Below are 71,160 nucleotides of genomic sequence, written 5' to 3' on the forward strand. Positions count from 1 at the left end.
AATTTGTCTATTTGAATTAGAAAGGCAGCGGAAAACAATATTTTAAAAATCCAAATAAGTCTAGAATCAGTATTTATTTGCCCCAGATTGTAAAGATACCTAGTGATCTGTCTACCCAGGTGTCTATGCTGCAGCTTCATCTCTGACCTTGCAAAAAGGTTACACTGGGGAGATCGGGTTGGCATGCGACTCCAAACAGCCAGGACCATGCTGGACACTTGCAGGACCCACAATGCCCTGGGGTTACACAGAAAGCATGCCAAAGAGCCCATACTTGGTACTGATTCCCCTGTTTCATTTTTAGTACTATTTCAATGGTATGGTTGATTACCTGGGCTTTTTATTTTAAACACAGCCAGAAAAAAAATATCACATATGGTCTAACAATTATATATGCATTACATAACTATAAATGCACGGTTGCGTGAGCACTAGGAGATGCCGTTGTAGTGAAAGGACAGGGTTGGCCAGGCCAGGCCATGCTCTATCCATATTGCCAGGGCCTTCTGGTCTCCCGGAAGATGCTGGGGCCTTGCAGGGCTGTGCTATTTAGCTTAAAGTCAGCAGGTTTTAAGGCTTTGTGCTGACAATAATTGTGTTCCTACATCCCTGCCCATCAGCAGAATTTATAAATGATGTCGAATTACAGCGATCTGGCCAGCCAGACAGTCACACGGGCTGACCTGCATCCTCCAAAGTCAAACGCTCATTTTTATTTAAAAAAAAAAAAATTAAGAGAAAAAACCGGCATTTCTGTTCTTTATGTTTTAAATACCAGATCTGTTACTGTGTTATTTTTTGCAATGTGTATATCAAATCCTGTGAGGGGAAGTAGGGGCCTGAACCACAGTACTAGAGTGAACAGCACTGCTTACTGCACCTGCACATAAAAATCCAGCTAAGAAAACAAGCGTGAATGATATTCAGCATTTTAAATGCAAGTATAGGACATGGTACATCATCAAAACTTGGGGGAGGGGGTTGGGGGAGCCATTTGAGAATAGGTAAAATAGCAGCTAGCTTTCTCACTATGCTGAAATCATGTGTTCATGGGTTACCCCAAACTAACCTAGTGTATAGTCTTCTCAGGTTTTGGTCAGTATTGACTTCTGAAGCAGAAGAGACATCATCAGTCACTTTAAGATATTACACCCAAAGCGAAGAGAGAGAGAGTGCCACCCTTGCATACTCATATGCAAATGAGCCATTCCTGGATGGGGGTCTTCACAGGAAGTGAAGGTTGGTTCCTCTAGCAGCTGTCAGCATGCTCTGAGAGTAGGCAAGGATTTCATGGTCAGGGGACTTCTTAATTCCTTACTGTAGAAAAGTACCCAGACACTAGTGTTTCAGGAGAAGGAAAAGGGTTAAACAGCAACAGCAATACTAAGCACATAAAGAAAGTCGAGCAGAGGATACATTTGAAAAGTACATGCCTTTTAATACCTGAGGCAAAATAAATAGGAAAGGATGGCAAAGCGCAGGGCTCTCTCTAAGTCAACACCTCTGAGCTCACATCTCACCAAGAGCCTGTTATAAAGTTTACAGAGACAGCAGGTTGACCTGCATGGACTCCCAGACTCATCTTGAGAGTCGGTTCTGTACAAAATTTAGTCTGGGGGAGTCAGTTCCATACAAAATTTAGTCTGGGGGGGTGAATGCCATTTCTCTTACAAAAAGCTTGGTGATGATCTTTCTGAAAATCTGTCCTTGGAGGATGCTTTGGCAGCGTGAGCTGCCCAGCTACTGCCAGCACTGGTTTAAACACGTGAGAAAAAGTGACTTATCCGGCTCAACTCAAACAAGGTATTCCAATGTGTGAAGTGCTTTCCATGGTTTGTTTGTTTGTTTTGTTTTGTTTTTCCCAGAGCTTCTTAACCCTAGAAACAGGAGACACAGCACGGGGTACGTGAGTGAGCTGTGCTGCAGTCACGGGTCCACACCGCTGACCACCATTCACACTGCGCGCTCGAGTGAGCACAGCGTGTAGCTCATGTAGACTTTACACAGGCTGACGTTCGCTCTTCCTGAAAATCAACCCTACCTTCCGTCTCCAAATATTAAGGGCCTCGGGCAAAAGTAAAGTAAAGGCAAAAGAGGGAAGATACCCATCCCCTTGTAATGGGAAAATAAAAGGAACCCAGAGAGGATACGCAAGGACCACCAGTCAGTATCACAACATACCCATGCCTCCCCCCACATGTATATGAAATCAAAATCTAGACACAGAGAAGCTGGGCACCCAGGGGGGGACTTCTTCTATTCATACATTCAAAAGAGCGCTGCGACCTCTACTCGTGGAGGAGTTCCTGTAGGCAGTTTGGGGATTTGAAAATCTCAGGGACCTCACTATCCAGCTTGCAAATGACCTTGTATATCGCCTTCTTCCACGAAGGGTCAACATCTTTGCCTGCGATGATGGCATTGAAAAACTCCCGTAACGTGATCTGCGCGACTTCCAGGAATCTCTCTGGAACCTGCTGGTACAAGGAGACAATGGAGTTAATCAAGTTTTCAGTTTCAAGTCTGCAGTTCTTCAAAGGAAACTGAGCTTAAGTCCACGCTCTCAGAAGGGGGCTTTAGGCGGCACCTGCATTTTCTAAAAATGGCCGGCCTCTATTCTCTTATGTGGAGTTGTTATATATAGCAGCACTGATAGAGATGGCTGCTTCACGGGTTTCAGAAGAGACTTGCACGGAGGGTCTAAGGGACCCACCAACACCAGGGCGAGACCCACATCCTCGCTGTGGACGCTGCAGTAGAGAAAGGAGACCCCACATCCTCGGGTGGGTAAGGAGGCCCATTCTAGAAGGAAGTTGCCAACCCACCTTTCAGAATTTGATTCCTCTCCCCTTTTGACTTCCAGCAGGAAAAATAATGTGTTCTCAGAACAGAACAGTATGTGTTGGGCTTCTACATACAATAAACCCTAACTTCAGTGAAGAAACTCTAAGAGCTGCTTCCTATATGTATTGGAGAACTGTTGCCTTAAATGCTCAATATACCGACTGTTTATTAAAATACTCAGAGCCATTAAGGGATAAGATAGCAACATAAAGTCCTGAGATATGAAACTTAAGGTGAACCCTGAATTACCACATTTTGCTTGGGCATTAGAATTGTTCCTTAGACAGTGGTCTGTGTACCTGATTATTGGGAAAACAGAACCCTAACAATGAGTGGTGACTGTGTTGGGCATCATGTTACATTATATGCTGAGAGCCATTCCATCCTTCCGACCTCTGTGTAAAATGTTATTATCTCAATTATACACCGAGAAAATGGAGTCATGGAGAGATCAAAAGAAGTCGCTCAGGGTCATTCTACTCCAAGATTATCATTCCCCAAATAATCTTTTTGGAGTTTCTGTTTGTCAAGCCTTTGCTTCCATAGCAATATGTATGTGAACTATCTGTCTGTCTGTACTCTCTTGTTGATTGAATAGTGTGGCTTCTGACTGTGAGAATAACACTATTCTTTAGAAGTAACTCACAGTAAAGCATGGCCCATCTGTGCCCACATCAGCACGATGGATTCATAAAATAATTACACAAAGTCATAATTTTCCCAGTACGCATTAGTGAGATTTTATTTTTACGCTAAGCTCATTTTCAGATGTATGAGGACATAAATGCATGACAGTGTGTGTGTGTGTGTGTGTGTGTGTGTGTGTGTGTGTGTGTGTGTGTGTGTAGACACATATGCCCTCACAGATATAACATGAAAGGCCTTCACTGCAGTTCAGAAGTGCCAGTTACAGAAACGGGGAGAGCGTTGTCCTATGAACACGCAGACGCTTTCCTCTCCACCTTCTCTCACCAGGTGCCACAGGCATAGGCATGTATGCATGCATGTGCGTACACTTTATGGATGGCAGGTGACATAAAGAACTAAAACAATCAGTGTCGAGTAGCAAGCCACTTGTTCTTAGGGAAATCTAGTAACTTTCTAGGGTGGCGGGGAGGGGGCTGTGGAGGGGATGGTGGTGCAAGGAGAAAAGCCTCCAACATGGACTCTAGGAAAGGGAAGGAGCCAGGCAAACGGCCCACATCTTTAATTCCAGCACTTGGATCTCTGTGAGTTCCAGGCTAGCCAGGGCTACACCGAGACCCTGTCTCAGAAATAGAGGAGCTTATTGAGCAATCGGTCCCCAACACGTTTACCTTGGCCTGTCAGGACAGAGCTGATTGGAACAACACCAAGGGCCCCCTTCTCCCTGGCTGGGCAAACACTAGTCTGCTGAGAACCCACACAGATTCCCACGGAAACACCTGCACACATGCGGATTTCCTGGAGGGAGCATGGGGTTCCCACCCAATGACAAGTCACAGCAAATGGGCCTGCCTGAGAGAGGACACGTGGCTGGGGCACAAGGTATACAGCCAAATGCTACATGAACACAGATCTGTGGTGCAAGCCGCATGTTCTCATTGGCTGCTGGCAACAGAACCTCCGTGAAAATCTGTGCTCCCTGAACAACACACTCAGAACTCTGAGAGACACAGGTGTGAACTCTAGAAAAAGTAGGCAAGCCAGAACCTCCCCCCATTCCAAGTGCTCCCCTCCCCACCCCCTTGCCAGGGGCAGGGAGAAAGGCCTTGTGGAAACTTTCAGGAGCAGGATTGTCTAGATAGCTCTACAACAGCACACACTCTGAAGGGGGAAGGGTAGCTTGGGACTTGACTGAGGACAGACGGGCTTCAGGGATTGTGACCAGTCTGACTTTCTCAGAGGCCATGAGCCTTAGCCGAATGGGGCTTGTCCTGTTTTAAACATTCATTTCTTGAGGTCAGCAGCAGTAGCTGCCCCATGACAGCTTTCGTACTGTGTTTGGCTTTTCACCGTCTTGCAACTGGTTTCAGTGTCCAAATCATAGGATATCCCTAGCTGGGGAGCCTAGGTCTTTATTCTGTGTCACCTACATGTTCCATGGCAGGCCTTTTATAATTGTTCCACAAACACTGCTGTTATTGATGAGGAGACCCTCCCTCTCTGCTCCATCCCATAATGCTTTGTAGTCTACTGATATTCTCCCTCAAGGCTTTGAGGAAAGGAAGGCTTGGGGTGAGTGAGGTCCAGTTGGCATAGTTATCTCCCTGGCCTGTATGAGGCTCTGGCCTTGAGCCTCAGCACCACTACCAAAAACAAAAAAGAAAGAAGCAAATTCACACACACACACACACACACACACACACACACACACACACAAAGATATAATTTTGAGCAACATGGATCTCAGAAATCACCATCTTATAGATGAAAAAAACTATGAGGTTTGGATGTGTGAAATCGTGAGGATATGCAAGACTAAGGTATCTTTCTGCTAAAATGTGCTGCTCTCCTTTGGGGGCTTTCCCACTGCTTATTTATTTTAAGGTTTTTTGTTTTTTGTTTTGGTTGTTGTTGTTTGGTTTTTTTGTTTTTGTTTGTTTTTGTTTGTTTGTTTGTTTTTTGTTTTTTTTTTTTTTTTTTTGGTTTGCTTTCTTTTGTTTTGTTTTTGAGGCAGGGTCTCATGAAACTCTGGCTGGCTTTGAACTCAGTATTATGTAAAAAAAGATGACCTTGAATTTGTAATCCTCCTGCCTCCACTTTCCTGGGTGCTGTGATGACAGACCTGTACTCTACCCCCACCCCCACCCCAGCCAGGCTTTAAAGCTCTCATAAAGGCAGGTTATCTAACATAAGGCAACAAATTCCTGACAAGCTACGTATCTATACCTGAGGAAATCCATTTCCAAGGAGCCCGTAACGTTAATGTAAATAGAAATGGGTTAAGAGAATCACTGGCTGCTGGTCTGGCTATTGGAACAACGGTGTCTCCTTTGTGCACAACGAAGTCGCTTGCAAATTTATAGCTCGCTCTGGGCAGTGTGCACAGAGAAGGCTGTGTGGGGCGCAGGCTTCTTGGGGATCTGCTGACACTGGAGCAGCTCATCTGTTGTTGGTGGCTCCAGTAGTAGTGTGGGGTGACAACTGCTCTTCTGAGACAGTGCCAGGGATTCCACCCACAGGTAGATCTCACCCACGGAAACGGAGCCTCCGCGCTCTCTTATGAACCTTTCTCCACCTTTGTTTACCAGTCCAAGGTAACATCATCCTGATATTTGGGGGGCCATCGGGGCTCAGGATTAGGAACATGATATTGCTCATATTTTGTGCACTTCCTCACACCTAATGGGTTTCCAATCACTAATAAACATCTGCAGAAAAGCCCTTAGTGACAAGTAATCCCTTATCTGGGTTGCTTTTAATAGAACCCAACAATCTCTACAATGAACCCTCGAGTCTCTCTCCTCAGCATCAGGTGCAACAGTCAATCAAGTCACTGGAATGCAAGACAATGCAGGCTGCTGGGGGCGGGGGAGAGGGGAGGCCAGGCCTCTGGACATGCCACAGGGAAAAACAAAAGGCTTCCAAAGTCGTTGGCAGAACCGGGAGGCTATTGTGGGAGCTGCTTGGCTGCGAGTTCTTCAGGAGAGTGGAAACTTTGCTCTGATAAAAAGGCATCCCGGCCCAGGAGCCTCACCCCAAATGGTCTTGCCTTGACATTTAGAAAATAGACTGGTGATGAGGTATTTCAATACACTGGCCACTCTGGGGGGAGATGACCACAAGCATCTACCAATTCCATCCCAATTATTTGCTCTTGCTTATCGATCAGAGTGAGCCATTGCCTTGAGGACTTCAGGAGGATGGAAGAAAGAGTTCACATCTGCTTAGTCCACAGCTGGGCAGCACACATGCAGTGGGGTGGCTGGGTGGATGTTTGGCTACTCTCTCTCTCTCTCTCTCTCTCTCTCTCTCTCTCTCTCTCTCTCTCTCTCTCTCTCCTCTCTCCTCCTCCCTCCCTCTCCCCCCCCGCCCTCTCTCTCTCTCTTCCTCTCCTCCCTCTCTCTCTCTCTCTCTCTCCCTCCCTCCCTCCCTCCCTCTCTCTCTCAACCTCTCTCTCTCTGTCTCTTTCTGACTTTCTCTCTCTCTCTCATAGGATTGAGTGGCAAAAACATCCCCCTCCTGTCTTCCTCCTCCTCTTCCCAGTTGCTTTACCTTCAAGGATGATTTGTTTTATTAAACTCTGTCCCTAGTCTCCGCAGTCCATAATGAAAGCCTGACATAGCAGGCTGCCTGCCTTCTGTGTCCTGCAGACACTCATCATAAGTGTCAGGACATACCAAGGTTAGCGGTCACTGGAAGTGTGCTCGCTGGCCCAAACCTTGCCAAACGCTCTTGGCAGCTGAATGAATGTCAGAGAATAGAGGGGGATTACAAAGGTTAAAAAGAAGACAGTCTCTCCTATTTTCTGGAGACAGAGAAGCTGATTTTATACACCTCTGAAGCATCCATCAGCTCATTCATCGGGCTCTTGTGGGGGACCATAACCCTGCCCTTTGCTCGGGTCCCCGTGGACATTGCTCCACCCTTGATCCCCGTCCCTTCAAAGACTGGACCACTGGCCTCAGCTCACCAATGGAACCATCTTTACCGAAATGGGTAGAAAACCAGCCAAGCATTGCCTCCCTCCCTGGCCCTCCCCAAGAACCACCACCCTAGGGTGACCCAACCCATCAACAGATTACAGCCTTAGCAAGGAAGATGGTTTTGACACTTTATCTTTTAAGCTAATTCCCCTCCCTCAAATTTCAACATAAAAATGGAAGGCTTGTGTAAGGATGGACATGAGTGGCTGAGAGGTGAGGAAAGGAGTGCCTTGCCTTGCATCTTGGTGAATTAGTTTGTGTGTGTGTGTTTTCTTTCTTCTTTCTTTTCCACTTTAAAAAAAAAATACTATAAAAGGGCAATAAAATGCTGACTGCAAGGAGACAATGTGAAGGAGACAAGGGTGCTGGTATTTTGGACACTCTTCATTGCTTGCCTTGGAGAGAGAGTTATTCTTGTCACAGCCCTTTTGTCTGCATCTGCTGACGGCTTGCCCGTAGCCAGCAGCATACTTTAACTGTTTTGTCACCTCCTAACATCGCATGCATCAGCTGTTGGGCTTTTGTTATGGGTATTGTAGAACTAATCCGCTGTGGCTGTTCTACTGTGCAGTAAATAAAACAGAAGCCGGCATCTCAGACTGTTCTGCATGAATATTTCAGACAGCTTTTTTACAACTCCGGGACTCACCAAAATCAAATAAATAAAAACTGGCCCCAGATGCCCACCCACCCACCCTAAGACCCTCCCCATTCACTGAAACAAAACCTCTCAAACTTAACCGCAGATGCCTCCAAGTCACCGCATTGAGGGCAAGGACTGGAGCTGGCAACAATTGCACCAACAAAGTTGAAAGAAAAGTGGTCTCAACTTCAGGACTGCTGAATTTCTATTTATGAGGGGAGTTAAACACATCTGAGGCTCAGGGCTGGCTAAGCAGCTCTGAAAATCTGCACAGCCTCTTGGGAAGTGAGGGGCCTAATTTATGCACACACATGTAAGTTTATGTTTCCATATATTTATTGCATATATATGTGTGTGTATATACACACACACACACACACACACACACACACACACACACACATATATATATATATTGCCTTGTTAAACTACTTTTATTGCTTTGCATGTGGTTTTTCCCCTTCTACTTATCTGGAAGGAGTTAGTGTACGATACATGTATTCTTGATTAATCCTAGGGCCCTTTCCAAAATCTGTAACCTGCACAGAGGTGTGGTGAGAAATCAGGCTCTATAATGTTATCCAAAACTAAATATACGTCATGAACCCTCTGTAAATATGAACACTGTCCCAAGCAGAGGCACCAAGATATTTCCCTGATGACTTCTGAATGTCTTTGGAAAGCCTCAGAAGAGAGAGGCCCTGTAACCCCCTCACATGCGCATGCCTGGCACACAAAGGTCCCATGAAAGAGACAAACACTGAAGTTCTTTCCGAGCCATTCACCCTGGTGGGCACATGATTCCTCTAAACAAACTCGCCCATCCCTGTTGTTTGTTAAGTAAATATTGATCAAGGAGAGAGCTGTCTCCGACAGCAGCCAGCACAAGCGAGGGGGGGTGGGGAGCAGCGGGGGGGCGCTTGTACTGTCGATGAGTAGACCTAGATAAACTTAGATGGTGTGGTTAGTCTTCACAGAGATTATCAGCCAGAACAGATACATTATTGCAGCTCCTCGCCTCTGTCTTGCTTACCTAACTTCTGCCAGAGGCAGAAAAGAGAAGTCATGGGGCTATGAAATACAGTCATGAGATGACAGCCATGCTTGCACTTGTGCTGTGTGGACAACCCAGACTCCCTGGCCTATCAGGAGACTGAAAGGCGCAAGATGCTAATGGTGCGTGGTGGGATCCTTTTCCAGCACCTTCTCTGTTCAGGAGATGTGCATGGGAAAGCACACCCAAGTAAGGTGGACACAGACTCCTGCTGCGAGGCATCTCTCCACAGTTAATGACCATTAGCAAAGCCTGCTTCTAAGAGATACTCTGAGGTCAGCCTGGGAGCCATTATTGGCCAAACGCAATGGTGCTTTGCATTTTATTTTGCTCACTTCATTCTTGGGACTCACGAATCTTACCTTCTGTGGTGACAGCGGCTGAGCAGAAGCACATTCTTCCTTGGGAAGGGCCAGTTCTGAGTCATCTTTAGAGAGTGGGTATGTATTAACCTTGAACGCCATGGTCTAAGAGTAAGGCGTGCTTTTCAGAGTTCTCAGCACGGGGCCAAAGGGCATGTGAATTTATTTGGAAGGCCGGGATGCTCTGCCTGTGTGCAGGAGGAAGGTGGCCTCCAGAGTTAGTGCAGGCTAAAGGGAGGTTTTTACAGCAGCTAAGGCTAGGCCTGAAACCTCTAACTCTCTGATGCTGCAGGGACATTCAACTTTCAGGCACGTTGGAGGATTCAATTAGTTTAATACCCATGTAATGTGGGGCCCCAAGAGTGAACCCATTTCCTCACTACACATTTAGCTACTTAAACATCTGAAGAATAAATACTCTTAGGAAATGTTAAAAAAAAAAAAGAAAGAAAGAAAGAAAACGAAAAACACCTGTGTTTCCTCAGTTTATGGAAAAGAACACATGGCATAATAATCTGTACCTTGTCTCCCCCCCACCACACACACACACTCCATTTTATTTTAAAACAAAGCTACGAAAGAACAATGTCCTGTTGAGCAAAATTCAGTAGCATTCTGCAAACATTAATTTAAGAAAATCAATAGAGTCAGTGAGCTACAGCCATAGTACAAGACAAACTGGCCAGAGCGCCACTTTGTCAAATAGATTTTCCTTTTTCCTGGGCTGGATAAAGACAGTTTCAAAATGGGGCAAACGTGTTGCAACCAAGGTTTGAAAAGTATGTGGCCTTCAAACAGTCTGTCTGTTCCTACTACAAAGCTGGATAAACACACTTTCGAAATGAGAAGATTGGTTCAGAATGGATTTGGTGTTCAAATTTTACACAGAATGGTAGATTTTTCTTGAGTGAAGAGATGTTAAGAGAAGGTGTGTGTGTGTGTGTGTGTGTGTGTGTGTGTGTGTGAGAGAGAGAGAGAGAGAGAGAGAGAGAGAGAGAGAGAGATGTGGGGAGAGGGAGGGAGGAAGGAGGGGGCAGAGGTGCTTTGGGAAGAGTTTTGGTTGATGTTTGACTTTTAAAAAGGAAAGGAAGAAAGGGATCTTTATTCATGTTGACCCCATGGGCAATAGGCCTTCTTGCCAAAACCCCAAAGCCAGACTCTCCAGTGAGTTGGGATCAGAGGGTTCAGCTGTGGAAGCTGCTCCCAGCCTGCATTCATCAGACAATGCCATGGCAATGTGGGAGTGCTGTGGGGGTTGAGGGACTGGCCCCCCTGGCCCCAGGAAGGGACTCAGAGCCTCACGGCTGCTCTCTCATAGGTGTGATTAGAAGGGAGGCATATGTGCTTCCCCTGCAGTGAGCTGCACTGGCCTTATGGCATCCTATTCCCAGGCAAGAGTGGTGACCTGCCCCAGCAGCCCCCATGCCTTCATCAATGCCAAAGCCTTTAGAATCCACCAGAGAGGCCATTTTGGGAAGGAGCAGTCATTGGGAGATGGCCAAGGAAGAAGGCAAGGATCAACCTTGAATGGGCAGTAAAACCCTATGAATTGGACCTTGCTGTGCAGGGTGGGGCTGGACATACCCCACCTGCACATCTTCCCACAACAGCATGGACAACAGGCGGAGAACGACCTGGGCATTTTCTTTGTTTACTTATCTGAAGTGCAGTCTCTGCCTTCTAAAGAGCAGATATTTAGAAAGCACAGAGCTCCACTAAAAAATGTTGATACCTTTAAGCTGTTGGTTACACACACCACAGAAACAGGGTCTTAGAGGGTCTTCCATAACCATGACTTCCAGTTAGTAGAAAAAAATGTCTTGCTACCTTTCCCCCCTGTTAGTAAACTGTGCATACATTTTAAACAATGTACATATCCCACTGCCAACTCCTTGGACAGATAAGGAAATAAATAAACTCATCTTTTCCATATCCTCTAAAAAGTTGGTGCTAGCAACCTGAGAGCAGAATGAAAATGTCTTTAGAAAATTTTCACACTGATTTTGTGGGTCTGAAATGCAGTCGGGGGATATACGGGACAGAGCCACTTTGTTTGCACTTGAACTGACATGTTAGGAAACCATAATTATTGCAAATTGCTGGGGCTGGGGCTATAACTTCCCTTCCTTCTAAAACTCTTCCCATGTCTCCAAAGAGTGAGTCTGAGTTAAAGCTGACAAAGGAAACCAAACGGCCAGTAAAAGCATCAGAAACTAGAATCAGGTATGTTCTTCCTTCTCCCAGAGATGTGGTACAGAACTCTGAAATCTTAGAAGTCCCTCAAAACACTCTACTGGGACTACCTGCCTGTTAGGCTGTGGAGGTAAAGGCTAGACCCGCCCACCTGTTAGGCTGTGGAGGTACAGGCTAGACCCGCCCACCTATTAGGCTGTGGAGATAAAGGCTAGACCCACCCACCTGTTAGGCTCTGGTGGTAAAGACTAGATGTGCCCACCTGTTAAGCTGTGGTGGTAAAGGCTAGACCCACCCACCTGTTAGGCTGTGGAGGTAAAGGCTAGACCCGCCCACCTGTTAGGCTGTAGAGGTAAAGGCTAGATCCACCCACCTGTTAGGCTGTGGTGGTAAAGACTAGACCTGCCCACCTGTTAAGCTGTGGTGGTAAAGGCTAGACCTGCCCATCTGTTAGGCTGTGGTGGTAAAGGCTAGACCAAGATGACTCTATCAAACGGGGGACATGCTATTCTGTAGCTCAGAAACTAGAAGGATCTCAGCTAGTTGCTATTTTCAAGAGGGAGAATGTGTCCCCCCACCAGCCCCCACAGAGGTTGGCGACCTTGATAAAGGGTGGCTCTCAGATACACAATCTTCCCTCTTACAACTGCTTAACAATAAAAAAAGCCATTCTTAGCAGGCGGCTGTCAAAAAAAAAAAAAAAAAAAAAAAAGACTAGGAGTCAGACCTGGCATGCAGGTCATACTTAGATAACTCTTGCTCTTAGCCAGATTTGAGGTCTACCAGATTTCCTAGACACCAAATGTCCAGTTGTTGTGTCCTAATTCTGTGGGCACACCAGTTGTTTTTGCAGGGAGCAGACATTGTCTCTCTGGGGTTCCTCCTGAAAGGCCCCACCATCTTTCAGATGTATGCTCCCCTGGTGTCAAGATAAGCCAGGAGTTCTTGAGGTTAGCTTTCATGACAATTACCAGCTGAGGCGGTTAAAACAAACAGAGCCAAACTTGGTGCCATTCCTCGATAGAAGATTATCCAAAACCAACATGGCCTAAATGCTCCGATATCATGTGCAGGGAGACTGGGGCACAGATAACCCACAGTGACTCCTTCTGCTGGACAATGCTCTCAGTAGCAGCTTTCCCTGCCGAAGTAAGTTCCGCTTAGGCCAATTCAACCTGCTCTATGTTCCCTGTGTTCCTGTGGGTGGAACAGTGTGCACAGGGTTCCTAGGAAGATGCTGGTAGGACGTGGGGCTCAGCAGGGCAATGCAGACAGACTTGCTGATGGTAAATACCAAAGAAAGCCCATTGGCACGGTGTGAGATCACCATGATGGGGTCTCCTGACAATAGCTGAAGATAATCTCTGGGTGGTTGCTGGGGAACGGCAGCTTATCAACCTTCATCCTATCATTTGATTTGGACTACAAGATCATTGCTCTGCCAGAAGGTGTTTGTTTATTAGTTTGTTTGTTTGTTGTTTATCTGGGGAATTCCATTGGTTGCTGCTTCATAGCTACCCTCTGCAAAACTGAAGGTGAGCTTGTGGAATTGACCTTCCACAGAGCCAACCAAACTCAGATCAAAGCTATGGGGTGGGGATGGGGGGAAGGGAGGAAGGGAGAATGTGTCTACTCCGAATACATAGCTTTTTCCTTACCATTACTACTGAACAGTGCAGTTTATGAACCAGAGCCTTGGGACTGTGATGGGAATTCTACATCACGTGGAGAAGACCTACAGTAGACAAGGGAGGTGTGCATAAGTTGTACACAAACACTGTCATTCTGTGTTGGGGACTTGAACCTCTGAGAAGAGCTGAAGCCTGCAGACAACCAACCCCATGTAGAGAGGGACCACATGTGAGCTGATGACTGAGAGGGAGCCGCCTGTGGGATTCTGATGACTCTGAAATCTCTTTGGAGAAGCCAGGAAGTGTTCCTAGGATTAACAGGGGACATGTGGTGGCTGGGGAGACTCCTACAAACACCTAAGGGGACCTGAGGTAATGCTGGGCACCTTGCTGCAAGGCAGGTTCATAAATCTACACACAGATCATCTCACAGATATTCAGGCCACTGAAATGACAGGTCTTTGAAAATGGCCCTAAAACGGGAGCCTTGTATCTTCTCCCATCACTTAAGCATCTGGACATTTCTGAGCTCTCACCTGTTCTCAGTGCATATATTACCTTGTACTAACAGTCACCTTCAGGAGTAGATTTAAGTTGAAAATGGTTGGTAGTCTTAGAAAAACAGAAGGTGGGCACACTAACCCTTAGAAATGTGAAACATACAAATCCATGAGGACCTGTTGCCAGCCCACAACAAACTTACACATATGGTAATAATCCCACTGGTGGTCTCGATGACTAACGGGCTTTCAAGGAAAAGATGGAGATGTTCTTGGAGAAATTACCCACCATGCCTTGCAGTAGCAGCAGACCATCTCAAATAGCAGTACTAAATCTTCCTTGAAGGAGTAGAGGGATAGAAGAGCGTGTTCAGATTGAGTGACTGCTCGCACTCAGGTGTTGGAGGTCTACAGCTTTTCCCAGAACACACCGATTCAGACTACATGCTATGAACCTGGATGAAGCCTACATTGATATCTCATTGTATGGATAGCCAAGTCAACCAAGTGAGCAGCAAGAGTGGCGGCTGTGCCAATTCAGTCAATCAATTGTTTATCAATTTAAAAAATTAGTCTCTATCATCCCAACATGGGGATTTCCTCATCTCCAAGGGTGCTGCTGAGCTTTGGGTCTGTGAAGGCGGCCTTGGGAGGAAGGGAAAATGAGCACCCTGGAGACGCTCGCCAAGCTAATTAAGCTGTGCAGAGTCACGCGGGTAGAAGTGGCCCCACGTGGATGCCATCTGGATTCCCAGGGCCTCGGCATTCACAGCTCACAGTTCTGCAGCACGACGAGGGCTCTGAGGGCTTTTGTGAGAGAATGCAGGATGTCCTCTGCGTGTCCAGAGTCATGGTACTGCTGCGTCAGAACAATGCTGAGTCTACACATGTCCCTTTCCAGGTGAGGCAAGTGTGGCCTGACCCTGCAGATCGGATCTCCTTCCTACCCCCTCCCCCAGATTTTCTGCCCACAGTACAGAGACGCCCCAGAGGCTCCAGGCAGTCTCAGGATGGTAGTTCCCTCACAGCCATGACTGAGACACAAAAGGAAGAAATACTTCCTCTTTTGGGAACTAGTTTTGCATTGATTAGTTGACCCAGTTCTGGTGGGAGTTCCCTGTTGGCTGCTTAGAGTCAGAAGGAAGTGATGCAATAGTTGGGCTAATGATGACATAGCAATGACGATGATGTCCCATCCATGTATGGGTGTATGTCTGCGTGCAAGTGTGTGTAGAGGCCAGGGGTCAAGGTCAGCACATCTTCAATTGCTTTACACCGGTTTTTTTTTTTTTTTTAAAGAATTTACATACTTTATTCCCTTCCTAACCCCTCCTACTGGTACCCCCCCCCTTTTTTTTAAAGACAGGGTTTTTAGCTGAACCCAAAGTGGGGTTGTGCTTGTCCTGCCTCCCCAGGTCTGGAGTAGCTCGCTAAGCTTCAGGCTTCTTTGCCTTCCCAACTGCTCATTGCCTCACATTTGCTTCTCCCTAATTCCCTTGGTTCCATAAACCCACAAAAGAAGGGGCTTCTCCAGCGCTCACTTTGTGCTGATAACCCTGTGAGGGTGTGCTGAGTCCTCACAATCAGAGGATGCTCTGTGGCGTCTCCGTTTACAGACAGACGAGAAACATGAGCACGGAGTGAGCAAGGCACGTGACAGCATGGCTAAGCCAGTAAGCAGCAGAAGAGCGGGCTGCATCCTGAGCTAACTGGTCCAGAGGGCAGGCCCAGCCCTTCTTCCCTAACGCTGGCTAAGGACCACTGTGGTGGTGGATACTTTCCCGGAGCATCGTCCTAAGATTTCAAGGCGATACCTGGCTGCTTGTAAATAAACATGTTACATATGATCAAACACAGAAAAGCCAGCGTTGCCTCACCACTGTCATCATAGTTAACAGATCCATGGCTCAGACAGAGCAAGGCTGTTTCCTGTAAAGTCATAAACTACAGTGTTTCATCTACAAGCACTCGAGGACGAGTGGACAGCAGGGTGGACCTGCCCACACTTCCTATGGTTAGACATGTCCTGTGCACAAAACTCCATCTACCAGAACTTGCCAAGAATCTGATAATCCTTTTGCAAAGCCTAATCCTACAGTCAGTGGGATCAGTTTAACCAATCAGCTACTGAGGGGCTGGGGATGTAGCTCAGTAGTAGAGTGAATGCCTTTAAGTGCAAGGGTCTGGGATTATTAATATTTAATAGTTTGGTACCCAACACAAGACAATAGATAAAGAGAGGTACTGAGATGTCATCCAAGAAAACCAGCTTCTGAGGATACCTTTGTAGAACAGTTGACAGAGGGCCACTGGCTATGCACAAGGGGCACGCCTCGAGCCCTAGCATGGCCACCCACACCTGGAATTCTGCCCTGTGGCTTAGTCACCGATGCCATCCCTGGGAGGAACACTACTGGGCAGAAATGCATTACTCAAGGCAGCTAAAGTGATGGGGCCAGCCCACTGATTGCATCTGATTAGGCTTTTTAAAAAGGATTATCGCTCCTTAATCTGCAGAGGTGAAGACGGAAGAGGGAACAGTGCTCAGAATCTGTGAGATCAGAAAGGAAACAGAGAAAATGGCTGTGACCCTGTCTGCAAATCCCAAAGATCCCTCTCTCTGCAGCTCCGAGGGGGTCACGTTCAGAGACATCGGTACAGCCGGCTATTTCCACAGCAGGTAATAAATTTAGAGAATTATTACTTTTGAGAAGTGGTATAGCCTGAGAACGAGGTTAAGTTTCTAAAAGGTTTTAACAAGCCCTCAGGTGAAACCGAAACGATCAGTCCTGGGAGACATATTTGAAAAGGAGGTCCATCAATGATGGGCACCTCCTGCCCAGGGCTGGCGTGGGGCTGGGTGGTCCCAGATCCCTCCAAGCCCCTCCCTCTGCACCTCGTCAGCTGGGGTGCTCATGAATATTCTGAGCAGGGCTCATGCATATTCTTGGGCCCAATTTTGGAATGTATTGGGATGTTTCAGGAAACCAGCACAATGTAACTCATTCTCCGGAGGAGGTTCTCCATAATCCTCACCGAGAGGTCTTTGTCCTAAGATTCTGAATTAGAATTCAGGGTAACAGTTCCACCAAGAGCACCATAAAAACATAAACCGACTCCTTGAAATACACCTTAAGCTAAAATTGTATGATGCTGTCGCTCACACATAGAGACAGTGACAGCGTGCCACACTGTTTAGGGGCTAAAAAACGGTTAAATCTCTATGGGGAAGCTGCCTGTCACACAGGAACACAGATCAATTAATTCAAATTTAAGGGGAAATTAAACATACCAATTACGTAGTCGTCATCACAGCCCAAGATATTAAGCTCTGAAATGGACTGAGGTTACTGGAGGACGCCAGCACACCTTCACAGATGCTGTGGCCCTGCTATGCACACAGGGGTGAACTTTTTAGAGGGAGGAGGTTCAGCTCCTTTCCGAAACAGCCACATGCTAATCACTTCAAGCCTCTCATAGTAGGTTATTGTTGGGGGTTGGACAGGATGGTGGGTTCTGGTGAAGGGCCCAAGTCCACTTAAGAGACAGGGGTCCTTTAACAATATAGCCAGCTTTCAGAAAACTGGTAAAATGTGGCAGTAAGCAGGCTGGGGTACAGGGGACAAGGGAAGGGGTTGTGCAGGGTTGAGAGAGGCTTCTAAGTAACAAGACATATCTAACAGACCCTAACCTAACCTTGCCTACCATTGTAGACTGGAGGGATCTTTTCCTATGTTTTCAAATTGCAAGTTTGAAAACCCTTAGTTGTGGCGGTAGGGAGCCTTTCAAAGTCACTAGTTACATGCTGAGTGAAAAACCAGCAGAGATAGTGAGGGCTGGGGGCGGGGTTCAGGGGTACAGAGTCACCTTGCATCTCCTTGTGGACCTTGGCGTGATCTGGGCAAGAAAACTGGGCCATCTGGAGTTCAGAAGTCGAGGAAAATGGGGGAAGAACCAGGAAGATGAACACACGTGCATCAGCCACACAAAAGAACGGAGCAGAAAGAAGCCTGGATTTGGGCACTCGCGTCTGGCAAGGAGGCCGGCAGCAGGGCTAATGAAGCATTTGCAGTGTGGGACGTGTGCCAGTGCAACAAAGATGCACTGGGGCTCTGCAGATGTGCCAGGGCCCCCAGAGCAAAATAATGACATAATCACCATCAGTGTCACAGACCAGACTGTACACAAGGTGACAGGGGAGGGAGGCCTGGAATACACACACACAGGGAGGACTTTCCATGGCTGCAATGATTGTGGCCAGAGGGCTGGGACACAGGGTTTCATGTCCCTGTCTTAAGTTCCCAGGTAGTGTGGGTGTCCATCTTTGCCTGGCTTCTCACCCCAACTGAGCCACTTGAGGGAGGTAAACTGACAGGCGAGGGGCGGGGGTGGGGAGTGGGGCAGGTGGAGCACCAGTGAGTTGAGGGAGTAATCTCTAACGTCTGTAACTTCTGTCGTGTGTGTGTGTGTGTGTGTGTGTGTGACTCTGTTCACAACCTAAGGCATAAGGGAAAGAAAACCATGCAACTACTATTTCGGAGAACCTGCAAAGGAGTAGAACACAAATTAACAGCACAACAACAACAAAAAGGCTGACCTCAAACTGGAGGGTAAAGCATCGACCAAGCACGGGATGGCAGGCAGACCCTGTTCATGTTTTAAACAAGATCTCCCAGCAGGCCCTGTCACCTGCCCTGGTGCCTCTTGCTCTCAGTAAGGTAACGTGGGTGTGTTAGTACAGCTGTCTGGCTTTTAAGTGACTTTTGTCAGTTTGAAAGTGAAAGTCTGTTGGAGAGGTTGAAAGAACAATAGCTCGGAGGCCGGAAGAAGAACTCCAAGCACAAAGGACTCGGCTACACCAGTGTCCCTTTTCATAGCGTCTCATGAAATATTCATGAGGAGAACTTTAATTTTTTATGACCCCTTTTTGGTTTGACTATATTACTTGTGTCAAGGCCCACGTTCAGGTTCTCCTTAAATACCAGAAAGGTCTGTTGGGGAAGTGTTTCCAAAAAAACCGCAGACCCTGGCCATCCTGCAGGCCTGTCCATCCTAACAGAATCACTGTCAGGGACCCAGGCTTCTCTTCAATATGGCTCCCGTCAGCCTTGAAGCTGTCTCGCGCTCTGCAGCATCGTTATTCTAAACCTTACTAATTTGCTAGTTCAACTTTTCGGAAGAACGGTTATATCTGTTTTTCTTGGCTTCACCCTAGTTAACAGAAGAAGCAGTCTAATAATCAGCCATAGAGAATCCTTCTTTCTTCCCAATAGCTGCCCCCACCTCCATCTTTACTTTGTATTTCAGCCAAAAGTGGGAGGGGCCTGGGGAACAGATTGCACTTGTTTTATGTCATGTTACCAAACAGCCTGCAGATTGGCTTAAGGCGATCTTGGAGGGTGAAGTGGTATTTTAAAACTAGAATAATCTATGTTCGAGAGTTAGACTCAGATGCTTCGCCCCAAAAAGGCTGTTTGCGAAAATAATTGTTGCCAATTCCCATGGACGGGTTGACGAGATATGAGCAGGTGATGGGAAATGCTCTGCCCCATGGCTGACAAGGAAGTAAGTTGTTAAAGCTAAATACTACCCTGTGGGGGACAAGGAGAAAATTGGATATAGCTGCCATCCAGGTGAAAGGGGAGGGCCGAGCCCAGCAAGCTCAGGGCTGGATGTGAGTCTGTTTACTCCAGGCCACATCCTCAGGCAGGCTTTCAGTGTGCTGTTAGAACTTCTCCAGACACTCAATCCAGGATGCGCTGAACACAATAGCCACGTCTCACCAAAAGCTCCAGCCACCACCAGCAGCCCTCAGAAGGGAACTTGCGTTCTCAGTCCTATTGATAACCCTTTGTGGGATGAAGAAAGAGCCTAGGCCAGGAGAACTGCACGTCAGACAATAGCCACCTCTCCACACCGTCCTCAGACTTCCCTCATCTTCCAAGAACAATTAATTATGAAGGCCTTAGGGGTAGGCAAGAGCAAGAGAAAGCCCCCCTACTGCCCCAGCACCCAGCTGCCACCTCTGTGCTTGCTAAATGCTCTGCCTATTGGGGTACAGCCACCAGGGAGCCCACAGATCATGGGAGGGGTGAGCAGGAGAAAAGCAAAGATTTTTTTTGTGTGTGTGCGTCCGCCCTTGTATAATTCTATTCTCACTGTGAACTCATCCATACACAAAACACAAGGACAATTTTTTTTTAAGAGAGAAAAAGCCACAGGGTAGGTTACAGTCAGAAATGGGCTCTCGGTGGTGTGTTTTAAAGGATGGTCTTTTCACCAAATCATTTCACAGAGGCAAAACAGACAAACACAAAGAGTTGAGAGTTTTTCTCCTACATTAAATGGAGTAACTGATAAGGTCAGACACATGATACCCAAAGACATGGATCCACGAACTCTTGAAGTCAAAGGGCCTCTGTGCGCCGAGGCACAATCTTTCAAAGGAAATAGATCACAGAACTCCAGTGAACCCCCTTTAAACTTTATGAAGCAGGAGGGGAAAAAGCTCTAAGTGGGGAAGCTAGACAGAAGAGCCTTGAACTATTTTCTGAAGGAAAGATGAGACCCTCCCTAGGCTGCCACAAAACATCTTTTTTTTTTCTAAGGGCTCCTCTGAACTTTGATATGTGCCAAGACAGTGCTATTGAAAGCTGTATAATTACGTGCTATAGCCACTGTAGAAAATGCTTTGTTCACCCCAACAAAGGACAATGAGCAAAGTAGAGCGACATTACGCGCTATCTTTTTCTTTAAGAATGTTGAGAAAGGTCGTGGGATGCTATCAGTAATAAAGCTGTTGCGTAAGGGGGGTTTTAACGTGGCTCTCACTGCGCTTGAATGTAGCGCAATGACAAAAAAAGAGACACGGGGAGCTAAAAAATGCAATATTGCCAAACAGACCATAAATCAATGGGCCCCTTGCTTCATTATACTGATGAACACTTTGAATCTCGGAACCAGCCGAAAGACGGAGCCTTGCTCTGAGCGAGGAGGGTGCGCCCTGCAGCCCTACTCCCAGCCTGCTGCCCACCCTGCACTCTCTTCCCCTCTCGCCATCAATCTCAAGTGATCGCTCTGTGGGACTACCTTCCCAGTTAGCCATGTGTATTTGGGAATCATTTATTCAGTCTCCTAAAAGATCAACTGGGCTCGTCACCAGCGAGACTGGCACAGGAAGGAATGGAAAGTGTTTCTCCTCCTCCTTGCCACCCACTAAGAGTGTGTTGTGTAGAGCTCGTTTAAATGGCGTGGTGGCTTTGAGGCCAAAAGATAGCAATAGCTAGCAGTAAAGGGGTTTCAGTCACACGCCAGTTAGCCAAGCCATCACTCATATTTAAGTGTCCCCTTGGAGCAAAGGGAAGTGCTTCCAAAATTCATCCATCTTCCTGCCTCTTTATAGAGAGGGTTCCGAACTTACTCAGTCTGCAAGGGCTGGTCCAAAGCAGGAGCAGGCTGGGGAGTGATAACTTCATTAAGTACCCAGGAGTGTGTGCGTGTTGTGTGTTGTTGGGGGTATCTTTCGGGCGGGGGGCGGGGGGAGATGCAGATTCATTTTCAATGACCAAGAAGAAGTGAGAAAGTACATAAAGAGGTCCATAGACGTACCCTTCTTGCCTGTCACGACGTGTCCTTAGAGACATGTCAAGCCTTCAAGGCTCTAAGAAGGCTATACCCAGCGACAGATCATGCCTGTTGATACCAGTGAATGGCACTAGTGAATGAAACAAGTTCCTGACTCTACTCATTTCCAAGATCTTCATCTCCCAACCTGAGCCCTTAGCAAGGGGTCAGGGGGACCAATCAGTCTCATTGGGAACATGAACTTTGCCTGCAGGTTCAGTGACTAACCATCGCTGGGCCCGAAACAGTGGGACCCATGTGCCAAGGGACAGTTATCACGTTTTCTTCTAAACTCATACTCATGTCCGTCGAGTCCCCAGCTTCTCCTTCATCCTGCCCTCTGAGCTGCTTTCTAGAGGGGGTAACACAGCTACTCCATGGCTCTCTGGCCTCCAGGAATAGCGGGCTTGGCCTCAGAGTTCCACGGGCGTGCTGCTGAGCTGGACCTCTTCACACACTGGTAAACCAGCTACGGAAACTGACAGGAAGCGTTACCTTCCTTCTCCCACAGCTGAGGGGGAAACAAACAAACAAACAAACAAAAGAGCACTAAGATCTGACTTCCCTGGCCCCTGAAGTCAGAAGTACAGGCATGATCTAAAAATTGAGCAATGCCGAGCCTCCATTCCCTGCTCTAAAAAAAAAAAAAAAAAAAAAAAAAAATTCTTTTGGAAGCTCTTCAAAGTGAAGTGAGAACGAAGCTTGGAAATCTAGACCATCACACCTGGAAAGACGGATTTGTTGTTGCCAATCTCATTAGATGAGAGAGGCAGGAGGGAGAGATGTTGCTGAAACCGCATGCTTTCTTCTACACCTTTGTAAGCTTACATCCAGAAGTGGCATGCTCCACACCTCAGGCGATAGAGCCCACCTCCCTCCCTTTAGCACAAACTAATAGTGGAATTCTTTTTTTTTTTCCCTCCCTTTGGTGTCTTCTTCCACATCCCCTGGGTCACCTCAAACCCTCACTCCCCTAAGTCTGGATGGTGTGCCAAGTGTCCTGGCAAGTGTGAAAGCTGATACAAGAGGCAGAGTAAGCTCTCCTGTCACTTAGAAGGCCCTGGCTCAGACAGGCCAGGAAGTGCAGGCCCAGAAGAGCAGAACTCTGAAAGCCACCCCCTCCTATCCAGTGATGACCTTCCTCATCGGTCTCACTTCTCTGGAGGGCAGGGACCAGCAACCTCTCTGGCCTGCAGAGCAATGAGTGTCATGGGCTTCAGGGGGTGGCGCTAAGCAATGACAGTGAGACACAGGCTGGAGGGTAGGTGAGAGAAAGGAAGAGAAAGAAGATGTCCTAGCACAGCAGGGGAAAGTCAGAGCATCCCCTGCTCTCCCTCCTCCGTTTCTGACATATGGGTCCCACCCACTTGGAATAATTTAGAAACCAGGCAAGCTTTGCTTTCATTGTTCTATTTGTATCCTTGTCACTGCTACTGCCCCCGGTAAGGAAGTTACTACCACAAATCCCCCAGAGGAACACCAGTGAACAGCCAACAGGTGTTGACTATTTTATTATTGCTATATACAACCTGTGAGAAGTGTGTGTGTGTGTGTGTGTGTGTGTGTGTGTGTGTGTGTGTGTGTGTGTGCACACGCGCGCGCACGTGCACATGTGCATGTGGCAGTCAGAGATTGGTATTTGATGTCTTGTTTTATCACTCTCCATCTACTTTTAATACAAGATCTCTCACTGAACCTGGAATTCATGGCCACTGCGCTCCCAAGATCTGCCTGTCGCCCCCTCCTCCCAGCTTTTATCCGGGTGCTGTGGATTGGAACTCTTGTCTGGAAAACATTTTTGTCAAATGAACCATCTCCATCTCCCCAGCATTAGAAGGAAATTTAAGCAGCAGCCCGTAAGATGCTGGATGGTCTGAGCAGCTAGTAGGGGATCAGCCTCCTCCTCCTTCGTACTGGGTCTTTGAGCATCACGTAGACAGAGTTTCATCTCTCTGAGATGCTTCATCTCCGTTTAAAGGTTTGGAAAGAGACAAGACTCTCAACTTTCCCATCCTCCCCACTAGCTTATACAGAAGCCACTGGGTTATTTTAGTTCATGTTAAGAACAGAAACTTCAATGCAAGAGTGAAGCCATGTGCACTATCAACCCAGGCATTCGGCAAGAGGTGCTGGGGCTACTTTTGGCTTGCGGCCACAGCCCACACTGGCAAAGTTACGGAGATAAGAACGCTGGCTTTTAAAGCACCTCACTTAAGCAGTGACCTCTGTGCTCAAAGGCACAGAAAGGAGGGTTCCTTATCTGAAGGTTTATAAGTCAATGTGCCAAACTGAGGGGCAGCGTTAAAACTATTTAGTGGTGTGTGAATGTGTGCGTGCATGTGTGTGTGTATTTGTGGGAGAGTGTATGTGCATGTGTGGGGGTGCACATGTGTTGAGTGCCTGTTCGCGCACCCATCCATACACGGGCACTCACACACACGTACACACAAAGTGCACACACTCACGCATGAGTTTGTGTGTAGAGTAGTCAGAGCAGAGAGCATGCTGCGAGTCTTGCTTCCCACATTTCTAGAAAGAGCCCATGTTTTGGTGGGTTGGTTGGTTTTGGGTTTTTGGTTTTATGTATAAGTGAAGGAGGAATTAGCCTCAGAATAGTTGAATAACTTGCCCAAAGTCACATGAGACATGACAGGATTCCTGCCTAGGCCCCATCCTCCTCGTAGTAGAGCTTAAAATAGACTGTGCAGATAAAGGAGAGGTGGCCTGGCTGGGCGTGGACATGGTTCACAGAGAAGGGGCTATCAGATGGCAATCACGAAGGAGGCTTTGGATGATGCTAAATGGAGCAGCTCGCTGGGCACCTCTCCATGCCAGCGTCCCCTGCTTACGTCATTTTGCTCCTTGTGCTGGGAATAGGGATTAAATTTCAGCAGGTAGATTTAAGTGCCCTGAAGATCCCAATGTGAATTTGAAGGACCTGTCCCCTCTGGCATACAATCAGAAATTAATTCATTACCACTAGGTTGTCTTTTAGGTCGGCCGAGGCACCTACCCAGTGAGTACGTGGTATAGCAGTGTTACACGTCCACTAGTGCACTGCAGTGGCTCCTCGTGTAGACGCTTGGAAAAGAAGGAACAAGTAGCCACATTCTTGCCCAAGATTTCTTTAAAAGCCTAGCACTGTCATGACTCCAGCTCTGGAAGGCAAAGCTTGCCTGTATCCTGCCCACACAGTCAAGCAGTGCTGTGACAACGGGGACTCTGAAACCAGGGGCTCTTAGACAAAGGGGCCTCAGATGCCTCAGCGGTGAGGCCACTTGCTGCCGAACTTGGTGACCTGTGCTCAATCTCTGGGAGTCACATGACGAAAGGAGAAAAACGGCTCCCATAAGTTGCCCTCTGACCTTCCCACACTCTCCATGTCCTTCTCTCTCATATGACAAATAAACAAATAAAAAGACAGTGAATCTGAATTTCAAGAACCTCTATTTTTGATGCGTCAGCAGAGGAGAAACTCCATTTACAACACGTGCAGCAAGAAACACACTGTTCTTGGCCAATACACGCACAATTGGTAGCTTGAAGGATAGCCATTCGCACTTTCAAGGAAAACCTTTGACTTCCCTCTTATGAAGCGTGCACTCCCATTCTTAACAGCCCCTAACTGATCTGCATTGCCCAGTGCACTGGGGAACAGAGCTGGAAAGGGGGAAACAAACAGTCAGAACATGAGGGGGTTGGGTCTCTTTACAGACAAAGCCAGGTCATACGGGGTTCCTCTTTTCCTCAACACATAAAGATGCCTTTGGGCATCCTTGGGTACTTTCTATAGGAAGAAAGCAGGGATAGTAGCACAAGGCCCCTCGAATCCCTGCCCTCACAGCGGCGCAGCATCTAGCGAGGAAGAGTCAAGGAATGGATCAACTGTGTCAGGGTCTTCTGGTCTGGTCTAGCCTCTTCCCAAGGGTTCAGTCTACAGAAGTCTCACCACACCCCCACCTCCAGCCATTGTTGCTCAGGCCAGCAGGGCTCAGCAAACGCCTGTGTAAGCAGGCATAGGGAGCTTTGCTCTTGTGGTCTCATGCAGTTATCACATGTCGATGAAAACCGTTGGCCACGGCTCCACACCAGCCTATAAAGAAACGCCTGACTTGCAGCTCCGCATCTTTCATTGTCCCCGGGCATGGCTTCCGGGGAATGGTCTGTATTGCTTTGTATGCATCTAGAATGTACCCATAAGCAAGAGGAACACCCGGCCTACTCCTCCCCCTCAAAAGCAAGCACAAACAAAACCCAAAGCGAGGCTGGAAAGATGGCTCAAGCATATCTCTCTCTCAAGGCTGCACATTCGTATGCACACACTAAAAAAACAAATAAAAGTGCAACTAGAAATTTTAAGAAAAAAAAAGGTGTGGATGGATATCTTTTGAAATATGCTTAGTAGTAAATTCTTGTGTCACTTCCTCCCATAAAGGAAATAACTTTTAGGTGAAGGTGGAAATCACAGGATCAGTTGTCACCTTAAGAAGCACCTTTGCAGTCACTATTGCATATGGTATGTACATATTAGCTCAGCCAGCACCCCAGAGCATAAGTGAGATCACCCCATATATTCCCTTTACTCCAGACATGTTAGCTCCCTTTCCTGTGGCCAACGGGGTCCTCCACATAAGGTGGACTGGAGGGTGGGGACAGAAATGGCTGCAGGTGAGCCAGGACGACCCTGGCAGGAAGCTCCTCATTGCTGCTCTGCCTGACACCCTGTGGAGATGTGCTTAAGAAACCACCACCACAAAAAAAAAAAAAAAAAAAAAAGATTCAGATTCTTTCCCAAAGATCGCGAAAATAAATAAATGACAAAGGAGACAGAAGACAAAAACCCGAAGACCGGTTCCTACCTCAAAGTCATTTGCTTTGTTGTAGTGCATGTTGAGGGCTCTGTACAGCTCGCAGTCCCTGGTGATGGACAGCTCCTCTGTGCTGGTGACCCCATCGTTGATGGCTTGGCGTGCATACTTCTCCATCTGAATATAGTAAAACTCGCGAAAATTGCTGAACCACTTGATGAGCTGGGAGGTAATGCATCTGTTGAACTGTTAAATGTAAGCGGTGAAAAGGGTGAGCATGCCGCTGCTGTCCTTAGCTGCGTTTTCTTACGCCCTTTTGGTGTTTCACTCCCCGCTTTACCTGGAAAGGTGGGTACTGCATTGCACCAAATGGCGGCAAGCAGAAAGCACAGCCTCACAGTGTACTAGGAAGCATCCCAAGTGACAGAAACCACATCACTGCCCACTATGCTTTGAGTGGAGAACCCATATCCTAAGTCAGATTTTCCTTAGGCTGGTTATCTTTAACTTAAAGACTCCTCCGTTGTCAGCAGAGCACACGCGACTCTTTACGACGTTGGACGTGCACTGTGTCACTACATGGTGACCCTATTCAACAAGGAGACCCACTCTTCAGTAAAATGGCAGGACTGAGTCTTGCATAGGTTTTAGTGCTGGGTGGCTCCATGCCCATTATTCCATGATCCACTCATTTTAGAGTTTGCCCACAGCATTTGTGTCTAGTGTAGTCTGAGGGGATCCTGGGACTGGTTCCTACATATGCTCTGTACAACCAGCACTGTCAGGCCCATGGCCTTTGCCCTAGATGCATGTGCTATTTGGGAGGTGTGGTTAAGACACAGTTCACAGATGGCAGAGATAGGAGCTTTATTACATTTTCTTTCTTTTTTTCTTTATTCTTTTTTTTTTTTTTTTTTTTTTTTTTTTTTTTTAAGTGCCAAGTTACAATAGCGTGATTGGGCTTTAAAAGTTTGTTTACCCAGGTTTCCCAATGACCTTTGAAATGAAGATGTCTTCCTGGATGATGGCAAATGGTCCCATCCTTATTGACGGCTTTCCTCACGGCAAGGACAGGTGTGTCCTAACTTGCCAAGTCAAATCCAATAAATCCATTGCTTGCTATCAGGCAGGCTGATAGACACCCCTGCCTTTTGCCATCAGGGGCATTCCTTTCCCTGGGCCCCCAGAAAAGGGGATACATCCATCAAAACTCCACAAGGAACACTTATCAAAGCCTGGCCCTGAGACTATCCAGGCTGCAACAAGATGACAGCTAAAGTGTGTATGGGGGCTGTAATTACTGCAGAAACTTGTTCCTCTCCTAGCAAAGATAATAAGTGAATGAAAATTTATGGTAGCGAATGGAAGTCACAAGGAAACAGGCGCAGGAGGCTGGTGTTCCTCCCAAAAGGCCATCTTGCATCCTAATTGCCGTGGAGTTGCAAGGGCCCTTACAGATAATTGACCAGAAAATGATTAAGTCATCAGCAAACCGCTTCTGCTCGCAAGAGTTCAAACATGTACTTAACCTGTCCAAGAATTATATTTTCACTCTGTGCGTCTGCTCTGTCTCCATTCAGCCTCGCAGGGAAGGCGATTAGAAAGACAACTGAAGGACCCCCGTTATCTGATCTTCTGGTGGCCGATTTCAATAGAACTTAAACCCATTACGATTTGCTGAAGTCGGACCTTCTTCCCATTTATCTCAGCAGTAAAACACACGGTCCAAATTTCCAGACACTGAGATAAGGCCTCCAGGCCCCCGCGACGGCTAACTGTTCCTTTTTAATTCTTTTAGAACAAGAAACAAAACATTACAAAATGATAGCAGGGCTGTGCACTGGGGAATGAAAATTGCTTTGACATGGAGATTAGGCCTCTGTATTGTTACAAGACATTGTCTCATATGGACAAGAGTACTGTAGGGGGAAAAAATAGAAGGGTATTTTTTTTTCTAGAATGGTCATGAATGACCTAATGGAGGGGGGACAAAAAAGTAAGTGCACTTGCCATTATGTACGAATGGGACATAAAGGGAGATTTAAAGGGTATTGTTGGAGGCTGGAAATACCAGAGAGAGAGAGAACGCTGGGCAGCGACAACAGACTCCAAGCATGAGATAGGCTAAGTGAACAGTGCCCACAGCTCTGAGAGCAGGGCTCTCCCCTCCACCAAAGGCAGAGCAAAACGAAAGCCAAGCGGCCTGTTCCCCAGACCTTCACGTGGAAGGACGAAAAGGATCCAACTTTAAAAGAGTTAATTCCAAGCGCTCCGCCTTGTTTCAGGAGCAAAGAATCAATTGTTCTATAAAGGCAAGCTCTGCCGTGTGTTAATGTGTTACTGCAAAAAACTAATCGCCTCAATAAAGAGGCTGTGTTTCCAGAGTGTACGAATTTCTGTGACTTTGATTAATGCTTCCCACGGGACATCTCAGCCTCAATGTGGGCTGGAGGAACTTCCTAAATATTCAATGAGCACGGTGAAAAGATGTGTAAAGCAAATCAACCTGACACCTTAATCCGGCTAGGCAGCAGTTGACTCAAGAGGTGGAGGGGACGAGATACAGGCTTGGAGGGCTGTGAGCTCTTCAAAGCTGGAATGACATCAAATCTGTTGTGCTTAGCGATCCAGGAGTTACTGGTGTGTACGTTAAAAATCACCCAATAGGGAGCAGCAAGGCAGGGCAGCCCCTCCGCCCTGGCATCTCTCACACATTTATGCACTTGTTCCTCTCAGCGGACCTAAAACCACAACGGGCAGAACAGCTTGCCTAAGTGTCCTCGGGAGGGAATGGAGCTGGATCCTCAGAGAACTTCAGATTCTTGCTGGAGCAGCTAAACTAAGGTGGCACGGGATTCGTCTCTTGGTTCCTGTCATTTCTACACCGACACCTCTGAGTGCCCATGCCTCCCTTCTAACTCTTCCCCTTCTGAGTAACCCAAGAGCACCCATCTCCTGCAGTGAAAGCCACGTGGGCATGGTTAGCACTGGGCTCAGCCCCAGAGGGAGGCATGGAGTCACGTGCCTCATTCAGTCTCTCAGCTCGCACTCAGGAGCTCCCTGAAGGATGAACTCCACCTAACACCTGACCTCCAGCTCTGGCTGGGCCAGACAGCGAAGTAATACTCAACTCAAGAAATTAAATATTTCCCACATAAACTGTTTCTCTGGGTTGTTTTTATTGGAAAACTAATTTATAATCACTATTTGAAGTGGAAATGACTCAGCCATTTGGAAAAGTGTGTTTTACTTGGGTTAGCACATTTTTTTTTCAACGAAATGTGCCACAACCAAGTGCTGTATGTGTTTTTCAAGATATATAACTGAGTGACATTTCTGATGCAGTTCTAGGGTACCTATCTTAAATCCCAGGGTTCTCAGAATTATAAAGTGGTTTCTTGAATCTGAACTACAATAAAACTTTGCACTGTGTATCCGTACATGCCACAGTATCTAACTCTTTTAGCCTTGAAATGAAACAGATATGATTTGTGTGGATATGAGGGATTTAGCATAACGTGCACAGGTTTGCGTGTAAGCAGAGTGTCAGCATTCGGACGTGGAGTCACCCCAACTTTAAGGGGTGGTCCGCCATTGTCCTCCGAAAGTTCCAGAGCGCCTTGTTTAACTGCGCACACCATCCCAGCACCACATCCATAAGCTCAAGGAATACAAATCCATTGATTACTAGCCAAATTAAAAGACGCAATTAGGAAAGCTAAAACGTATAATTCGTTCCTCAAATAAGAGAGGAAGCGACCTTCCACGGTTCTGTGCAGTGGGTCACACATGCTACTGTTTCCTTTCATTACAGAGGATAATTATTATTCAATTAAACTCGTACCTTTAGCTGCAGTTTCTCCTCGTGTGGCTAAAGTATGGATAGAATCTATAATTGAATATTAGTGCTTTTAAAAAGAAAATGCTTACCCAGGTATTTTATTGTGCCTTGGACAGAGTAAGTAGTTTACTGGGCACATTCTGAAGGAATGAGAAGTTTCTTTTTCTCTGATTTGTAATATCGTCTACCTTAGTCACTCCTCAGCCATGCAAGTATATGGAGCCTAGAACATTTCTAATGTCTATATATACTTTTGAGTAGTGCAGATTGGCTCAAAATGGCTTGGGTTTTCTATTCCCAGGGAGGTTCATTCCGCTGCTGAGTGAGTGGCCCCTGTGCTTCGGCCTGCCTCTGGATGGACACACAAGGCAATGTCATAATGTTATCAAATGCAACTGATCATTGTAGTAAGAGGGATGAATCAGGAGGTAACAAGACACATGCACGTGTGCACATGGTACACAAAATTATCCTCCTCATCCTGTTCTTAGAACCAAAGACAGGCTGGCCAGGCCCTTCCTAGAAGGTCCTCAAGCACATCTAACTGACAGTCAAGGATAGCTGTGAATGTGGCTAAATTTACTTTTAAAATTATGAAAATTATTTTGTGATGTGCATGTGTATCTCTGTGAGTACATCTCTTTTTCTCTGTGTATATCTCCCCCCCCCTCTCTCTTTCTCTCTATTGTTCAGTTCTTGAGTATGAACTTTGAGCACGGTGATATCCTGAGCCATTGTCAAAAGAGTGGGTCTGCCCCTGAGCGGAACTGCAACTGGCCAGGCATCAACCACTTGTTCTAACCGATAGGTCTGTTATAGAGAGACGCTTCCAAATGCAAGTCCTTTTCCTGTCTCTCTATGGCACCCGTCTCTTGTGTGCTTATGGTTCCTCTGTCGGCCTTGGGCTATTTTTCCCTTTCTGCATAGTTGGTTGTGCTGGATGAGGAAAGTGACACACCTTCGCTCAAGAAGCACAGTGAGAGAAAAAGCTGAAGTTGAAACACAGTTCAGCAGCAAAAAGGAAGGATAAGAAAACTTTCCCCATAAGGCCAGATTACACCATCAGCAATGGGAAACAACATAAACTGGCCTACGAAATGAGGCCAGGGCGCTACACGGCCATGAGATACAGGCAAGCTGTGAATAAGGCAGGGGAGGGAGAGCGGGCATATCTTGGTGGCTTTGACGTCTTGGTTAAAGAAATCAGAATTTGTATACACAGAGGCAGGCAAGGGAAGGGTTGGAGGGGGAACCACTGGACCCCTAAACCAATCTCAGCTAATGTAATGTTTATCAAATTCCTTGGATAATGATACCGTGAGCATTATTAGCATGATCAAAACCCAGTCTATGTTTTCTTTTAAAAGTTACAGATGATTAAGATAACATCAAGTTGATGCAAATAATTACTTCAAACACATACACAACACAGACATGTATATGCACACAGACACACAGACACACACACACACATACACACGGAGAGAGGGGCGGGAGAGAGAGAGAACCAGGAGGTCCCAGTACTCTGTAGAACGAGGGGGCTGCAGCTGTAGGGCCGACAGCTTTCATATCCTCATTTGAATAATGTGTCCTGAATCTGTCACTTTATTCACTCCCCTTATGCTCAGTGTACTCTACATCAACAACAAATTAAGTTGTAAATAAGAGACAATCATCACTTTTGTTTTTAAGCAGCTACTGCATGGAGAATTTCAATGTACACTCCTTTGCACAGGAGGAAAAGGAGGTGCTAAGGGTTAGCTTTTAGAGGCACAAATATGGAGAAACCAACAAAAACAGAAACAGTTTGCTGTTGCAGAGAGGTGTAGATTTCTCCCCCTGGAGTGTCCGAGTGTTACCAGTGGTGATTTCATCCAGGAAGCTATTAAAGCATGTAAAGACAGAGGCAAAGTCTCCTGGCCTGCACTGGTAACCCACGTGACTTAGGAAACACCCTTAGGTCTTAATGGACAAGTTTGCTTCACACCTTTAGACAGAGGGACAAGACCAACCACCCCATCACCCCACAGCTATAATCATAAGTCGCCCCCACATTCATCTCCATTAATTCTCGAGAGTCCAGATCACTACTGCATCCACAGACAATACAAGATGAGTAATAAAAAACAGTCCCTACCTTTACATCCGAGAAGTAGGTCTTCAGCATGTTGGAGCTGGGGTAACGGGTGTAAAAGAACATGAGCTTGGCCTTTTTCAAGTGATTGGGTGATAGCCCTTCCTGCATGTAGGACGCAATGGGTTAAGGCACAAACAAGGTTAAACAAAAAGGTGTGGTCCCCGCCCCATCCCTATCTCCACACACGCTCAGAATGTGTAGTGTCCCCACAAGTGGCCCTGGGAAGGCTGGATGGTCATCCTGACGGCTTCTGGAAGCCGTCACTAACTGGCCACCTCGCATCCAGAATGCTCATCACCTGTCTTGGATCGCCAATGGGGAACACGGTTACGATGCACAACTCAGTTGCAGACTCTTGGCTACTCACTGATGCGGATGGCCAAGCCCTCCTCTCCTATCTGACGTCCAGTATGTGATCCATACAGCTCACTTGTTGCTAAGGAGACGAAGCAGCCTAAACCCTGCTGCAGGAGGCTAGGCCCTCGCGAGCTCCTTTTCTTCTCTCGTTTGCTCTTTTCTCTACATTCTGCAGTTTGTATCAGAAATCACACCGGCCTAGGTAAAGCTACATGGCGAGTTATTTTAAGCACAGTTATGCAAGCTTTGTGTTTTATCTTGTAGCACTGGCATAGTGAAACTTCAAGTCTTAGTCCTCCCCCCGCCCCCTTATTTTGATTTTGAACTGCTTCCTTTAAAATAACAATTCAAACTTGGGAAGGGGTAGCCTGGCAAAAGAGAACAAGGAGTGTGGTGTTGCTTTTGTTAAAGCAACGGTCCAACACCAAATACATTCTGCCCGTTGTGGATTTATAGGGAACTCCTTTGAGAATGGACGCAGTAGTTGGGGGCTAACGAATCAATACGTGTGGGTTAGAACATCAATAAGTAGCCACTTACCCCAAATAAGAAGGACTATTTATCTGGAAACATCATCACCTTTTAGATCTGTAAACAGTGGCAACGAAAACAGTTCCCAGGAGAACGGAAGGCTAACCATTACAATCCAGGCTGCCTGCTCCTCTCCCAGATTCTTGGCACTCCTCAGCAGGCTCTGAGCTGGGATGGCTCTGGTCACATCTGTGCCGCAGCCTGGCCCTGCCATTTCCTCAGCAAATTAATGGCTTTATAATTTATCAGAGATGAAGACGCACGTGGAGAAAATCAATGTGGTCCCCCACAAGGTCAATTAAGGGTCCTTCCTAGAGGCTCCTCTAAGGACTGTCTCTTAAAGGAGAGTGGGAAAAAATAAGGCTGGAAAAACAAAGTGTGTGTGTGTGCACGTGTGCATCTGCGTGTTTGTGTGTCTGTGTGTGTGTCTGTGTGCATCTGTGTCTGTGCGCACGTGTCGGTGTGTGCGTCTACGTGTGCACGCGCACGTTGTTAGTGTGTGTGTCTGTGTGTATTTTGAGTGTGTGTGTGAGTGTGTGTGTGTGTCGGGGGGAGAGTCAGTCCCATACACTCTTAACTACCCAGTAAAAATTTCACACCTTAGGAGAAAAGAAAGGTCAGGTAAACATAGTCACCTGGAAGCGAGAGCAGGTTCCTAGCGACCTCCCATTAGGAGTGCACTGTGGCTCCTAAGGACAGCGGGGAGCCAGAAAGGTTCTGGAGATGCCCAATCAAGTTAATATCGATAAGCTCTTGACTCTGCCTCCTGTGACTGTGTTCAGAGGATGAACGCCCTCCTTTACAGCCTACACTGTTAAAGAAAAATAATAAGATCACCTTTGTTTTTAAACGGAAAAATTAACGTGTGTGTGTGTGTGTGTGTGTGTGTGTGTGTGTGTGTGTGTGTGTGTGTGTAACTGAGAATAAGCACTAAAGAAAGAAAATTTGATTTTTCTGTGCCAAAGCAGCTTAACTGAACTTGTGTTTTTGTTTAAGGCCTTTAATGGTTACAGAGATGATAATTTATGACTGGCATACTTGTTGTGCCAAGGAGAAGCTGAAAGGCCCTCGAGTCACCTCCATTAGACTGATCAAGGCGACTAAAGGAGCCGGCACACTTCATGTCCATCTGTCGAAGTGGATAAGTGAAATCACACTTGCAAAGCTGTCTCCCGGGCTCATGATAAGAGTTTTAAGCGAGCCCAAACTCGGATGCCTATCTTCGGTCTGGGTTCTAATCTCTTCTTTCAGAGAGCGAACCTTGTCTATGATTCTTAAGTCCCAAATCTTGAAGATTTGGTCTCATACAAAAGACAAACTGTTTTGCCGTGTGTCTCAGAGAGGCACAGACAAGGTTGTCCAAATACCCTGGGGCTTTCCATGCATCTACATTTTGGTAAGATATTTCAGCTCTTTGTATTTAAAGAAAAAAAAAGTCCATTCTCTTTTTATCAGAATTTAGAGGTTTTTATTTAATGAAAAAAGCATTATTCTGATTTGGATTGCTCAAGTTTTTGCTTCGAGATGTTTCCGGTTGGTAGTACCTGGAATCGTCTGTCCAAAGAGAATAGTCTCTGTCTCTCTCGATCCTTGTGTAATTAATATAAAAATTTCATAAAATATACGTTTCTAATAAACTATTAAAAATAGCTAATGAAACATTTAAAAGCCAGCAGTTAGATAATCCCCCCCTTTTTTTCTCCTCAAAATCAATCTGAACTGACCAATTGGTTAATTTCCCTTTTAAGTGCTTGTGCTGAAAGCAACTGCTCTTCCAAGAAGGCACTAGCTGTTTCCTGGATACTTACACACGCACAATGACTCACGACGGAATAGATTCGGTAAACATACAGCTGTACTGAACACGGGCTAAGCTCCATTCAAGGCCAGGAAAGAAAATGAGCACAAATAAATATTAAGGAGGTGAAGGGGTGGGTGAGGGGAGGGGGTGCAAACAAGCGCTATCCCGGCAGCTCACGTGGCTCGCCTCAGCTTTGTGAAGACAGATGACATTCAATTCTATGTATAATGCAAAATAGACAATAACTGCGGAAACTTGAGACGGCTGCCAGGTGTAAAAAAAAAAAAAAAAAAAAAGGAAAGAAAGAAAGGAAGAAAGGAAGGAGAGAGACAGAGAGAGGAAGGAAAAAAGAAAAGATGATAAATCCATAAATTAATGAAAGACATCTGCTCCGGCATAAAAAGGATCAGGGAAGGAGAGGGGCACAGCTGAACCCGAGACTCCGAACAACCTGAGAGTCTCAGTGCAGTTTGTTTACCAAGCACAATATAACCTCACCTAAACAGCAGCCGCAGGAGGAAAAACCCAGGCAGCAAAAAGGCAAGCGCAAGAAGAATAGGCCCTGAAGGCTACAGGAAGAAAAAAGATTTTTTTTTTTCCTAGTTGAACTCTGTATTTCAAGCTGCAGTTCCACACAGGGAGAAGAGTCATCTTGTTTTGTAAGCACTTTGAAACAGAAAGAATTTCCCTTCTCTGGTTGGCTGAGTCTTTCCCCCAGAAAATTCAATGGAAAAGAGCTAGGCTCTCATTTAGTGACAGTGGCAGAGCAGATGTCATTCTCTGAGGGCTCTGACATCATCAGAGAACTGCAATGGGTTTGTTTGTTTGTTGTTTGTTTTAATGCCTTTTTTCTTTTCCTGGAGACGGTTAGGTGCCTGCAGCCATTGAGGATTTCATTATGTGTTAAACTCCAAGCCCACCAAGGCTTCTAAAAATGTCAAAGATCACACTTCACACCTGTAATCCCAACATGAGGGTTGTTGAGGCAGGAGGATTGCTGTGATCTCAAGGTCAGCCTATGCTACATAAGGCAACCTTGTCTCAACAAGCCAAAAAGAACAGCAGCAGCAGCAGCAGCAACAGCAACAGCAGCAGCAGCAGCAGCAAAAACAACAACCATCATTTTCTAGTAGGGTTTTATGTTTGGACTTCATGCCACAGAACAGTTTTTCCTTCTCAACCCCAAATATTCCTGTGACATTCTTTGCAAGCGGTTAAGGCCCTCCCCTGCACATCTCTCAGTGGTTCATCTGACAGCTTGGTGCTTGAGCTGGGTGGATGCAAATGTGAAAGGCCTACACAAGGCTATTTTTCTTGAGATGCAAAGAAGATGACTGACAAGAAACATCATGAAGACAGACAATTGGCCAGCTGATTCTTTGGGAATTTGAATAAAACTTATTATTTGATTAAATGGATTCATTTGCAAAGATACTGAACACATTGCTTTATACCCAAGACTCTCGCTCTCTGACCAGCCGCCCTTACGTTCTCTTCGCCATGAACACAGGTGACTTCCTTCCTTCTAGGGGGTCATCTACAAGGCCATGAACCTAGCATTTTGAACATATACGGCTAATTTGCTCAACAGAACCTGGAACCACTTGAGAAGTGGGTATTCAGCTTTGCTCTCAATCACGGCTGCTTCCCCAAGAAACAGGAATGCCCTTCAGAGTAAGAAAGAAGGGTTCTTGAAAGGGACAATGTGTGTTGTGTTGGAGCGATTGTTCCGTGGGCACGCTGTTCACCTAGGGTGCACAAGACCCTGGGATCAGTCTCTAGCCTGCTAGGGTTTTAAAAATAAAAGTTATTTGTGACAATTTAAAGACCTGTAAAAGCACAGCCATGGTGGTCCCCGCGTACCAGCCCAGAGACTTCTTCACACTGATGCTTCCCTAGGGCCTTACTGTACAGAAACCGAAGTAAAATACTACCTGCTATGATCTCTCAAGATTTCACAAAGCAAAGCTTGAGGGTATATATATATATATTTTTTTTTGCTTGTTTTTATCTTGTTGTTTTTGTTTGTTTCTAAAAGCAAACAGACAGCATGGTTCTGTAGAGCGGCCTGAGTCTGAGTCAGGCGGGTCATGGGCACTGGGACGCTGAGGGGAGTAGGCTTCCTGTCGTGGCCGGCCTATCCTTTCCCTGAGACCTGATCTTTTCACAAGCTGACCAGCCACAGGAATATGGAGTAGAGGAGAGCAGAAAGCCAGAGGTTAGAAGGCCAAAATGTAGGCAACAAAACGGCTAATTGCAGTAAGGCCTGAGGCCATAGAGCCTGAAGGGAGGAAGCAACCCGGACATAAACAAACCATACTTGAGGCCTGGATGTCTCTTGCTACCACTGCTCAGAAGCTGCTTGAAGCAGCAGAAGAGAGGAAAAGCCACTCCCGCAGACACACTACATTTTCTTTACAGCCATGAGTGTATGGGAAGGAAAGGGATTCCTTTGCCTTCAATCTTTAAAAATTCCTCAGGGGATATAGATAGAGAGAGTGGCACAGTGAACGTGTGGGACATTGGAGGCAAGCCAAAAAAACTTCTATCCCTACAAAGCCAAGCTAACGAAAAAGGGGCGTGACCATGGTATGAAGTCCAAAACATAGAAAGCTGGCGTTATCAGTGGGACTTTTCTCTGTATTTTCAGGATTTCAAAACCTAGCTTAAGTGCTCACTAAGATGAGCATGTGCTACAGTCTCTCTCTCTCTCTCTCTCTCTCTCTCTCTCTCTCTCTGTGTGTGTGTGTTTGTGTAAGACAGACAGACAGACAGACAGACTGCTACTTTACTATTCGTTTTTAAAATGCAGTTCTCTGAGGTGCAGGAGTTTAACCTTAGACACCATTAGCCTGTCATGACGGCAGTCATGGGGAAGCTGACGGCCACTCAAAGCATCCTGTCATCTTCCTTTCCCTTGTTTGGCCCAGCAGCTATGTTCCAGTCTGGACTGCTGGCTGGTGACACAGAACACACTTGTGAGGCTTAGCCTTGGGGACATTGAATTCTAAGGTTTTGAAAACCGGAAGTTGAACAGCAAAGACTCAGACCTAAGACCTCAGTGTCTTGGTCTTTGCTGGCTTCACTGGGGTGGGCTTTACCACACTTTGCCAGTGCCTGCCCTGGAGGAGTGAGAGCGCATATTCCAACCATCCTGGGGACTTGGAACATCCAGGCAGCCTCTAGAGTGGGTTTAGCTACTAAAATGTCAACTTCTAGTCATCAAGACAATTGCTCAAAATCCTCAATTTAGTAACAGCCAACTTAATTGCTAAATTTTATATCCATCTGGTAACTTATTATACAAGAGGCATGCCTCCACCTGCCCCCAAATGCTACTATTCTCTGGCCCCCCCAACAGAAAAACAACCACAGGATTTAAAAAATATATTGAAAGGACTAATGTAAAGCAGAAAAAAAGTTATGGATTAAAAATCGCCGGAGTACACAACAGATCTGCTAAAAAATGTAATTGACATCTTTACCTAAGTCAGGTTCAAATGGAAGGCAGTCATTAAAGGGGCCATTCTTAAACAGCTGAGTTTTGGATTTAACTGTGTTCTCTCGTTTTCCAAAATAATTTGCTTTGTGTATGTTAGGACAAAAGATTTCTGTGTTTGGCTGAGCAGAGGTCACTCATGCGTACAGGCAGCTGCCCCGGACCCACAGAACAGGCCTTGGTGAGCGAGAGAGACTAATGCCGTCGGAATAAATCAGTACCTGCCCATTTCCTTGAAAAAGTCTCACTTAAGATTAAAGACAGAGTGCAAGCCCTCCCACAGCAGGGGCTCTCTACCCAACACCCCCAGCGGCTTCCTTCCAGTGTCAAGCCTCTGCAGTTGACAGTGAGAATTCATACTGGAATCACAGGTCTGAAAACTGCCTTTTCTCCATACTTCGTCATAAAACCTACCATCTTTATAAAATTCAGTATTTACAAGGTGCCCCCCCAACCCCCATCCCACATCTGTTCTCCAGGAAGGAGACAAGAAAGTCACACAGGAAGAAAGACAGAAAAAAAAAAAAAAAAAAAAAAAAAAAAAAAAAAAGCACTGTTGGGGAATCACCTTAGAAACACTTCCTGGAGGCAATTAAGTACTTGTCAAAGTTGCGAGATGTTGGTTTTTTAAGTTTCTCTGCCATCAGAAACACCCAGCACACGGCTGCCACGAGCCTATTAGGAGAGCACCTCACTAAGGAGGCATGCCTGTGCACTGTGGCACATGCCTGTCATCTGCGCATGGGCAGACCCACACCAGCCCAGGCTATCAACTGAAGCCCTGCCTCAAAGTCCCCAAACCCAAATAATCCTAAACCTCCCAGAACACTCCAAAACAAAACAAAAACCATCATCCTATACAGTGTGGGAATCTAAGCTTGGGGGGGAAAGAGGGGGCCTCCTTTGGGCTTTTGTTTCTGTTTGTTCTTGAGGGGAAAAGTAAAAGGATATTGCGCTTCCAGAATAAGGTGAGATGTCAGACATATCTTGAAGATCTCCACACTCAGATTTTATGAGTGACAAAGACAGTCCTTCTGCGGTGCTGGGTGGGTGTGCTGGTGAACAGGGGTGGTGGCTGAGATGGTGGGATGACATCTTGGTCCTCAGACTCGTTGTGTCCCTAGTCAGGTCTAAGGACTCGGGAGAGGCTCTGTCTTTTCCCGAGAAGGAGCCGGAGGGAGCACCTAGCGGACTCTGAAATGGGTAGGCCATCAAGGGCAGGGGAAAGGGATGGCGGAAGCTGGGGGTGGTGAAACCTGCGGTGGCAGAAAGGGGTGACTGGTGCAGGGGCTGGTGGTGGCCGCCAGTGGCGGGGCCAGAGGCAGACTGCTCGGAGGAGTTTTTGCGGACCACCAGGGGAAGGGCTTCGGTCTGATCTGTGGAAGTAGGCATCTGCACGTTGCCAAAGGTGTCCAGGGGGTTCGGAATGATGACATCACCAAAGCATTGCAGGCGCTGGTTGGCCGTGTGGAAATTGTGGTTTTCCCCATTGACTGCGAATCTGGCCTGGGGGATCTGGAGAGGTGGGAAGACCTGAGGAACCTGGCGAGGGGGTTTGGCAGAGAAGACTTTGACCACTGTGTCCACGACCTGTGACATGGCCGTGTTCAGCTCCTGTTTCAAGGTCTCTGCCAGATGCTTGCCTTCTGGCTGCAAGGAGTTTGGCCCATGGTCCCTTCCTTTGTTGCTGCCTTCTTGCTTTGGCTTGTTCTCGGCCATCTCCTGCTCCCTGATCAGGGCTCGAGCCCTGTCGATGAACTGCCCTGGGTCCAGCTCACACATCTCACTGTCTGAGCGCCCCGCCGAGTCCTGGGCCCTGGCGTCCAGGATCTCTGAGCGCATGCTGTCTTCAGACAGGTCGCCATCTTCATCATTTTCAGAGTCGGTGGTGCTGTCGTAGACCTGGTAGAACTTCTCCTGCAGCTGGCGCAGCTGTTTCTGCATGTCTTCCAGCTGCTGCTTCAGCTGTCGGCGCTCCTCTCGCTTCTGCTCCTTCCGAGCTGAGACCAGCTGCTGGAAACTCTGTTGCTGCTGCTGCGGCAGCTTCTGCTTGCGTTTGTTTTCTCTGTAACTTTCTCGGGGACTTGCAGACTGCGGGGCCATCTCTCTTTCGTTTTCATTGCCCCTTAATGCCACGCTGGGGGAATGGCTCATACCCCGAATGATATTCTCAACCCGGGCGCGCTTTGCTCTCAGGTGCTCATCACATAAGCGATCCACATCAAACTGGCTCATAGTAGGCCTGCCAAAAGGGGAAAGACACTCTGGGGGGCTGTCTCTTGAAGAGCTGCTGCATATATCCTCCTGATGTACTTCGGAGCCCGTGCTGGAGAGGCCGCTGGCTTGGAAACTGGGCTCGGTGCCACCGTTTTTGTTCATGTTATTTTTCAACAGCTGGGAAATTATAGTTGCTCCTGGAAAAGGCATCATGGCATCTTCGTACGAGTTCGCCCTCTTCAGCAGCTTGCGGAGTACGTTCGACTTTTCCCCATCTGCGTGCTGCACCACAGAATATTCAACGTCCTGCTCTGAACCTTGGGGATTCATGGCACTGAAAAGTGTTGCCCTTGCCTTAGCAAAAAATGCAGATGCTGTCCCTACCGTCCTTTTCACTCCAATGTCAACCCTTCTCCTCTTGGTTTGCCGGCTTAAGAGGGCTGTGCTGTCATGGTCAGGCATCACTGGACAGTTATTGTGCCATCTTCAAAAGCTCGTCAGCTGGGCACAGCTCAAGAATCCCGGGACCCTGGCCAACAGAACAAAAGGACTGATGAATCATTTTCTTTAAATTTCTCCAAATTTCCTGACCTCAATCCTGAATCAAATGCAAAACGCATAGGCTCCGGGATTTACGGCACATCACAATTATTGCAATTTATCACGAACTCCGCTTGAAATGAAACATTTTAAATATTTCTGCTCCACTGGTTTAAGATGGATTAAGATTAAAAAAAAAAAAAAAAAGCAAAAACTGCTTAAGCACCAGTAATATGATTCTCTTTCACAAATGCCTAAAATGATACTGTTTATCTTCAGAAGAAACGGCAGATTATAAGAACATAGCCTCTGATGAGCAATTGATTAAATTTGGGGGCATTGAGACTCTTACTATAAAAGAAGAGGGGAGTGGGTTACGCTTAAGAAACAGGGTGAAATTTTAAGGCTGTGTGAAATTTGGATGAAAATCTGATCTGGAAACCGCTGTGGCTTTCTTGTTACTGAAGGAAGGGAAGGCTGAACTAGATGCAGACATTTGCAAGCAACTTTGTCATATGTGAACTGGGAAGAATGTAGCCACCACCGTCTTCCAAGCATAAGGGGTCTGTTAAGCCCTGAGCTAAAGCACAGATATTCATTGTTCCATACTGCTCATTCAACACAGTTACGGGGTTCGTCAAGGAATTCACAGGTGAACATGGTATCTGTGGCTGTGCCTACAAATGACAAAGAGATGTTTAGAAATGGTCACATTATCTTTTTGGTGGCTTCAATTGTTAGAAAGGAAGACTGTCTATTGCCACATTTTAGGGAGCCGGTGTATCGTTGTGTATCGTTGGGCCAGGCAAGAATTTGCACATCTTTAATACTAGTTTTATTCTGGCCAAAACCTGCCCACAAACAGTGCTTCAAATGGCTAAGACACTCTTGAACATACACCTTTTGTGGATCTCATTGCCTCTGCCAAGGAAAGGGGAGGGGGTGCTAAGCAGAAGAAGCAACTAGAGAAAGATATAAAGAAAATATCAATCAAATATATGAAAAAGAGAGGTAGCTTCATTTATGCAAAACAGCATTGTTTTGGGGGACAAGACATAGAAAGGAAACATCCTTGCCTACATTTTATCAAAGGCCCTTGATACATTGTGTGGCTGAGTAACTAGCAGTGCTAACCCCAAATTTTATATGCATGCAAAAGACAGCACACATCTTTTTGTTGACAATTAACGTGTTATGAAGAAAATGAAAATACTGCCTTCATGCCGGGTTTATCTGATATTGAACTTCGCGTTTGCTTAACAGAGCACATCTTCACAATAACAGGGTCCATTGCCAAAGGCAGCGTGTGGAGTGCTTGGAATCTCTCCCATCTCTTTCGGTTCACCTGTAAAAACATCTACGTGCTCCCTAGGAGTGCATCTGTGGAGAGCTCTAAAGAATGACTACCCATGCAAATAGGCATAATTTCAGCATGAAATAACCTGTGAAAATCAAGAAAGTGCTCCATGCCAATGTGGGAACAATATGTTGGCGGCTTTTGGTTTGGGGTTTGTAATTTTGGGGGTGTTTTTTATGACAAATATTTCACCATGCTGGGTTTGCTTTTGGTGTTTTTTTTTTTTTTTTTTTCCTGAAGACAAAATGTTTTTAAAAGAGCCTGCTTCAGGGTGTCCTGAAGGCAAGATGATATTTCTTTCTAGAGATCTTTGTATGTCTAAGGATGAAACTCTTTAAGACAAAATACCCTGACCTTACATTGGATTAGGGATCTCAAAGACTTCTGAGTTCAGAACAACTGAGAATCCTCACCCACTAATAATACAGTTGGTTTGGGGGTGACAAAAATACAGCAACACGTATTTGACTGGCAGCACACTGAATCTGATAGGTAATACAGGCGTAGCTGTCAGGTCAGAGCCAGAACAGGAGAAAGGGGGCAGTTTCCGAGTCACAGAAACACTTGGATATGAGTGGTTATGAGGAAGATTCTTTTGTGCATATATCAGCTTTCCAAACCAGGGATCCTTGCCATCATTTTAACATTTTTACATCATTTGTATGTGTGTGCACATCTTTTTTTTTTCCCTCCTCAACATCACTGGCAAAGTACATAGACCTCCAAAGAAGACTGGGAGAAACTCCCTGCTTGTCCGCCTTGCTACAGGGACTGTTCTTTTCTCCTACCCAACTTGGACTCTGGAGAAAGCAGAGGATCCCAGAGGACGTGCCAGTGTGCTGATGAGCACAAGGTCATCCCAGGCATCCTTGCTCCCCCAGCTGTCATTCACCTCTGTGTCAACTGCACCTCCTCTCAGGTTGCCTAGGTATCAACAGCTGCATCCCTGCCTCAAGCCAGAGCCAGGAGGAGGCTGAGCTCTTTGGAGGCAGGACTATGGTGACACTACTCTTTATCTTCCCTGGACAGTAAATAGTAATTAATCATACACACTGAGACCCAGTGTGTTGTCACTCTCTCCAAATTCACCAAACTCAGCCGATTTTTAAAAAAAATCTGAATCAGGTATCATTTTAAAATTAAATAGTGATTTATTTCTATTTTTGTCAAGAAGAACACAAAGGCTTTAGATCTCTCTGTAAAATGTCCAGCTGAGATACAAACAACAGGGCAAAGTAAATGCGGGAAAATTATTTTTTTCCAGCAAGACAGGGCATTCTTTTGATAGGTACATATTAATTTATTTCTCCATGTAGCTTAAGATTTAAACTTAGAAATAAAAGGTGAGTGACCATACACATTGGAGCCATAATCCAGGGACATTACAGGCACAATTGAATAGTAATAATTGGCTGATTTAGTATATGCCTAGAATCATATTTCATTAAACATAATAATAAAAAATGTCTTCTACCCCAAAATGCACTATCAAGTGGCCATGGTAAAATGCAGACAGCTAAGAACATCTTGCAAGGGTTCCCATAATTTCTAATCCATAGTTTCCAGGGTGCTACATAAGGACTTAGTCACCCACAGTGTCAACCCACTGAGGTACCCAACAACTCAGCATCAATTAGCATGTGAACTAAGCTGTGGTTTGTCAACTCCAATTACTACGGACTCTTATAACGTTTTTTTCACTTTAATATTGATTTGGGGTTTAAGCAGGCAATATAAAGCCTTTGGGTCAGTCTTGCTGAGAAACAGTATAGAGAAGATGGAAGAATTGTGATAATAGATTCTGGACCCAGATGATGAATGCCCAAATACATGTGTTTTATAAAGCCCTCCTGAATTTAGGTGGAAATTTGTGTCCAAATGTTAAATTATTAAACCTGCGTTGCATTGATTGGTACGCAGCCTACACACATGCACTAAGGACACCTGTACAATAGACGGCATAACACAGCAGATGCCTCACAGGAAAAAAGTAGTGGCATAGTAACTTCAAGACACGATCAGGCCATATATAACTGCTCCAGAAGATTCCTCCTTGAACTCAAAGTGCCTGCATTCTATTTCAGGAGGAGGACCCGTCAGAGGGTAATGCTGACTTCCATGTTGTTTAAAAAAAAAAAAAAACCAGTTTCAGTAAAGAATTTCAAAGAAACATAGTAATAGGAAGTAAAGTGGCTCAGGGCACGACTTTAATAAAGAAGTTATTTTGGGGAGGGGGTGTGCAACTTTTACTACATCTATCTGGAGCCCAGATTCTAGACAAAGAAGTGTTTCATTACAGTAATTATCCAGATAGTTCAGACAGATCTTTTATGAGCACGGGGAGTGTAAGGCTAGCATGCCTTCCTGGCTGAGCTATTCAGCTATCTGTCTAGGTTGATAAAATTATTTGAAGAAATGATTGGATTTTATTTCTTCTACAAAGTCATATTTAAAGGCTGCTCATATTGTTTCAAATAGGGTATCATTAACAACATTTTAAGGCATTCTGAAAACCAGCCTGGATTCAACAGGGGAAAGTCAGAAGCTCTGAGTCACAGGCACATTAAGTCACTAGCTGTCCCCTCCCTGCATTTCTGCTAATTGGCAGCTTTTCATTTAGAGATATTTCTGCATGCTACAAGGTGAAAACAAAAAACAAAAACCTTTGACATTTTTGAAGAACCTATTGGCACAAGTTAATGCTTTAACGATTTGTGATCTTATCAGCAAAAAAATTTAAATTTCCTTTTACAATAAGAAGTTTCAAGCATAACCATTTTACTTGCTATTCTTCCATCCTATCTCAAATTCCATTCATTTTTCACTTGAAAAATGAACACATAACACTTTCTGAGACCTGCCCAAGATATTGATTTCCACTTATTTAAAAGTTGCAATTCATCAAATTGAGCAAATAAAAGAGTGTGAGAAATAATTTTTTAAAATGCACTCACACTTTTTTCTCTTTTTGAAAAAAAAAAAAAACCCAAACCCAAATACTCAAAATTATCTTTTGAAGTTTGGGATGCACTAGCCAATAATATTGGAGAGATTTGTTTTTGTCGAGCCCTGCAATTTGCATAAATACTGAATCTGAAACCCACAACCACGCATCATCACGCATAATCATGCTGTGACATCAATGAAATTCATAATTTCTTTGAAAATTCTATTGACATATTGATAGTATATAGTTGTAATCATCCTTGAAATTAGACAGGAAAGCTTGTGAAAAGGCACTTTAAGAGTTGAGCAAACCAGAGGGGGCCTGGCAACTTACAAAGTGAGCTGCAGGCTGGAGGTTGCACATAGCATGCTTGCAGAGGAGACCAAGCAAGCAAACGAATACACGGAGAACAAAGATGCATGTTGCACATGTACGACTTTCTCCCCACAAAGTGGTGATTAAAACGAACAGAATTCTGCATAACAGGCACATAAAATATCGCTCAGTGCCAGGCATGGCTAACACCTATTGAAAATAAGGCACATGAGCATAACCATGGAATGACATTTTAATTATCAAAATCTTCAAAAGCATACAAAGAAAGTGCTAGAAAGGGGGAGTTGACTAATGTTTAAGTTTAAAAACTAAGTGACATGTATCTTTGATTTTCATGGAAACAGAGATAAATAACCTCCCAACAACAAATCTAAGCAACAGAGATGTTTATCATCTGACCTATTCCCACACAACTCAATTTGAAGAAGTGTTTAAAGAAACCTCTTCAGAAAGTTGTTTTAAGAACCAGACACAGACTTACATAGAAATCCCAACATCTCTCCCTTGCACACAGACTCTTTCTCACTGTAGCAGCCTGTTTCATTCTGAAAACACCCAAAAGTTCTTGCAAGAAACTCTTCAGAGAACCGCCTGCCCAGATGGACCCTCCATCAGATAGCAAAAGCCCAGCTCCCTCTCCCAGACTCAGATTCTCCCTCTTCATCAAAGTCCTAACTAGGACACCTGGCACATGTCTGATACAATGGCAGGCACAGTTCACTTTATGAGTGTATTTAACACAGGGCTTGAAAGAGTTCGGGTACATACCTATTCTCTCTAGGCAGGGAGAGAAAGCGTGCTACAAAGCCAAGCTTTAACAGCAGTCACACTTGTGAACTGACTTTAGTGTTTTGGACAATTACAAACTACCCATCGCTGGCTCTTCAACACACACACACACACACACACACACACACACACACACACACACACACCATCTATCTCCCTCTCTCTCCCCCTATCACCCTCCCTCCCTTTCTCAACCCCCCCATCCCCCCCCTTGCTAAACACTGACCTGCCAGAGAGACACAGACTGGAGGGAAGCAAAGAGAAAGTTCACTCCCTCCACCTGCTGCCCTGGGGTGGGGGTGCTTTTGGCAGGCTGGCAGACAGAAGCCTGAGCTATGACCTCAGCAGTCACCTGCCAACATCCTTAAGACAAACAAACAAACACATACCCCCCACCCCCCCAAAAAAAAACCCTCTCGTGGCAGAGGCTTAGGACACAACAGCCAGATTCCCATTAGCCTGTCAATCCCGTTAACCAGAACCACGGTACTTTCATGAACCTCTTCAGCCCTGAAGCCTTGTGGTCTGGAGCTGTACAGAAACACAGACCCCAGGAAACTTGCACCTGTCTTTCTTGACACAACACACCTGTCCAGCCCTGCCCATGCGCATTCTGCTAACAGACTTTTGCCTGACTGGTTTAGGAGAGGAAATGATTTTTTTTTTTTTTTTTTTAAACAGAAGGACAAGAGGGGGTTGGTGAAAAAGAGGGAGGGCTAGGGAGGAGAGAGAACGAGACGGGAGAAGCTTCTAGCTTTGACTTTGAAAGGAGGCCACCCTGGGCTTTCTCTGTTTTCATAAGCTTAAAGAGACAACAGACCTTCTCGGAAAAACATAAGCAAGCAGGTGAGTTCCCAGCCTTCCTCGAGGCAGAGAAGGGCTCTGGGCTGCCAAGAACAGCAGTTCCACACTACAGCCAGCCTCCTTGGGCTTCTTAAGGCTGTTCCCCAGCCCCTTCGGCTTCTGCTCTGAGCCTGCCAGGACGACTCAACTTCCCAAAAGCTGGGCAGGGTCTGGAGAGCCCGAGTGAGTAGCTCCCGCTTTCGCTGGCCCCAGTGATCTCTCCACAGGAGCTCAGTTTAGTAGGACTAACTGGCTGGCACCGCAGCCGCAAGGGCAACTTGCTCAGCTGGACTTTGGGTGATGTCTACCGTCCCCCCTCCGCCTCCCCCCCACCCCATCCCGTCGTCCCGTCTCCTTGTCTGTTCAGGCTAGATAGCAGCTCACCCCCTTCCTCCCTCCCGCCTTCCTCTCTGTTCTCAGCAACAATCACTCTCACCTCTCCACTCTGCTGGGCTCTTCTTCTCCCTCCCCAGTCCTAGGAACTGGGACAACAGAGTAGCACCACTCAGCCGAGGCCAGAGCGCAGCTGCCCACCACCCAAGCGTGCCAGTAACGGCTAGGAGCGTCTTCTCGCCTATGGGCGGCCCAAGCACACCCTGACTCGGGGCCAGCCCTCCGCGTCGCAGCGTCCCGCTCACCCCACGGGCGACCCCTGAGGCTCCCTGGCCAACTCTCCCTAATCAGTGCTTCCCAGCGCGGGGCACGACTAGGTGGAGGGGCAGGGCGCTTGCTCCTCTGGAGAGTCCCTTCCTTGTCCCCCCCAGCTGCAGAACTGGGTGCAAGCTCCCAGCTCTGAACGCACAGAGAGGAAAGTCACCGGGCGCCCCCTCCTCCCCGCCCGCTTCTCCAGGGCCGGCCCTCTGCCTGGGGTTAAAAAGGAGAAGTGAAAGGTATGCAAACACCAAGCAAATAGGAAAAGCCGGGAAGAAAGGCAAGCTAGAATAAACAAGACAAAGGGGAGGACTGGGGACAGGCCCTGGAGTTTCAACTGGGTGAGGAGGGAAAGAAGAAGCTGGGAAGATGGGGGGGGGGGGAGGAATCTAGAAGAACAACAACAAAAAGGGATTCGTCCCCTTCGCAGCCCCCTCTTCTGAAAAGAGTGCATGGGGAAAAAACACAAATAAATAAAAGAAACCAAGAGCCTCAGCGCACCCCAGACACAGTACACAAAAGGTGACAAGATCAGCGACACGTCCAGCAACACCAGCCTCCTCACCCCACCCCCCACCCCATCGCCACCACCACCCCAGCCACCAGCAGGCATGAGAAAGAAAATAAAAGCCAAGCAGATCACTTACTCTTCGTTAACTGGGAGGAGCGGAGCGCAGAGTTCCACTGAGGCTCCTGCTTAGAAAACTGTTTTAGAGGCTATTTGATTACGATTCATGTAAATAACACCATTTTCCCCCTGGAAAAAGAATGTTTACACGGGTTTGAGTAACGGGAGGCTCTTCTCTTTCCCATTCAAGAACAAGCCAGTGCGAGCGGTTCTGGAAAAGGGGAGGGGACAGCGACCGGGTGAAGATACTTACGCGGTGCGGGCAGCAGCAGGGCGCAGCCGCTCTCTTTCTCTCTCTCTCTTTTTCACTCTCTCCCTCTTTCTTGCGGTCTGAGAGAAGAAACCCACGCGCGCACGCGGTGATGTCTTACTGGTGATAATTGGCCCAGGGGTCGGTGAGTCTGTGCGAGAGCGACTGAGCCAGGCGAGTACAGAAAGCAGAGGGAGAAAGGAGGGAGGGGAGGGGAGAGGCGCGCAGGGCAGAGACCGAAGCCCCGGGAAAGAAGGGGAGAGAAAGCAGAGGAGCGGAGAAGGAGGAGGAGGAGGAGGAGGAGGAGGAGGAGGAGGAGGAGGAGGAGGAGGAGGAGGAGGAGGAGGAGGAGGAGGAGGAGGAGGCGGCGGCGAGGGCTGGAGCGCGGAGCGCGGCGCGGTGTCCGGGGGCGCAGCAGGCGCGGCGGTAAGGCTTGTGTGCGCCGCGCGGCTTCCCCGGCTGCAGTGGCCGTAGCTTTCCCAGCGCTCTCTCAGCTGAGGGCTCCGCTCCACAACAAGATTTACTTTAAGACACAGCTGAAGGAAACAGGAAGACTGCACGTCACAGTCCCACTGACGTACCCGGCCCCAGCACCCAATCGCGAGGCGCCTTCGGATTCAAGGGGGGATAGCAAGGCAAGAGAACTTGGGAGGAAAAAAATACATATATATAAAAAGGGTGGGGGTGAGGGGCTGGGGAGAGAGGAGGGGAGAGGGGCCCCGCGCTCCCCCGCCCCGGCCTCCAGCCCCGGCCCCTACCCCGCCCCGCCACTGCTTGGGGCGCCTGGATCGCCGCGCCCCGGCCGCCGCGAGCCATCTGCGGGCGTTGTGCACCGCGGCGCCCAGCTCACACTTGCTCCTCCAGAACGCAGGTCTTTCCCCCCCCTCTCTCTCCCTCTCTCGTTTAACTGATAGAGATGGTCGAGTTCTCCCAGCGGCCGAGCTAAAGGAGCGGTTCCCAGACTGGGGTGGAGGAAGGCTCGGAAAACTATCTGGGAGGAAAAGTGGTGATTTTAAGGGTAGGGGGTGGCATAAAGGAGGGAGTGTGTTGTGGGGGTGGGTGGAGAGCGCAAACCGTTCTGCTTTGGAACCGATCATAGATAGTATCACTAGGACCTGTCACCCTGGCTTCCTTTTAAAGAGGATGGGCAAATGCAGGTAGGTTTAGGATTTGAAAAAATTAAGTGCCAGCGATTTCACACTGGGGCCGCTAAAGCTGATATTGAAAGCTCTACCCACACTGACTGAGTTCGAGTCAATCAGACCTAAGACTTTACAGGAAGACTATTATACACGCTCGGTTACCTTTAAAAATATTATTTGAATTGTAGGCATAATGACCACATATGCTACAAACATCATTTCTCGGTCACCCTTTTCCAGTTAGCGCATCCCAAGAAGGCCAAAGGAATCACTCCAATATAGAATTTACACAATTTCGGAGTCTGAATGACAAACTTAAAAGTTTTTAGGCAAGACATCTTGGACTCTAATGCTTAAAGCCATATAAAATGTATATTGGTTTGGTATCTTGGATGAAAAAATGCAGCGAGATTTCTTCAGATAAAGTGTCTCTTAAAGAGGGCCTTGGCTTTCAGCGAATGAAATGCTGAAGGAAGCCTCCAGACCCAGCTTGAGCGTCCCGGAAACCCCTTAAAACCCCTTAAAACCTAAGCCTCAGCCTCGCAAGAGCTGAATGTACTGTAAATGTTCACACCTGGGAGACTTGGCGCTTTTTTAAAAGGTGTTGCGGGACAAGTATTTTTTCTGCTGTCTCTCCAGTTCAATCAGATCAAAGGTTGAAGCTTGCTGTGACAGTTTTTAGGAAATGTGCGCTCACTGGCTGACCCACCACCGTCTGTCACGCACACACTCGTTTCTAGAACCTTCACAATTTCAGCCTCCGATTCATTAGAATGGGAGAAGATATTAGTCCCCGTATAAATCGGACAGCTAGCTCGCTTGCGCGCTCTCTCTCTCTCTCTCTCTCTCTCTCTCTCTCTCTGTGTGTGTGTGTGTGTGTGTGTGTGTGTAGTCTGTGCCCTGTGGGAAACTTTTGGCAGGCACGGAATTCAAACATTGAAGAAAAGAAGGAGAGAAAGAGAGAGGGGAAAAAAATCACGTCAGGTTGGTGTTCCGGAAGAGACTCGTCTCAGCATCCCCAGCCTTGTTTGCCTTGTCTTTCACTGCCCCTAGACCTTCGCCAGCTCAGGTTGGGAAACAGCTTTGCCCAGCGCTTGCTCAGTACACTACTCACACGTCCAAATGATGAACTCATGTAGCGAGAGTTCTAATCGGAGCTGGGGAATGAAATAATCTACTCCCATGCCATTAGACGGAGTGGAGTTTTGGTTGGGTACCTTTAAGGTAAAAGGATGTACTGAGGAGGGTGGAATTTGGAGTTCTGAGTATGGACCAAAGGTTCTTTCTTTCTCATTTTTCGTCCTTTTATTTTATCTTGAAGAATCGGTTTGCTTTTGTAAGTTAGCGTCGGGTTGACGTCTAAAAGGGAGAGAGCCCGGGAAGGAAAGAGCTTGAAGGGAGAGAAGAGGCAGAGTCCATTCTGCGAGTACTTTGCGTCAGTTGCACCTAGCGTTCGGATGCAGGTTTTGCACACGCCACGGTTGGGATCTGACGACGGGAAAGTTTTCCTAGCACCCTTTATTAAGTCCTCTAGCTATCTCGCAGAGGGAAAAAGTAGGCCTGACTCAAAGCTGAGGTAACCGCCCGACAGACCTCTCCACCATCAGCCCACGCACGCTGAGGCTCCGGGCTTGCCATGCTCAGCGGCAGCAGTTCGCAGCCCGCACCAGGGGCGCAGGAGCTGTGCGTGGAAAGCCGAGCGCTGGCCATGAGGGGGCATGTGTGCTGAGGTGGGGACACCGGGCTCTGGAACCTGCGGAGGAGCCCTGTCTTATCCCCTAACTGTCCGGACCACGCATGAGCCAGGCTCCTGGCGTGCTGTCTAGCCTGAGCTTAGGCGCTCTCCTGGGTTCCGAACCACACTGGAACAAGGCGCGAGGCCCAAGGCCCCTATCTCCAGCGACTCGAGGTTTGTTTTCTGATAGGGAAGAAGCGATCAGTCAATCCGGAGACCAGAAGTCGGGTCGGCTAGGTGCCTAGGTGCCGGCTTCATAAGCTAAGTCGGGGGCCAAGCCTAGGCTCCTTGCAAGCCTTTCTTTTTCTCACCCTGGCCAGCACTGTCCTTGTGATTTAAAGCGAGGACAAGTTCTGATCCGTCTGGGACAAGCCTTGCTAGTGCAGGTTGCATTAGCTGGTTTATCGGAAGAGTGATTAATACATTATTAGCGAAAGGAAGTTGTGCATCCGACTCTGGGCTAAACTCACGTTGCCTTGACTTTTCCTCCGTGCATTTCTCCCCTGCCGTTCTTTCTTAAAACCCTTAGGTGGGGGCTAAGGAGGGAAGACAGTGCTTGTAGGTCATTGGAAACCTTACCAACAGCAGGCAGCAGCGCCCAAGTGCTGCGTTAGGGGTTTCAAGCGGATTCAGTGAAGAGGTAAATATGGGAATGGATTTGTAAAAAACATGCTGAAGGACCTCGATGGCCTCCCAGCAGCCCACCCACCCACCACTACCCACCTGAGCAGGGGAAGGGGGATAGCCGCAGCGGCAGCCAACAGCCGGAGCAGACCTGCCAGCTGCAGGTTGCCTAGAGGCTGGTTGACGGCCGGCCGGCCTCTGGCTCTCCTCCCCTGTGCCCAGCGTGTCGCCGAACCCAACCTGGATTTTGTTCTGAATGGTGAGGGAGAGAAAGTGAAATGCCACCAGATCAGTAGCAAGTAGCAGCTGCACTGTTTTCCTCTTGGGAACCCCACTGCTCAGAAGCCTCCGAGTGATGTTTGTTTAACCAACAGCTTTCAAAGTAAACACCAACGAGTCATTGCAAAGAAGTTGGGAGCCGTGAGGACTGGCAAGAAAAGTTAAAAAAAAAAAGTTAAATAATAAAGCTTTCTCCCCACCAGAACAAAAAGAGACCCCCACCCCACTTTACCACGAAACGTCACAGGATCGCTACAAGCATAAACATTCATAGGAAGGAGTTATTGACAACAAGGAGTCCTCAAAGAAAAACAACCCCGCGGGGATGAGGGGTTGTTGGTGACTGAGGGGGGGGGGGGGTGTCAAAGGACCGCTTGATGTGGGGAAGCGCACAGAAATGAACAAAGGGCTAGTGGAGGGCATTCCCTGCCCTAGAGGAATACGGAGTAGGCTGGAAGCTATTCGCCGCCAGCCCTGGCTTTGCCTCAGGCACCGAACTTTCCAATATCAAGATATTAACAGATGGTGCGGAGCGCAGGGAGGGTTCCTACTTATGTAACCCCGCCACTGCACCGGGCTGCGCTGCTACGCGAAAGGCACCCGCCAGGCCTCGCGCTCGCCTTCCGTGGGGCCTCTGTTGCTCCCCCAGATCGCGTGCTCATCCGCAATCCCTCCCAGGCTTTGAGGGCCAGGGTTCCAGAGAGGCTGTGATTTCGATTAAAAAAAAAAAAAATTACACACCGGTTGTCTTATCTTCTTCAGCCCACAACAGAGAAACTGCAAGAGTCTGGTTCAGAGATAAGCTGAGGGACGCCCGCGGGGACAAACGGGGTGTTCTTCCTCGTACTTGAGGGTGTCACAGAGTAGAATGTACACACACACACACACACACACACACACACACCAACACACGCGCCACCACCACTGCGTGTGATCAGCCAGTCTTGCTATCAGGAAAGTACAAAGGCAGGTTCTGGCCGCAGGGGCGCAGGATGAGGGGTGAGGATTCAAAGGTGAGCCAACCTCCTTTGCAGGCGGGGGTGGGGGGGCGCAGTAGGGAAAATCACTGCAAGCCTCTGGGCACCGCCACCCTTCCTAGCCCGACAGGGTGGTAAGAGCTCTGTGGCCCTGTAGCCTCCTTTTGTCTTCACGCCCAAGGCCACCTCCCGAGGGGCCCAGTCCCTCCCTGTGTCCCAGGTCCTGTGTACACGCGTGTGTTTGCGAAGCCCCCTCGGTGCTGGCTTTCTAAACCTTGCAAGGAACAGCCCCGCGCTGAAAAAAACTGCAGGAAGGACCGGAAGGCTGGGAGTGTGCCTGGCAGCGCTGAGTGCGAGCAGTGTCCTCCTGCCCTCACTCCTGGCCTGGTCATCTTAATAGGTCCCAGGCTAGGCGGCAAGGCCTCTAGATACTGTGGCGCCACCTTCACCCTAGTGTGCCCGCAGGGGTCCAGGCCACCTGTCTGCCTCCTGGCTTGTCTCAACCCGGGTCCTGTGGCCCTAGCCTCCTTCCTTGGCGGCCACAAGCTGCCTCTTAGCTCTGTTTGCCCTGCACACCCTGACGCTGGGGGCAGCCACCTGCTCCGCTGCGGTGAGACATGGGCCATCGCCAGGCCCACGCAGTTCCTGCCATGTCCCCTCCCCCGCCTCCCTCCTGTTGCTGTGGTGGTGGTGCGCCACAGCCTATGAACACAGTGGTGTTGAGGCAGAGACCCTCTGCAGGGACAGCAAGAGGGGCCTTGGCCTGGCCCAGCTCTGTCCATGGGTCTAGGCATGTTTTACTGGCTCCATTCCTTTGCTCTTTGAGTCAAGGGCGAGAATTCAGAGGTGTTTCTACATTTTCTGGGTGTTGGTGACAGGACTTAAGTTACAGATCCAGTCACAGAGCTTTGAGGACAAACAGGCCATGGCCAGAACAGGAGGAAAGGGAGCCCAGCAAAGTTGCATTTTGTTTAAATTAGAGCACAACCAAGCTGAATGCCAGATTTCTATAATTTTTTTTCTGGTAATATTTCTTTTATGAAGTATCTAAGTATCTGTTTGTCATCATTTTGAGATCAAAAGGCAAGCCCATATGCTACATAGTTTCTCAGAATTGCTGTTTAAATATGTTTGAAATGTTTTATCCAACGTGGAGGAAGAGGCTGCAAGGAAGCAAGCATAGTGACAGGGCTTGGGGGAGGGACTGATGCCGGGTGTGGGTGTGGGTGTGGGTGGGGTGGGGTAATGTGGGGTGGGATGGTGAGGGGTGGGAGTGGGGGGGTGGTGGGTGGGGTTGGGGGGTGGGTCTAAGGACCTGCTAGTCATTAGAATTACCCAGGATGCTTTTTTAAAAAAAATCTGATCCCACCTGAGGAAAGAAATCCATGGGAGGAGGGGAAGCTAAGATCTGAGGGTCACAGTAGGCCACTGTGTGCATGCCTGTTCCTCAGTTTCTCTATCTGTAAAAATGGGAAAAATACCCCAAATCAAAGACTTAGGGAGTTTTGACACAGAGCTGTCTAAGAGGCGATTGGTGCTTGGCTACATTAGAACAAGAGAGTGAACAGTGGTCCCTGGATTGTTTTTAAAAATACTCATAGGCGAGGCCTCCCTCCAGTTCCCAACCTTTGGGTGAAGCTAGCTAACCCTGAGTGTCCTGAGACTAGCTCATGAATGGTGTCTGAGTGCTTGATATGCCCTAACTCCCCCGCCCTATCATTGGAGCCGACAAAATAAATTCAGATCAATGATTGTCCGCGAACTTGGCTGTGTACTCCTGGGCACACAAAACTGTTTTATCAAGCCCAAGCCCACAGGAAAGTGGGAGCCATTTTACCGTCATGGTGTTTGCTTTTTGGTGTCTTTGTCTTTCACGTCCTTACTTCATAGGCGACAAACCTTCTCTATAGAAGTTGCAGGTCAGGCCTATGGAAGCACAGGACAAAAAATAAAATTCTACTGAGGCGGAACTACAAGTAGGAAAAATGAGGTCAACATTTCTGGGCAAAATGAAAATATATGTGTGTCACATGTCATATGGTTTTCTGTTTTAATAAACAGCTCCCCTGAGTACATGTAAAGTCTTTTTTCAACCTTCATGAAAGTATATTCAAACCACTGAATCCAAGCCACTGCAAGGCAAAACGGGAAAAGCCCGGCCAAAGAAGCTGTGTGCATGAAAAGGAGACAGGCAGGAGGTGCGATGCCTGGCTGCTACCGTGTTGCAGACTGAAGGAAGACAGCCAAGGAAATGGACTCTCTGACCCAGCATAGACCAGATCGAGGTGCTGGCCAGTTAAGTGCAGGAGAGTTAGCAGTCAGTTACGAGGGTAAGGGGGGGTAGGGTGTGGGGGTTGGGGGGGGGGGGTGAGGGGGTGGAGGGCATTGGAACCCACAGAAAACTTAAGCTAGGAGTCCTAGATTACAGAGGTTGAGGAAAAGAATGCCAGCCTGAAGCAGCCTGGCTCTGGGTGGGTGGATCCCAGAGTGTGGGTGGGGCATTGCCCGCAGGAGGGGATGGAGGACATGCCCCTCCCATACCTGTACTTGGATATTGATATGCATCTTTGGGGAGTGTGGGAAATCCTGGCCTCTTTAGGTAGTCTGTACTCAGCTAGAAAATGCCTGTGAGCTTACAGGACAAAGGAAAATGACAGCTAAGACAAGCAGAGAGGGACATATTACTGAGGTAAGCTGTCAGGAGGACAAGGCAACCTGTGACTTCTGTTCACAAGTCCCTGCCTAGAGGTGTTTCTGAAAAAAAAAAAAAAAAAAAAAGAACATTTTTTTCTACACTCTACTTGTGGATGGGGGTGCAGGTAAAGACTATGGGGGGACTTCTGGTGGGAGAAAGAGAAAAAAAGCAATGGGTAGGCGACAGAAAGGGGGGAAATTAAGGGTGTGAGTGGGAGTTGAGAGAGTACAGGTGTAGGGGGGGTGTGAGGGTGCCTGTGGAGTGTGAGTGGGCCAGAAGGGTTGCATATAGCAGGAGTGCCAGGAGAGAGAATGGGAAAGAGGGACTGAGGGGGAGTGTGGAAGGAACGGGGTGGGGGGTGTCAAGAACCGGATGGATGTGTACCCAGTTCCAGTCCTGACACTCCTCAGGCGTGAGCAGGGGTGAAACGGAGATAAAGGGCCAGGCAGGAGAAAGGGGATGCCTGAGGCTGGAGGCTACATTTGGCCTTGGTTCTAGTCTGGTGAAGGCCAATGTTTCTTGGCTTCCTCTAGCCCAGACTTTTGAAGCAGCTCCCTTGGTAATCCTAGGCTGGCTGTGAAGAGATTTGGACCAACACCTTGTAGCCATCATCCATAGAGGACAGACTGCCTGGGCGCTCTCTCTCTCTTTCTCTCTCTCTCTCTCTTTCTCTCTCTCCCTCTCTCTCTCTCTGTGCGCGCGTGTGCGTGCGTTCGTGCACAAGGGCATCTGTGTGTGCGTGTATGCGGGCGTGTGTATACACACGTGCGTGTATGTGTGTACACGTGTGTGTGCATGCGTGTGTGTATGGAGGGGTGATATGGCCTCTGCTCAGTCAGTGACGCCTTAGGTGCGTTGTGTGTGCTTTTCCCCCAGACCCTGCACATCAGCTTTTGCTTTGCTCCTAAATCAGTCTCCTTCTGGCCTACATAAGGAACAGGTTGGCCCCTTCACCCCTCTGGAGCCCAGGAGAGCCAGTCCTTCAGTCTCTCAAACACTGAGCAGTCCCTCTTCAGGGGTTATGTCTGCCTGTGGTCTGCAAGGGTCCAGGAGGGGTGAAACTCCAAGTGGACTCAGAAAAAGGGATCATTTTCTTGATTCCAGGATATCCCTGCTGCTAAGGCCCTGCAAAGCCTGGCATCTGGCGGCCCTGTCAAGAGCCTGGACGAGTCTGCTGCTGACCCGACAGGGGCGGTGATTAGCTCTGCTTGGATTGGTCAGCTTTCTGAAGCCTCGGTTAGCAGCTCTGGTCTACAAAATCTGGAAGAGAGGCACAAGTTCCAAGACCTCATCTTCTCCTATTTCAAAGTGACCTTTGCATGAGAGCAGTGAAGATGTGACAGGCAGGGTGATGCCGAGCCATGGCAGCCACCGGCCGCAGTTTCAGATGGTGGTGTTCTCTCTGTGCCACCAACTCTGTACCCCGCATGTCTATGTCTTCCCACTGAAAATACTGTGGGTGGGCTGGAGAGGTGGCTCAGTGACTGAGAACGCTTGCTGCTCTTCTGACATACCAGTTTGTCTCCCAGCACCTACCTGGGTGGTTTACAATTCTCTGTAACTCCAGAGCTGGGAAATCCGACTCACTCTTTTGGCCTGTTAACTGTTGCACTTGCGTGTACATACCTTACACACACATTCATATAACTCAAAATGAATTCTTAAATGGAAAGAAAATGTTGAGTGAGTGTGAGAACAGAATGTCACTTAAATATGGCCTAGAATGCACGGTGGATGTGGTGTTCCAACTGCAGCAGCATAGTAAAACACACGAATCTTAGTGGGGACAGGAAGTATGCTGTTTGCGATTCTCCCAGCAGACAGGGCTATCCCCAGAGCATGGATGACTCAGTTGAGACTGGAGGAGATCTCAGAACTTGGTCAAGGCCAAAAAACAGTAAAACACAGGATCGGAACCCAGTGTTGTGTGACAAAACTTTCCCAGGGGAGATGAAATTCACATCAACTCCCCCCCGTTGGGGAATCCCACGGCAGTCCAAACTACGGGTACTACCAACGTCTAACTTGGTAACCTAGTGAGTTTTATTGGGGTGACCTACACAAGTATGGGTGAGGGGTTACTTACAGGATCAGAAATGACTCGAAGACAGCTGCGTTACCGAGGCCCATCCCAGCATGGTGATGGCTCAAAAGGTGGGCTCCTGCGGCCCACCGCACAGCCTGCAGGTAGCTCACGGGTTGGAGAGTGGTCTTTCCAGGCAGCTAACCGTCTAGTTTCAGAGTCTGTGCAGCTTGGACCTTCTGAGAGTCTATCTTGCAGCTTGGTTTAGCTTGTCTGAGAGGAGCTTTCGGTTCTTATTGCTTACTCTGGCAAGATCCGGCCTAGTCAGTCTGGTCAGTTTCAGGGACTTCCTGAAGCTATTTTTAGCTGTTTACCTTCTTGTTTGAGGCCCTTCCTTTTATCAGTCTGGAGGAAACTATTACACAACACACAAGTCTTCCTGCTGTGAGATGTGGGACAAGTTCCCTCAGGCCATAGACATGTCTGCAGGAACTGTCTGTCTCTCTGGTCGTTTGTTTATGTGTGTGAGTGTTTTTCTTGCATGTGTATATGTGTGTGTACCATGTGTATCCCTAGTGTCTGTGGAGATCAGGAGAAAGCATTCAATTCCCTGGAACTGGAGTTACAGGTAGTTGTGAGCCACCATGTAGGTGCGGAAAATGGAGCCCAAGTCTCTTCTGCAAGAACATATAGTGCTCTTACCCACTGGGCCAACCCTTCAGCGCCTGCTTTGTTTTAATAAGCCCTATTTTCAGGCCCTTAGCTTTTCCTTGCTTATCCTGCCATCCATCAGTGTCTCCACTCTAAACTGCAGGTATTTCCACGACAAACTTACTGGCTGGAGAAGAAGCCCGAGCTAGCTGCTCACATTTTGCCTGCAGATTCAAGTGAAGCCCGTTAAAGGACAAACGCCGTGTGTGCCAGGCTTCCCCGTGCACCATAGAGCGCTGATAGATCCGAGGGTCCCCGTTTTGCTGAAAATAGAATTGTAAAATATAAAAGGGGGGCTGGTTAATCCTATTAAACATGGTGCGTGTTTCTGCAGTGCGCGGGGAGAGATTAAGGCAGGAAGGAGACCACATGCTGTGTCTGTCTCACTAAACTAATGTGACAACTTGTCTCTGGCAATCTTTACAGCGTGTTAGGCAACGGTAGCTGACTCAGAAGTGTTTTCTAGCCCCCCCTTTGTGCCCTCCACGGGGTTCCTTCATTTCTTAAACTTTCTTTCTTTCCCTGTCCCTCTCTGCCCTACACCGCTCTGCTTTGCTTTTTAATCCACGGTGTCTACCCTCAAGTCAAAACATTTAGCTGGCTCTGATCGAGATGTGGTTTTGAAGATGACCTTCGACCTCGCACTGTGCAAAGTAGCCCCTGAGAAGTGCATAGTCTATCCTCGACCTTTTGCCTTCTCCTGGGGCTCCAGAAACAGTTTCTGGGGGAGCCAGCTCATTCTAGGCTGCACATAGGAGCTGGCCCCCTCCCTTTTTCTTCCATTCCTTCCTTCTTTCTTTTGCAACGTGATTTCCTTTCTCTTCTACCCTTTCCACCTTCTTTGATTTCCTTATCTCATTGGCTTTTATCTATTCTAGAATGTTCCATGTCACAATTTCTCTCTGTCTCTGTCTGTCTGTCTGTCTGTCTCCTATTTTCTTTTCAGTTTTCCTTCACTTCAATGGTTTCCTTTCATCTTTTCTTTGCTAGAATTATTTTTTCAGCAAGGGGGTGCTTGGCACTGAATCCCTTAGGGCTTTGCCTATCCTAACCACGCGTTCTACACTGAGCTGTGTCCTCACCTCTGCTCTCCTAGACGCGCATGCCCTTATTCAATGCTATTTAATGACTTTTTTTTTTTTCTTTTCCTTTCTTTTAAACAGCACAATGACATTTCCAATGAAAGGTTGCACACTCTTGCAGGTTTCCAAGCCAAAGTGAGGTCAGGTGAAGGGGAGGAAAAGTTGATGTAGGGGAAGAGCATGGCTTTGAGACGTGGTCACTGTCTTTCCGAAGCAGGTGTCCAGCCTGCTTGGCGATGTGGTTGGCTGTCCATCTCTCTGTGGCTTAGGCACCCTCTGGCCCACGGTCCCTTCCCCCGCTCCAGCTTTCCCCACCGGCTTACCACCAGAGGCTAGATGTTGAGTCAATGGAAAAACAACACTGGCCAACATTAAAGGGAGACTGTTTGGAAAAGGAAGGCCCTGTGAGGCACAGAGGAAGCCTGCATGCTAACACGGGCCATCTCTTATCTGGAGCAGCTGGGCCTGAACGGCGAGTGTTCACTCCATCCTTTGGCAGGAGGTCTTCAGCAGACAGGCAGCCTTGCAGCCGAGGAGCCATTCTCAGCCCAGAGTGTCCCCAAAACTGTAGAGACAAAGGCCATTGCTCCCCCTAGAGACTGAGAAATGGACCCAGTGACTAAGTTTGAAGGGAGCATGCTTTCTAAAGTCTATATCCGGCTCATCCTGGCCCTGGGAAAGAACCCCCATTGCTGTGATGCAGCCATGCTGACCTGGATGTAAGTACCGGAGACCTGTGAAGAGCCCCCTGGCTCTGAGCTGCTCTGAGCTGCTTACCCTTAAGTCTCTAGCCTGCCCGTGATAGAAACACAAGGCGAATGGCTCCTCTGCCACAGATCACTGCCTCTCCTTTTGTGCTGCCGTCTTCAGGTTTGCATAGAGGAAAGACTTAGCAGAAGCTGCTATGAGGAGGCCCGTCTCCTCAGCCTGCCACAGACACACTTGTGCGCAGGTAAAACCACACCTCCCGTCAGCAGTGAACTTTTTTCTTGGGGTGAAGTTGCTGCGATAGCTTCTGGATTCTTTACGTTTGGAAACCTCGGCTGCATGTGTGGTAACGGAACAACTTAGCGTTCCCTTCTGCTTCCGGGGCAGTTGGCATCAGATGCTAGATGTAATCCAGTGTTTCCTGCCTTTTCCTTTCAGCTTTTTGGGGGTGGAGCATGGGGGGGTGCGCAGCAGAGGACATCAGGTGGGCGCTGTACCCCAGTCACTGTATCCACACCAACATCCACTTTTCTTTTTAAATTAAATCCATCCATCCTTTAAACAAGCCTCTCACTGGCCTAGAAGTTGTCCTCCAGGCTGGGCTGACAGGACAGCCAGCCTTAGGGATCTATCTGTGTGTTTTGGCCTGAAGGCTTCACACCTGAGGGTTTTGTTTGTTTGTTTGTTTTGTAATGTGGGGTGCAGGAATGGAACTCGCGTCCTTGCGCTTGCAAGGCAAGCAATCTCACAGCTAAGCCACACCCTAGCCCAGCATTCTTGCCAGAGGGCTGCCTGTCAGTTGCACTTCATCATTGCGTCCATCCGCAGGGACTTCCCAGTCCCTGTTTCTGAGCAGTGGCACTTTTCAGTGTGTGTTTGAAACTCAAACGCTTCTCTTCTTTTTAAGAGAAAGATTTATAAAATGCTATTTTATGTGTATGAGTGTATTGCCTGAATGTATGTCTACAAACAGCATGTGTGCCTGGTGCTTTGAGAGGCAGTAAGATCTGATTCCCTGGGACTGGAGTTTCAGACAATAGGCAGCCACCATCTGGGTGCTGGGAACGAAACTGAGGGTTCTCTGAAAAACATTCAGTGCTCTTAACCCTGAAGCCATCACTCCAGCCTCCACCTTCTTATTTCCTTTTTCCTTTTCTTTCCTTTCTTCTTTTTTTTTAAAGACAGCATAAGTCGCCGGAAACTTCTGAGCCTCTTAAGTGCTGAGGCTACAAGTAGGCACCATGTCACCCACTATTATGTTTGGTTGTCTCCTGCAGGAAGCCCTGCAGACTAGGTAAGCGGTCTGTCAACAGAACCACGTGTCCACCAACTGAGCTGCCCCCCAGCTCCCAGAAATGCTTTGACATAATAAGGAACTATTTAGCCCTACTGAAGCATGACACTGAGTGATGAATTTTTAAAGAGTAAAAATATTAAAATGTAAAAATAAATATTTGGCTTTAGTATTTGGGGTGGATCAAGGCTGTTTTAGAAGAAGCCACTTCCTTGGAAAGGTAACCTTGGGTATATTGATCAATCTCTCTCTCCCTCTTTCCCCTCTCCTCCTCTGTGTGTGTGTGTGTGTGTGTGTGTGTGTGTGTGTGTGTGTGTGTAGCTTAAAGGACAACTTGTGGTAATCAATTAAGATGTCTTCTTGAACCATATGGGTCGTGGGAATTGAAAACAGGCTGGGGTGCCCTCAGTGGTATGCCATTGAAATGGCCTTAGTGTTAAGTTTGTTTTAACTTACATTTTTTGGCCTTTTTTTTTTTTTTAGTGTGTGTGATGTTTTGTTTTTCTGTAGTTAGGTAATGTGACCCCAGGCATGTAGCGTATATCAGTCTGGTTTGATGCTTCCCAAGGCCAACCTAAAGGCCATAACCATATGCAGCGGATCAATGAACTTTACTCCTGAGTTTGTCTGCTCCTTCCGACAGGAGCCGGGTGATGACAAGCATCTGATAGGTACCATTCCATCCCCATCAAAGGATAAAAGGACAAAATTGTACAAGTAGGCTCCTGGCTTCCAGTTTCCTTCTGGTCAGCACCCACATCCCACTGCTCTCCCTCAGGGAACCCTGTCCTCTGGGTGTTGGATGAATCTGTAGCTGCTCAAGGGAGTTGTCAATCAGTGCAAATTCTGCCAGGGATCTGTGGCATGTGTTTCAACAGACATGAATTGAATAACATTTCCTTCTCCCCTGCCCCCAGTCATCCATCTGTCCTTTCTTATCCAAGGTTTGAGTTTCAAACAGGGTAGAGAGCAAGCTTTTGTGCACTTACATATTTAGCCTAGGAAGACTATCTATAACAGACAATTTGTAATCTACCGTAGCCTCGTCAATAAGTACATGCCACTGGCTTGAACCCACAAGCCGAATGTAAAGTATATTAAATTCAGCCTCATCTTCCTTTTGTTCATGAGGGAGTTTTCTGTTTTTGCGAAGTTCATGGGTGCCCAGCCATGAAGGTGCTTTGGAGTTTTAAATAAAACAGAAGGTACAAGTAGGCGTGCGAGATTAAGGGGCGAAAAAGAGAAAAGAAAAACATAAAAATGGTTGCTACTAAATGTATTAGTTGAAAAGTCCAAGATCTAGTTTTTACATGAATTTTTTTTACTTCTTTAAAACATCAAAAGAGCTCTGCTCACACCAGCCTTGTCACGTACGGCTGAGAACACACACCAGCTCAGCTGGGAGGTGCTGTAGCTTGCTACAGTGAAGGAACTAAAGTGAAGCTGAAACCAACGGAACCTGCGTCTGCGTTTCCACAGGTCAGAAGGCATCTGCAATGACACCGATTGTTTTGAGTTCTGTGCTCATGACGGGGGAAAATGCAGGTCTTCACGTCACCTTATTTAGTTGTATTTGCTATGAAGAGAAATCGTTGTTTACCCCTCGGGAATTTCTGAAGGAAAAGAAAAATCAATTTCTATCAATGAGTGATATTTTTCTCCCCGAGGGGTATTGACTTCACAATGGTGAGTTATTTCCCTCAGACACCCTCTGGGAATTGTCAGCAGGCATGTCTTTTATGATCCAATAAACATATACTTTTTACCTTAGGCATCCTGTCCAGGGGTCCCATCTTCTGAATTACCACTGGTTTGAGACTTTTACAGTCTTCCTGCCTCTCTATGAAATGCTCGTAGAGACTGTATTCTAAGTTAGCAAACATGGCCTCCCCGTTCTGCCTTTTTAATTAGAATACAGTCTCTGTGATGCAGCAGCCGGCAGAGAATCTCCACCTTTTCTCTGGCTCTTGGCTCACGCATAGGCCCATGACTCACGTGGAGTCACCTCTACCCCAATGTCTCCATGACTCCTTTTCCTCTTTTTACATAATAGCAAAATACTGATATTTTTAATTTTTATAATGGACCCAAACCAATTTTTTTTCAAGAAAAGTTCTTCCGGAGAAAAAAAAATTTGAAAAATAAACAATAACATCACAAAACCCGATCATCTTGTGGGCGTGTCTGTGGAGGACTGGCTTGTGTGCTAATTGATGCCTGAGGGCCCAGCCTATCTGTTGGTAGCGCCATCTTTATGCAGGCAGTCCTAGGAAGAAAACTAGCTAAGTCTGAGCTTGAACAAGCAACTGTGCCAGCTCTGTTCCTTTATGGTTTCTGGTTCAAGTTCCTGCTTGAATTTGTGCCCTGGCTCCTCAGTGACAGACGCTGACCTGGCAGGGTAGCCGGATAAACTCTTTCCTCCTCTAAGTTGCTTTCGTCATGGTGTTTGTCGTAGCAACAGAAGGGAACTAGGATGTTTTTGTCACTGTGAGTGATCATTCTCTCAGTTAGATAGCTGCCTTGAGTTAGTGTATTTTCTTAATATATTTTCCATGAGTGTGTACAGGCAGGGGCAGAGGTAAGCCTCTGGTGTCATTCCTTAGGAGCCTTCTACCATAGTTTTGAGAGTCGAGTTCTGTTACTGGCCCAAAGAGTGACTGCTGGGATAGGCAGGTTGACCAGTAAGCCTTGAGGATCCACTTATCTATACTGCTGCAGCACTGGTGTTTCAAGCACATACTGCCATGCTTAGCTTTTGGGGTTTTGTTTTGTTTGTTTGTTCGTTTGTTTTTAACGTGGGTGAAGTAGGTTGGAGCAAACTTCATGCATGTGTAGCAAACACTTTGTCATCTGAACCATCCTTCCAGCCCAGGGATGGTGTTTAAGAAGAAAGAACCAGTGAGGCAAGTTCTCCCATGGCTTGTCTCTTGGTTCTAAGATCTCTGTGAGAGCACTTGGCTTTGCAGCTAGCCAGCAGAGGCCAAGCTTTGCTTTGTTGTCAGTGTCTCCATTTAGCCTAGCTATTGTTGGGGTGCTTGTGGCTCATGTCCTGTTCATCTGACTCAGTTTTTTCCTTCTTTCTTCTTGTCTCACTGAGTGACCACAGCCATTTTCCACCCAGTGGCCTGGCCATTTTGACACTCTTGCCTTCAGTGTTCGCCTGAGAACCTTAGGTTAGAAGATTCAGTCATGCCTGATACTCATGTCTAGGCTCTTAGAAGGAATCTAAAATTTCCACCATACCCTAAGCATTCACACCATCCATCTCCTTTTCTAGATTTTGGAAACCTTGTTCTTTTCTCTTTGATTTTCATGCCCCCCCCCCCTTATTCTGGAATGTCACTATATGTGTGTGGCCTCTCTTGAAAAGCACTCTGCTGTAGTTGAACTATGCCTCCTACTCCTGAGCTCCCCCAAGCCTTTAATCTCTGAACTCAGATGTCAACAGTATTAGAAGAGCGAAACTGAACCCCACTTTTGTGACTGGATGTCTGTGGGGAGTGACTAGAGTAGGGCTCCCAGAATGAGGCCTGATGGCACTATAAGGAGAGGGAGGAGCCTCGTAGAAATCCCTCATGAGAACTCAGGCCCTGGAGTTTGCTTGCACGTGCTGCCTCTGAGAACATAAGCTAAAAGAACCACTTTTTAAATATAGTGCCTTACCTCAGGTATTTTGTTATAGTAACAAAGATGCTGGCCAATAAACCCGCAATCCCCTCTCTAGATAAATTCTTCTTCATTTTTCAAGATCAAATTTAAAATTCATTTGGTTGAGAAAGATCATCTCTCCTGGTTAGTTTCTGTCAAGCTAACCCAACCCAGAGTTGTTTAGAGAGAAAGAGAGAGAGAGAGAGAGAGAGAGAGAGAGAGAGAGAGAGAGAGAGAGAGAGACTCAACTGAGGTATCTCTTCCATCAGACTGACCCAGAGGCAAGTCTGTGAGGACATTTTCTTTATTGATGATTGATATGGGTAGGTCCAGCCCAGTGTGGGCAGTGCCACCCCTGGGCAGATGGCCCTCAGGTGTATGAGAAAGCAAGCTGGGTAAGCCACGGAGCAATCCAGGAAATGGCGATCCAACATGGCCGCTGCTTCAGTTCCTGCCTTAAATTCATACCTTGTCCTCCCTTCACAAGGGACTGTAACCTAGACAATAAAATGAACCCTTTCCTTCCCAAGCTGCCTTTGGTCAAAGTGTCTATCACAGCAATAGAAATCAAACCAGGACAGCTGTGGAGTCTAGAAGCCCTGGTCATACATGCCCGTTACTTATCAGCCATATTCCCCGAGTGCTTCCTGTGGGTAGGCTGATGGAATGTCACACAGTAAGACATCGGAATCCTTGCCTTGTGGAACTTACATATCAGTCCATGAGGCAAGAAATAAGCATAACTCTGTTCTAATATCGGGCAGTGTAAATGCAATGGACCCAAGTGAAGCTGGGGCAGGGTAAAGACGGCGAAAGATGGCTGCAGGATGCCAAGAGAAAAGTTGCTCAGAGCAGACTTCTCATACCTGCCTGCCATAGAGCCTGATGTCTGGGGGAATGCCCCACAAGCATCTGCTCACTAAGTAGACCTGAAAGGAGATAAAGGCTACAATTAGGGATCGGCCGGATATATAATTCGGTGGGTTTCGGGCTGGTTTCCCTGACTATATCTGGTTTCGTGTAGGCCATGTGTTAACTGCGTGTGCGGTGTGAGCAGTTGTCAACACTGCCTTCCACTTAGAGTTAGTCACACCCCTACCTGTGTAGTGGGAGAACCAGACACTTTCTTCTTAAATCACGTTGCGACTGGCTGGTGAATGAAATGTTTGTGTCTGAAAGAATCTCTGCTCTCACCAGCTTTTCTATTTATACTGACGACCAACCCTTTTAAAGCGAGGGGGAGGATTTTTTCCCCCCTGTGATCTCATACGTGTCTTTAAATGACTTACGAAGCCAATCTGGGCCTGGCAGATTTTGCCTCTACTTGTACAGATGTGGCACTCATGGAGGTTGTGTGACCTCTTTTCAGCTAGCTGGCTTCCTGCTCTGGGTGCGATGACCCCATTGCTGGCATTCCATGTTTAAAGCCTTTTCCATTTTGTGTCTTGTCACTGTGACTGGTTCTTTACATCTTTCCTACCCGTTTCACTTCTTAGTTTTCAGCCAAGATTCTCTTCTTCAGGATATTCTAAAGATAGGGGCTAACGGTCTCAGTACGAAGAGTGCAAACATGAGGACCAGAGAGTTCGGCTCCCCAGCATCCACATGAAACCTGGACATGGCCGCACGCACCCTCAGTCTCAGAGCTAGGGAGGTGAAGACAGGAGCGTCCTTGGGGCTTGCTAGCCAGTCAGTCTGTCTAGCCAATCAGTAAGCTTCGCGTTCAGTGAGAGACAGTCTTCAAAAAGTAATGTAGAGGGTGATTGAAAATGACATAGTGTGACCTTCTGGCCTCTCTGTGCACACACATTCATACACATGGGAACATGTGCACACATGCCTACTTGCCCACATGAAAGAGTATTCTGAAGATTAGACGTCTTTGATTAGCAAAATATTTTGGGGGTGCAGAGCTGGGAAGAAGGAGGATTGGGCCAAATCGGGTCCATTCTCTTTGCCTGGTGACAATAACTAAACTCAGAGAAAGGGAGCTGCAGCTGAGCTTTCCTCAGACATCTGCTGTTTTCCTCCGTCCTACCTCCCTGGGGGAGATGATTGCCTTTTCCCTCTGCCTGGGGCCCTTTCTGGTCTTGTACCTTAGCTGTCAGCCTGTCATTCGGATCGTACAAGAAATGCCAGGGGACGGTCACCTTCCCAGGTTCATGTTGGTGCATAGCCACACTGTGGTGGTTAGCCCTCACCTCTCTGTGGGATCCTTTGCTCCTCTCCGTGGCCCCATGCAAGATACCCCAACAGAATGCCACATGCTCTGTGCCCCGTAGTCAGCCTCCTCAGCCTGCAGCCATGTGCAGTGAAGTCTTCGTGTGGCTGCCAATAGAGGTAGCCAAGAAAACAATTGGTGTGGTGTGCAAACTGTCTTTTCCTCGAGTCATTAATGTTACCAATGCCTAATTATATGTGTACATTAGGTGTGTGTGCATGCATGTGTGTACAGGCATGTGTCAGGGTCCTAAGGCTAGCCTTGCATGCCCTTCCTCAGGTACTGTCCTCTTTGGGTTTTGAGATGAGCCATCTCACTAGCATAGAACCCACCAAGTAGGGATAGGGTGACCGACCAGTGAACCATCAGGCCCCGTGTGTTCCTGCTTCTCCTGTGCTGGAGTTACAAGCACACCTGGCTTTTTACATAGGTCTGGCGATCAAGTGTTGGTCCTCTGGTAAGTGCAGCAGCCCTTTTGTGGCCTGAGCCCTCTCTCCGGCCCCAGCTAATGTGGTTTTAAAACTTATTAAATACTTCCTGCCCTTTAAACTCTATGCTGCATCCAAGTGAGGGGGCCAGGCCAGCATTGTTGACCAGAATGCCCAGCACTGGGCAATGTAAACATAGGCAGAGATTTTTTTTTCTTTTTGAGATGTGGGGTGAATGCTGAGGGGAGGGAAGGCTGTAGGGAGGATTTGCATCCGCCCTCCTGGTGTTTTTGTCTCACAGTGTGCAACTTGATGTAGGCTGAGAAATTCAATTAACTGTATAGGTCAATTTTTGTCTCTGGGTGGGGACATGAACTTGAGACCCAGAAGTCTTGGCCCTACCCTTTCGTGGCATTAAAACAGAAAAAAAACTTGGTATATTACATCAACCAGATTTTCCCCTTTGTCTCAAAGAAGGCTCAGCTGAGCAGTAGTCTCCTCACCCACTATAACAATCACAACCTCACAGGACCTCAGCTGCCTCGGATGATGTCACGGAACCCTTAAGAACGCGCTCTGCTGAGCTGGGCTCGGCTCCAGCAAACACAATTCTTCCTGCCAGTTATTCAGGCCTTTGACAGATTAGGTGGTCTCTCTCTCTCTCTCTCTTTTTAATTCTTTTTCTTTCTCTCTCTCTTTTTCTTCTTCTTCTTCTTCTTTTTTTTTTTTTTTTTCATCTTTTCAAAAGGCACTTCAGTTTACCTCTAAGTACAACATTAGCTCTGGCTGCCCCCAAATAACATTTTAATTGAAGTCTCAGTCCAAACAAATGCCTGGCCTCTTTATTAACGCCAACAGTGTAATTTTTCACCCTAAGGCCGATTCAGGGGGAACCGTCTCACTTAAGCTGCCATGCGGCGGAACATGGCAGCCTCCCCCCATCAGTCTCTTTTCTGACCTTAATTTGAACCTTAATCTCTGTTAGCCATGTTCTCTTTATTAGCTGTCCATAGCTGTGCCGGGTGCTAATTTTCCTGCTAGTCTCTCCACTCACAGAAGCAGCTCGCTCCACCTCCGTTCCCCAATTGTACCGTCAAAGTTTCTTGGCTTATTTTGGGGAAAGGGAAGGGAATATTTTACTTGTTTCTGTTCTGTAATCTCAATAGTTAGTTTGCAAAATGCTCTGTAGGATTTCAGCCATTCCTGAGGTGTACGTGTATATATTCTTTAATTGTCAGAAAAACTAGGAAAACTCTTGGAAGTGAACACAAAGGATTCTTCACCTATAGACAGACCCACAATTAGAAAACACAGCAGAAAACTAAGATTATTATCTTACTAATTCAGGCAAAGACAATATGTCTTTATCAGAAACCTCTAACCTTTGGGAGCACCTGAATTATCCAGATAATTGCTTTAATTCCTTCATTCATTTTAACGCTTAGACATGACCAATGACTAACAACAGAGAAAGTAATTTCTTTTTCCTAATTATACCTTCCTGGTTTTTTGACATTGGTAAAAATGATCCAAATTATAATGCAGTGAAGAAGCACACTTTTCAATCACAATGATAAAAATGTTTCTCTATTTGGAGTCTAGCTTAATATAGCAGAAGTTTGTAGGTAGAAAACAGTGCTTATGATCGTGTGCCCAATTAAATTTATTATAGGTTTTCGTACTTTTTGGCATCGCCATGAGAGCATATTAGTTATTATTCTTTATATCCTAATTGGCGGCTTTGTGTCTAGTCGCCCCTCTGTTCTCTGCAGAACACAATGGTTTGTTGATTGCAAAAAAATTACATTTCTGTGACTTTAAAGTCCTAGAACTGGGGTTGTCATTGAAAGTTGGAGGCGCAGCCGGGTGTTTCAGAGGGCAAGGACCAAGTGCCCTCCGGGAGTGAGGAGGGAGGCAGCTGGAGACAATTGTCTGTTCCCTGCGGTGCTTCATGGTCTTAACAGCATGTTGGCGTGATAAACTTTGCCTTCATTTCACCAGCTAGAACAATTAGCGGGATTAATCAGAGTTCTCCTGGATCACGGTTTATTATATGCTATTAAATTCCATTATTCAAGAAGTTATACTATGATTGTAAAACTTCTCCCCTGGCCCTCCGTGTATTTTCTGTTGTGTGTTGGCCACTTGCTTCTGTGATAGGCAAGGTTTCCTTCTCTTTCCCCTTAGCACTTATTCAGAGCACTTGAAGCTAATTTGAAAATACATCTTTGAAAGGACAACAAAAATGAGATGTGGGAAAAAAAACCCCACAACAATGGATGAAGGTTCTTAATTAGTCCGTTATTTGACATGCACGATTAAACATGGTGTGCTTAGCTCTCTACATTCCCCTGAAGAACAAGGCTCTATTTTTTCCATCCCAAACCTTGCCTGTCTTACCCATTCTGTCTTTCTTGTCACTTTCCATTAACTATCCATGACATCCTCTGCTGGAAGGCTGAGCAAGCAGATCACTTCCAAACTGGTGTAAGTGACACTCAAGGGTCTGGCCTGAAGGGGGGATTTGTGATAGCAACCAGCTCCTTAGCCCCCCGAGTTAGAGAATGTCATTTCAATAATATT

At 47.1% G+C, this 71,160-nt stretch overlaps 1 protein-coding gene across 5 annotated transcripts; it reads right to left on the minus strand.

Moving 5' to 3' along the window:
* Positions 1-1,647: 1,647 nt before the first annotated feature.
* Positions 1,648-49,335, minus strand: Prox1 (prospero homeobox 1). 5 transcript variants are annotated; one of them, XM_051148131.1, is made up of 6 exons: positions 49,014-49,335; positions 48,780-48,889; positions 39,402-41,198; positions 32,265-32,370; positions 26,338-26,532; positions 1,648-2,474 (listed from the first exon to the last, which is right to left on the minus strand). In XM_051148131.1, exons 3-6 carry the CDS (start codon positions 41,129-41,131, stop codon positions 2,289-2,291), a joined length of 2,217 nt encoding a protein of 738 aa, XP_051004088.1. In that variant the 5' UTR covers positions 41,132-41,198; positions 48,780-48,889; positions 49,014-49,335; the 3' UTR covers positions 1,648-2,288. The 5 variants fall into 5 exon arrangements, with proteins under 5 accessions (XP_051004088.1, XP_051004084.1, XP_051004085.1 ...); XM_051148127.1 differs by having other exon boundaries at positions 1,648-2,477; XM_051148128.1 differs by lacking the exon at positions 48,780-48,889 and having other exon boundaries at positions 1,648-2,477.
* Between the last annotated feature and the right edge of the window lie 21,825 nt (positions 49,336-71,160).

Source organism: Acomys russatus, chromosome 6, assembly GCF_903995435.1.
Source record: "Acomys russatus chromosome 6, mAcoRus1.1, whole genome shotgun sequence".
Taxonomy (NCBI): Eukaryota; Metazoa; Chordata; class Mammalia; order Rodentia; family Muridae; genus Acomys; species Acomys russatus.

What these genes read in the sequence shown, in the direction of transcription:
- Prox1 (XM_051148128.1), bottom strand. Translation starts at nt 41,131, where the DNA reads ATGCCTGACCATGACAGCACAGCCCTCTTAAGCCGGCAAACCAAGAGG. An exon ending in CCTTATTCTGGAAGCGCAAT is followed by an intron (nt 32,371 to 39,401) that starts ATCCTTTTACTT and finishes TGCGTCCTACAT; the next exon opens with GCAGGAAGGGCTATCACCCA. An exon ending in ACAAAGCAAATGACTTTGAG is followed by an intron (nt 2,478 to 26,337) that starts GTAGGAACCGGT and finishes TCCTTGTACCAG; the next exon opens with CAGGTTCCAGAGAGATTCCT.